General features: G+C 39.6%; 1 protein-coding gene across 1 annotated transcript; it reads right to left on the reverse strand.

Moving 5' to 3' along the window:
• Positions 1-11,817: 11,817 nt before the first annotated feature.
• On the reverse strand, positions 11,818-27,582 carry LOC145599081 (uncharacterized). Its single transcript, XM_081655491.1, has 7 exons — positions 27,424-27,582; positions 27,070-27,288; positions 17,029-17,095; positions 14,337-14,668; positions 14,115-14,256; positions 13,864-13,989; positions 11,818-12,500 (listed from the first exon to the last, which is right to left on the reverse strand). Exons 1-7 carry the CDS (start codon positions 27,458-27,460, stop codon positions 12,116-12,118), a joined length of 1,308 nt encoding a protein of 435 aa, XP_081511617.1. The 5' UTR covers positions 27,461-27,582; the 3' UTR covers positions 11,818-12,115.
• Positions 27,583-72,089: the final 44,507 nt, after the last annotated feature.

Raw genomic sequence — 72,089 nt, forward strand, 5'->3', positions numbered from 1 at the left:
AAACGGCTACCAAGCCCAGACGGCGGCGCACTAGGGAAGTGCCCGCAGATGAAGTAGTAAGGGAGGAGGACTACGAGGGTCCTGAGCAAAGAAACTCTGATGAGGATGCCCCCTCCACCTCTTCTAGCAGTGAATCGAGGGGAGACGGTGAGGAAACCGCCTCATCTCCAGAACAACCAAATAACTCAGCCGGCGAAGCTGCTGAGAGATAAGAGGACTCCGGCTCAGATCAAGAGGACCTTGCTGAGGCTTATCGCCAAACAGCAAAGAAAATAATAAATCCGGATCCTACCAAAACCCGAATGCGGCCAGGAGATATCTCTCTCCTAGAAAGTGGCTTCTCAGCCTTCAAACAACAGCATCCATTTGGGAAGGACTGGGATATCCTTGTCCCTCCGCCTGACGCTGAACTGGCCTGGGGGGATGACATTGACAACGCAGACAATTATTTTGTCTGCTATAAGGCGGTAATAGAAGCCGGCCTCCGCTTCCCCCTTCACAAAGGCATCCGCAAAATCTTAAAGGGGTACGATTTGGGAGTGTGGCAATTGACTCCAAACTCTTGGGTCAATATCTTGAGCTACATTGCCGCCTGCGAACTCTAGGATATTGAGTCTAGCTTCACCGCCTTCGCCCAAATGCACTACTTGAAGAGTGCCCCAGGCGGATACGGGGCGTGGTATACCATTTCCACGCTCCCGGAATACTTGATGACTTTGTACAAGGTGTCCAAGTGGGGAGGTTGGAAAGACAAATGGTTTTTGGTCTCCTCCCCTTCTCTGAAGATGAATAGAATACTCCGGCGCTACAACAAGGAGCCGGCTTTGGTGGGACTAAAATGTGTGCGCCCGGCTCTGTCTACCAAAGCCCGGGAGCAAATCATGGAGCCGGAGTTTTTCAAAACAACATCTGAGCCCTTGGGGGATGGGTCTCACATAGTTGTTCCAAAAAATTGGATCCCCCATCCGAATTTCTTCACGGACGAGAGATTTTTGTCCGCCTACGGGTTGAGTCCCATGTTTCCACAGGGTAGATTCACTCACCCACCCGGCGGTTTTCCGTCTGCATTTTAATACTTCAATGCCTTTGAACTTTTTCTTGTTCTAATAACTTTTCATATTTTTCTGCAGAGGAAGCAAGAATAATGGTTGACCCGGCTAAGACTCCGGCGAAGTCTGCCGCACTACTCCGCAAGGAGCAGGTGCTGGCCAAGAAGGCTTCAATTGAGGCCAAGGAGGCCAAAAAAGGCGGGGTAAGATAATCTTCATTTTGTCTTGAATTTCTTCAAGTTCTTCTTGATACCGGATGACTAATAATTAACTTGCTTTTTGCAGGCTTCAACTGGCATCCTCCCCCGCTCCGTTACAAAGGTCTTAAAAAGACCCGAAATGAGCAACTACAAAAGCCGGCTGCCTAAGCCGGAAAGAAAATCTCATCGGTCTCCGGCTCTGCCGCCAAAGACCGCCCTACAACCGGGGGAAAGGGCCCCGCAGCCATGGCGTCTCTGAGTGAAAGCTCAGAGAAACAAGGCAAGAAAAAGTCGGATGCCTCTGAGGCATCGAAGGGTGGCGAGCCACCCAAGGCTGCAGGTGGTGCTGCAGCCGGAGAAGAGGAGGCGGCGAGAGCTGACTCCAAAGGTAAGATTGAGATCCCTTGGCCGCTTGATTTTATGCGTGTCAAGACAAAGGTCGACCCTTCCGGGGGTTCAATAAGCAGCCGGCAAAGAATGAATGCCAAATATGCTGCTAGTCTCTCACCGAGTCCTTCTTGTGGTGTAGATGCTACTTCTGGGCCCCCGAACATGGCGGGGTTCGCAAAGAGGATGGTGAGAAGTCTCACCCAGTCGGAGAAGAACTCTATGCCCAACCGCCATGAGGTCGACTTCGACCAAATTCTGGGGCAGCTGGCTGAGGTAAGTTGGACTTGCCACTTATCTTGTTATTTCAGTTCATTTCATTCTTCTTCTCTTTTTTGCTAAGTGTTTGATTTCCCGGATGACCGTGCACAGGTTATGGTCTGGGTGGATGGGCTCCGGGTGCCGTTACAGAAAAAAAAAAAAGATGAGGTAACTGATGCCTAGAAGAGGGCTCAATAAATCCTCAACTCTGCTGAATATGTTCATTATATGTCTGATCTAGCAATTAAAGCAGTGTAGTTGAAACAGGAGGAGCTGGTCAAGACTCTAACGGCTGCCAATGATGCGACTAACAACCGTGTCACTGACCTCGAGCTTCAACTGCTGAATGCCGGCTCGGACCTCAAAGCCTTGGAGGGAGCAGACAAAGAAAATGCTGAACTCAGGAAGGAGAACTCCCGGCTGATTGCCGAGATTGTCAGCCTGCAGAACAAGCATAAGGAACAGCTCCAGGCTGAGTAGGAACGGCTCGTTGCTGAGAACGAGCGGGATAATGAGATCCGCCTTAAGATCGCTTGGAGGCTTCTCTACCCTGAGGTAGACTTTGATGTCTACAAACTTCGGTATGACTACGCCACTGCGGCGTATGATGCCAAGGTTCTTGGGGATCCAGCACCGCCTCGGTTCAAGGAATGGGCAGCCGAAATGGGCGCTGACATTTCGGACACGGAGGAGCCGGACCTAGAAGAACTGATGGGGGAACAGGGAGATAAGGATATCCAGCCTGAAGAGGCTGTTGTTCCGGATGAAGTTCCCCCCACAGGCCAAGACCAGCCGGAGTAGCCCAATGAGTAGCTCTCCTCAATTTCTGCGGCAGTATGCCAACCAACCATTTTTTTTTCTTTTCTTCAGCGGCAGTATGCCAACTTACTTTGCCTTTCCGGCTTGTGTGCCGAGTATGTGATGTAGTTAACCGACTAAGGAGTCGGGTTGACAATTTTTTAATCTTCTCTGTATACCGGATATCTATCGGGCTAACAATGATCTCTGGCCTTGGGCCATTTAATTTTATGAAGTATACCGACTCAGTCGATTTTTCTTACACTTGCACAATTTTTCAATTTTTTTTTTTTCACTTTTGCATATATACTTTTGCATATATACTTGTGATTTTGCCTATCTTATGAAAAGCATGCGGCAGGAACAAATCCGGCTGTCCTTGCCCCTGGACGGCTGTGTGGTTGGTTTCATCTGAAAAGGATTGATTGCCTTGGAAACTTCTCATACTTAAAAGAGTATGAGATGTTTGTAAGACAATCAATCACAATGGTGATTGCCCCAAACCAAGTACACAGGCGGTCAAATAACAGGCGTACAACCTCTGCCCCAGACGGTATCGGACCGTCTAGGTATACCATTATTGCCATTACGCTTAAAAGTTTTCCCCAATAGGGGGAGTGCGCAACTTAAAAATGAAACAATCATATGTAAAACTTGTGATAGTACTCCGGCTGATGTCTGAGGACATCCGGAGTTCCACAGTCTCAGAATATTCTTAGGAAAAGTTCAGGTCAGACGGCTATGAGTTGGCTAATTTAGCCGTTCAATCTTTGCCGCCTGCATGGGTACGTAGAACAAGCAGGAAGGTTGTTCTCTGCGACGATTGCACCCGGAGGGGTGTCGCCGGACGCCTATATCCTTGTTGGGATAGACGAATTTGTAAAAAAGACAACCATTTGGCCATGGGCCTCTGGTTTAGTTGGAAACCAACTGCATAGCCACTAGGCGGTTTTGTGCCTAGCTTAAGGATCTGGCCATTGGCCTCGTGTCACTATGGACATTTGATTTTAAATACTAAGTATCAAACTTATTTTATTATCCGGCCATTGGCCTCAAGTTATTCACACATTAAATTTGCTACTAAACTTTACAATACTTGTATGGGTAAAACCAAGACGGAAATAAAAAGACAATAATTGAAACAAAAGCATTTTTCATTAATACTCCTTGTTACAAAAAACTTTACAATACTTAGAAGTAGTACTTTTTCAACTTATCTACATTCCAAGTTCTAGGAAGGCGTCTACCGTCTGGGGTTTCCAGGCGGTATGTGCCATCCCAAACTTCTTCATAGATCCGGTAGGGGCCTTCCCAATTAGGAGTTAGCTTTCCAAGCTCATTGGCCCTACCGGTTGCCTCCATTTTTCGTAACACAAAATCGTCAACTTTCAAAGGACGTTTGTGTACTCTTTTGTTGTAGGTTCTTGTCATTCTCAGACGGTATATCTCATGTCGCAGGGCAGCATTGCCCCTAGGTTCTGGGAGGGAGTCTAATGTCAGCCGCATGGCCTCCCAATTTGCCTCTTCATCATAGAGCATTACTCTGAGCGTGGGCTCTTAGTGTTCAATGGGCAAAACAGCTTCAACACCGTATACCATGAGAAATGGGGTTTCTCCAGTTGACCCCTTGGCATTTGTCCGGATGCCCCATAGGACATGAATTAACTCTTCAGGCCATAAACCACCGGCTCTTTCAATTTTCTTTTTGATGTCGTCTGAGATGAGTTTGTTGAATGCCTCAACCTGACCATTTGCTTGAGGACGGCCGACTGAGGCAAAGTAACTTGAGATACCTTGATCTCCCAACCAAGTCTTGAGCTTGGGCGTTTCAAACTGAGGGCCGTTTTCAAATACCATAGACATAGGTACCCCAAATCGGGTGATGATGTTCTTTCAAATGAAAGAGATGACATCCTTTGTCTTGATATTCTTAACTGCCTCCGCCTCCACCCACTTGGAGAAATAATCCACAGCCACTAAGATATAGCGTTTTCCGCCTGGTGCAGGCGTATAAGGACCCAAAATGCCCATGCCCCATTTAGCAAACGGGAATAGGCTGTGGATTGCCGTCAGATCAGTAGCCGGGCGATGTATTAGCTTGCCAAACCTTTGGCATTTATCACATCTCTTCACAAACTCTTTGGCGTCTGCCTCAAGGGTAGGCCAAAAATAGTGTCGCCAGGCTCTAACGGCTAGGGACTTGCCGCCTATATAGGAGGCGCAATATAGCTCTTCGAGAACTTCTTTCCCCTTTTCTGGGGTGACACACTTCAACAAAGGCTTGAGAAATCCAGCCTTGAAGAGTTCTCCGTTTCTCAACCGAAGTTTGCTGCTCTCTTCTTCATGACGGCTACCTCCTGTGGTGAATCAGGGAGAGTACCGTCTGCTAGATACGCCCGGATGCCATCCATCCAAGTAGAACTTCAATCCAGAATTCCAATGGGCTCTTCATAAATAATTCTTTTTTCAAAAACTTCCCAAAAGACTGACTGAGGCGTATCATGGCAGGCGGAATATGCTAATTTTGACAATGCATCCGCCGGGTGGTTATCGGATCGGGGCACTTGATTCAATCGGAATCCTTCAAGTGTCAAAGAATGGGTTGTCAAAGAATTCCGATTGAATCAAGTGCCCCGATTGAATGGGTTGTCAAAGAATGGGCTGTCAAAGAATTCCGATTGAATCGGAATGGGTTGACAGCCTGGAGATATTTGATCATAGCCGAATGAGTTGCTTCATAAGTGCCCTCATACTAGCTAATAACCAGCTGAGAATCAGAATGGGCGGCAATCTTGGTTGCCCCTGCTGCCTTACACATGTGGATTCCGACTACCAGGGCTTCATATTCTGCCTCATTATTTGAGGCCTGAAACTTGAACCGTAGTGCATACTCATATTTATCTCCTTCTGGAGATTCACAGACAATGCCTGCACCACAACCGTTCTTTGTAGAGCTCCCATCTACATACACCTTCCAAACCTGATCAATATTATCCGGAGGAACCGGACGAGTCATTTCAACAATGAAGTCGGCAAACGCCTGACCTTTCACTGCCTTCCTTGGTTCGTAGGTGATTTCAAGAATTTGCATTTCAATAGCCCATTTTAACATTCTTCCGAATGACTCCAGAGTAGACATTGGCCGCTTGAGGGGCTGGTCGGTGTAAATTACAACCGGATGTGCCAGAAAGTATGGCTTCAGCTTTTTGAAGGCCATATATAAAGCAAGACCAAAATTTTCCACCATGGGGTACCAGAGTTCAACATTTTTTAACACATGGCTAAAGAAATATAGCGGGAGCTGAGTACCGTCTCGCTCAGTAAGGAGAACAGCACTGAGGGCATGGTCTGAGACGGCTAGGTACATATACAACTTTTCTCTAAGCAAAGGACTGACAAGCCTTGGCAAAGAGTGCAAGTGTTCTTTCAATTTCTAGAAGGCCGGCTCAGCATCATTCCCCCATTTCTAGCCTTCTTCCTTGCTTGGAAGAAGTAAAGGCATTTGTCCCCTGACCCGCTGAGGAACCACCCCAAGGCGCTCAGGCAACCGGTGAGTCTCTGTACTTCCTTAACAGTGCAGGGTGATTTCATGTCAATTACCGCCTGTATCTTCTCAGGGTTAGCCTCTATCCCCCTTAGATCAATCAGGAATCTGAGAAACTTCCCAGACTCAACACCAAAGACGCATTTCTTAGGATTTAACATAATCTTATGCCACCTGAGTGTGGTGAAGGTTTCTCGGAGATCAGCAAGGTGATCAGCCTGCTGCTTGGATTTGACTATCATGTCATCAATATATGCCTCTACGTTCCTCCCAATATGATTAATGAAGACTGTATTAATCATCCGTTGGAACGTAGCCGGCGCATTCTTCAAGTCAAACGGCATCACAGTATAACAGAATAACCCCTGATCAGTGACGAAGGCCGTCTTGTCTTGATCTTTTTTCCACAGGGGTATCTGATGGAAGCCGGAATAGGCATCCATGAAACTCATCAAGGCATGACCGGCTGTTGAATCGACCAAACTGTCAATATTTGGAAGTGGATAACTATCCTTTGGGCATGCCTTGTTGAGGTCTGTGTAATCTACACACATCCGCCAGGTACCATTCGGCTTCTTTACAAGCACAACATTCGCCACCCATTCAGGGAAATTACATGGCCGAATGAACCTGGCATCTAGCAGCTTTTTTACTTCGGCAGCTGCCACCTGACTTCTTTCCTCGCCGTGATTTCTTTTCTTTTGCCGGATGGGCTTCATTTTAGGATCCACAGCGAGTTTGTGGACTGTTGCCTGGCATCTCTTCCACTTCAAAGGCAAAAACATCTTTGAATTCTTTCAGCAGAAGGTGCAAGTCTACACCCAGAACAGCATTACCAACCGTCCCAACCTTAACAGTTTGCTCTGGACAGCTGTCATCCAGAGCAAGATCAATACTTTCACCAGCCGGTTGCGGGCGGAGCTCCTCTGACCGTTCACCGGTCAGTGATTGCTATTTCTTTTCTTTTTTCACCTCCACCAGCTCTGCAACTTTCCTTTTCTTTCCGGCTGCTGGTGGGGGTGAGCTGGCATCCCTGACATTGTCAAGGTCTATTGGTTCCTTCCCTTGGCCGTCTAAGGCCACAGTATCTTTGACGGCTGAGAGATAGCACTCCCGAGCCTTCTTCTGATCCCCGTTCAGGGAACCAACAGAGCCATCATCCCGCTCATACTTGATGAGCATAAGATACGAGATGATTACCGCCTTGGCCTCATTGAGGGTTGGCCTCCCAAGAATAATGTTGTAGGCGGTCAACTCCTCAACGACTAAGAATCTGACGACAATATGTCGTCCCTTGCTTTTCTCTCCCAGCCGGATGGGTAAGTCTATTCTTCCGGCTAGGTAAACCATCCCACCCCCAAAACCAACCAAGGGATGGGTGATCGGATGCATGCTGCTGGTGTTGTATTTCAGCTTCTGCAAGCACCGGAGGCTGATGATGCCCGACGAGCTGCCGGTGTCAATAAGGATGCGTCCAACCAATTGGTTGGCGACCTTACATTCAATGACAACCGGGTCATCATGCGGACGACGGACGATGCCCCTGTCCTTCTCAATAATGAGGACATCCGGGAAGGTGGAGCTGGTAGACGCCTGCTCATCATCATCCTTATCCATCATTCGAAGATGGCTTTTGGTGCCCCGGATGATAGGGTTACCACAAGAGAATCCGCCTACTATGGTGTAGACCGGATCCTTGTCGGTAACCGAGCTACTAGTAGGCTGGTGGGTAGTCCTGGGGGACTGACCCTTATTCTTCTTCTTTGCCACGGCTGGGGACTTAGAAATATAGGACTTCAACATCCCATTGTCAGCAAGACGGTCCAACGCCCGCTGAAGACTGAAGTAGTCGTTGGTGTCATGGCCAACTTCCTCATGGAACTGGCAGTACTTGTTCTTGTTCCGTGACTGGACGGAACCTTTCATTGGATTCGGCTTCTCAATAGACAACCGGTCCTTTACCTCCATGAGGATGGAGTTGCAGTCTTTGTTAAACTCGTACCGGGTAACGTACGGTTTAAACTCTTTTTTCTTCTTCTGGGACGGCAGCTCAGAATCACTGACCGCCCAGACTTCTTTTCTTTTCTTGCTCTCTTCTTTTTCCTTTGCCGGTTGAGCAGACCGGCTCTCTTTTTGCTTGTCAGACTTTTTGGAGTCCGACTAGCTACTAGGCGTGTAGAGATCGGTTGCTTGGATATAGCTTTCCGCCTCCCTTCAGGCCGCCTGTAGCGTAAATGCCCCTTTTCTGACAAGGTCAAACTTAAAGGTCGACCCGTCTCTCAAACCCTTAAAGAAGTCTCTAAATGCTACCTTGTCAGACAGCCCCTGGATCTGAATCCTGACCAGGTTGAACCGTCTGACATATGAGCGTAGCCCTTCTCTCTCACCCTACTTAATGGTGCTCAAGTCTAAACTTGTTTTCTTCGTAGGGATGTTCATTGAGAAGTTGGTGGCAAACAAGAAGGCTAACTTCTTGAAGCAATCAATAGATCCGGCTGGCAAGTTGTCAAACCATTGTTGGGCAATGCCCTTCAATGTAGCCGGGAAACAACGGCACCAGGTGACATCGTCCCAACCTTGTAAGCACATTAGGTTGGTATATGCCATCAGGTGGTCGTCCGGGTTGGTGGTACCATCATAAGTACCCACCAACACATTCTTAACCTTGGCCGGTTGAGCTGCCTCGGTTATATTTGTGGCAAATGCAGACGGCTGTTCGCCAAGCCTCATCAGCCGTAGCTGCCAGTCTAGTGGCTGGACATTGTTATATGCCGCCTGACCTCCAAATGGGGGTGGCTGAATAAACTGGAGGCCAAATTGCCCATACTGCGCCTGGGGTGCGTATGGCATAGACCCTATCATGAGTTGAGGTTCGGTGTTGACGGTTTTACCGCCTGTCCGACTCTCACGCAAGGACATAGAGTTCCTTGCAGAAGCTTCTTTGAAGCTGTCTGGAAAGCTTGAGGTAGAAGTTGACTCAGACTGTCGAGCATCGAAGGTAGACGTCTTGTTGGCCTCCGGCTGGGATTGCCGAGGCTGCCTCTGGGGCATCAGAATTTTAGTCTAGTCAAGTTTTGCGGCTGCCTTCTCCTTGGGATGAGGAGTTGGCTATCTGTCCTTGACCGGCTTCTTCTTCTTCCCATCATTGGAAGTTTTTTTAAGCCGGCGGACTCTTGCTAGAGCCAGCCTTGTTGTTGTTGATCATCTCCTTGATTTCACCCTTGAAGGAGTTCATGAATTTCATGAGTTCATTCCGGGGACCGGAGCTTCTCCTCTGGTCTTCCGGATTTCCCTGTCTGACCTTCCAGGGGGCCTCCTACTTGGACCCGCCTTGTCTTGATTACACTCCAGTTGATCCCTGGAACGTATGGACTTAGAGATGAGGGAGCCGTTTTTGGTTGTGTAGGTCTCCACATCATCGTCCTCTTCATCTTCCTCCTCAGTAAATACCTCTGGCTGAGGATGAGGCTGAGGAATTTCAAAGCCTGGCGGTTGAATAACCAGTTGTATATTTTCCAGGTTACCCGTCTGAGTAACCGGTTGCAGAGTAATAGAGTTAGAGATTGGTACAAAATCTTGAACCATCTTGAGGTACTCTCCCCACAGACGACGCCAAATGTTTTGGGTGTTTTTGTCTCTTGGGAGAGTTACAACTCGAAAACTGGTCCTGCTGGCTCTGTACCTGCAAAAACAACGGAGACACCGGTTGGGTGGTGCTCCGCCTCCAACGCTCAAGTTAGTAACTTGAAAAAGGATAAAAAGTGCGGAATTTAAGGTGGGGATCTGTTTGGATTCCAAGCTCAGGAGTTCTCTGATGAGAAAGAAAGTGGATGTAATAAATGATTGTGAATTGCCTCCAAAATGGGGGAATATCTCCCTATTTATAGGGTCATGGGGAAATGTGCCCTCCCCTAGGTCATCTGACCTAGGACAGCTGGGCTGCGCCGCAAACGTGCGGGTTTATGGGGAATTGGGCCTTGAAGGCCGCAATTTTGAATGAGTATCTAGAGAGGCCACGTGTCAGCTGCCAGCCTCTGACACGTGGCAGCCCCCCAAGTGTCTAGGGTAAAAATACCCTAAACAGAAACCGACTTCCAATTAAATTGGGTTAATCACATGTACGTACTTATCTTTTTTTAATCTGAATTAAATCTATAAAAAAAAAAAAAAAAAAAAAACATATGTTTTATCCGAAATAAAATTCTTAATCATTATATTTTCAAAAACAGGATAATTATCAACCCTAATGCCTTTAGGATTCAAAGCAACCTTCTAGATAAATCTAGAAGCTAAAGATAAACCCTAACAGTTTTTAGAAATATAATCAAAATTAATGGATCCTCCGCATGATCATTGGGTCCGCATATAAAGTTCAGGTTGGGTCCAGTTTAGTATTTTGTCAATAACTTCTTTGTTATAATTCAGATTTGAGCTTATAATATATCGTTGGAAAGTTGTTTTCAAGATCCATCCAACTACATAATTATTGGACCCAGATTATGGACCAAGCTAAACTAGATTGGACATTTTTCATAAATAGGACAGAAAATCAACAAATTTGGACACGAAATGAATTATTTTGATATAAAGCATTTTTAAGAAAACGAAGAAAGGGAAATTCATGAGACTCTTCAACATTTCACCTTACTCGATAATCAATGATGTGAAAGATACTCATCACCAGGTTTGGTTTTTGGGGAGACAATCAGGCTTCTACATTACCCCATTTTTGACAAATTAATCTATTTATAGCATAAAATAATATAAAAGTTGTTCAATATCTTGAGCAAAATTGAAGTAACATGAATATTTGATCAAATTCATATTCTTAAAAAATATTCCACTGAAATTACATCGTAAAAAAATTATATATTTCCTTACTATTCCGTAATTAATTTTATATCAACATAAAAATGGTACATATTATTGCTCATTTATATAGTTGACAAAAATAAACTTTTTTTTTTTTTGTAATAATATCCTTAAAAAACCTAATATTAATTATTAAAAAATATAAACTAAGAACACACCAGAAATTGACACGTGTCATTGATGGTATATCTTTTAGTATATAGTTATTGATGATTGATTGTAATATGAGAGCGGGGGTGAGTCTGAATGGACGAGCTATGTAAATAGGAGGGTAAAAGTAATTTCCGGTGATTCAAATTTTAAAACCAAAGACAGTGGTCCATTATAATATACCATTATGCATGTATAATGTACCACTAAAGTATAAATTGTCTTAATAGTATTTTTTCTGGACTATTACGCGTGTAGTGGTACATTTTACCATCATATAGGTTGAATATTTTCTCCTAAAATACTTACCATCTGTCACTTATTATGCATGTAATGGTACATTTTTCATCCACCTATCACTTATTATGCATATAATGGTACATTTCTCATCCTATTGCCATCCTATATGCGCTGAAATCTATAGGCGCTATGCAGCGAGACTTAACCATGAGAGTCAGTGACAATTAAGGTGGTTAAAAACTTCATTTCCTCCTAAATTCATAGGATTTTTAAATCGATTCTTATCACCCGTATTTGTGGCTGTAAATACCCAAAATAAAATACAAATAATCCAAATTTTATAATATTATTCCGAAGATCACAAATATTTTGTCCCATCTTAATATATTATATAGTATCACTTTTTACAAATATACAAACATTACAACACAGCAAAACTTCCACTTTGCCTTATTTGGATACGGAAAGAGCTTGTACAGGTGAGAAAAAATAATGAACTATCATGAATCGGTAATAAATATAGACATCTTCCAAACCACACTAACGAACAATCTTTGGGCGATAAGTAACAGAACTTACTCCAAGTACTGAAGATCAAATTCACACAATTCCAACTATATATTAAGCCACTCCAAACATGGACACAGGCCCCAGCAAAATTTGGCTGGGTAGCGATCTTTCAGATAAACATCTCTGCTGAAACCAATAATATAGAAACTGAAGGTGCGAATAGAATGAGACATGGTGATGCGCGTCACTGGTACGACACAGATGGTATGCCGTTCACAAATGACCCTAGCAGTAGGCTGAACAGGAGCCCTATCAGCAATAACTTCAGACGAAAATTTGTTTAGAAAGTAGGAATCCGCAAAAAAGGCTGGTGTACATTGATAAGCTTGCATATTGCATAGTTGCTCTCCTTTAGCTCTATGGAAGACATCATCAGGTACTGAGGCAGCGCCTTTTGTAGCACTTACTTTTCGAGTTGAAAGTGTTTTCCTGAACATATACAAACAATTTACATTTTTGGGTCAAATTTATGGAAAGTTTGTCAAATATGACACTACAAAACTCACATCTTGTGAGAAACTACCTTGATTATATGTCGACTACCAAGTGTGATCTATTTTCCCCTAAACATGTCCCTATGTCCTCCTACCTCTCAAAATTATTATAATTTTCAATTGAACTTAAATCAAATTTTTGATTAACTGATTGGTAATATCCCAGAACTTCAACTGTCAGACATTAGCCAACACACCAAATTCTGTCAAGTGGCACCTTATCACACCAAAAAAAAGTCCTAAGGTATTCATCAAAAGATTTTTTCATCTTTGATTAACGGGTTAGTATTATCCCAGAACTTGCTTCAAATATAAGGAAAACTAGCCAACACACCAGATTCCTTCTAGTGATACCTTATTGCAAAAAAAAAACGCAAGGTATTTTGTTAAGGAGTACAAGATTTTTTTCATTATGTAGTTTTTAGCTAAAGTATATTTTTATAAGGTATTTCGAACATGTTTTCCTAAATTTATTACTTCCTCCGATTTTTAGTTGACACGCTTTGACTTTCACACTATTCACTCACTTACCTTTTACCGTAGTTTGTGATGTATACGGAATGATTTATTAGTTCTCTCTCTTACTTTAGACCCCACTAAAATTATTTTATCATTTCTCTCTCCTCTATGGTCCCCTCACATACTTTCTCTTTCATGGTCTCCATTTTACTTTTATTATAATAAATTGGAAAATTTGTCAAAAACAACCTTTTAAAGTGTCTATTTTATTAAAAACAATCTTTTAAATTTTTTTTTGCAACTTCAGACCACATTATAAAAATTTTTTACCAAAGACAACCTAATGCTAGTTTTCGGCGTTGACTCTATTTTTCCGATGTTGATCACGAGTGTGTGAGGCACGTGACTTCATATATTGCTAATTATACCCCTTTCCCCTCCAATTAACTCCTATTAAAACCCTTCAAAGTGACAAATTACTTTGAGAGAGGAGGGGATTTAGTACGAGTGAATTGGAGGGAAAGGGGTGTAATTAGCACTATATGAGGTCACATGTCTCATACACTCGTTGTCAACATCGGAAAATAGAGTCAACGCCGAAAACTAGCATTAGGTTGTCTTTGATAAATAAAAATTATAATGTGGTCTGAATTTGTAAAAAAATATTTAAAAGGTTGTTTTAAATAAAGTGAACACTTTAAAAGGTTGTTTCTAACAAATTTTCCTAATAATTTATTCACTCAATCACAATATTATATTACTATCCAAAGACTCTGCGCATTACAAAGTGATGCAAATAAATAAAAAAATAAAAATAAAAAAACGGAGGGAGTACTTACCATTTGATGATTGCAATACTTCGAGTAAGAAGAGAGCCACTACCTTGACATATAGTGCATTTTATCAATCCACGAGAGCTGCAAGTAGCACAAGGAATCTTGCCTTTGCCATTGCACTGCAAGCAACTGTAAAATTGCATCAATGTGTGAATGAAATCAGTATATCGATAACAAAGTTAATGAAGATTAGTTCCTTTAAGGGTGATCATATGTTAATTTCAAATGATATCATAAAACTGTAAGATGCTTACATTGTGTCAGACCCATCTCTATGAGCAATTAAACCCCTTCCATAACAAGAATTGCACGGATTCATCTGATTTTCTTTGTAATAACCAGATTCTTGATCTGCATTGCACATCGGACACGGAGTATCCCCTCGACCATCACAGCCTGTAAAATTATTTATGCTATGATCTCAGTGTCATTGCATTTCTATTCCAGAATTGATTTAAAAAACAGTAGACATATACCAGGGCATTTCTCAATGGCCTCTGAATGTGGAACTTTGAATCTTGTTTCTTTTTCTGGTGTGAATAGAACAGGGAACTGAGACCTAAGGTCCAATTCCCAAATGCCGGGTTCAAGGCCACTATTTTTTCCATCAATATTGCCACCATGATAAGGGAGGCGTTCATTAATGACTTCCCTCTCCTCTATAAAAGTATCCAAAGTCCCTACATATACATTGCAGTCTTCCACCATCTGTATCTTCCATGTTCGAGCAGGACGACTTCCCCAGCAACAACGATGACCAACATGATCAGTGAGCAACTCTCTTATCTCCACTTCATCCAATACTTGTCTGTGCAGAAAGCTCAGCCATGTAAAACACAACCAATATCACAATATTCATTTGAAAATACAACTAAATAAAAATCCATATAACTTCTTATAGGATTAAATATAATACTTTCAATACATATCAATAACTTACTAATGCAATTACAACTCTGACCTTATAATCAATTATACACTTATCACTAAATTGACATCCTGTATAGCTTTGGCTAGTAGTAAAGCTAAACTATTGTAAAAATGCTTCAGTACCAATATGCTAACTAGCTTATCTAGTTTCTCGTAAAGAATTTATATTTATCAATATAATATACAATAGACAACTCTTCATCCATGGGTGTTGCTCCATAAATAAAAGGTACCCTTACAGACACCTAAAGTAACAGAAAAAAACGCTGATGTTTTGCACATTAGATTCCGACTAAGGGAATTTTACATGGCATTAGATTATGCAATGCGCTCATGATTACTTGGTTATAGTGACAAAAAAGAGCATTTTAAATGCTTGGGATAGATAATTCAAGATAATTGTGATGATGATAATGTTTACCGGGTGGCTTAAAAATGGAGTTTTTAATTTTTCTTGAATGCTCTTTCATTTATATCGTATAATTCATTATGATGATTCATGTTAGCCAACCCCCAAATCATTTTGGGACTAAGGCTTTGTTGTTGTTGTTGTAGAGACAATTTATATTAGGGATGGATTTAGGCCAGGCTGCCAGCTATACTCAATAGAACAGAATGTTGGTAAATGCAGTGCACTAAAAGCTGTAAAAATTTCTTTGAGGATGAGAATAGTTTACTGAAGAAGAGTTGGAAAGAGTTTATAAGGCATGCTTGGCCTAACTGAACAGAGAACCCTTTATTGACAACATTAGTGGAACTTCTAATAATCTAAGTTAGAATTACACCAATACTCCTACATAACCCCATTTTCTCTCCACTTTTTTTCCCTATTCCATCAATTTCTGTCTTCTCCATAATCACAAGTTCAAAACAGCTTCTCACTTTCGCACCTCCGATAGTCCAAAACTCACCACATGCGAAACCACCCTACTACCTTCAACAAAAGTAGCGCCAACATTACCCACCAAGACCACTAGCAATGCAACCCTTTCTATTCTACGCTATTACCTTGCCACTATCAAACTTTGACACTATCCCGAGATAATTTAATGATCTATTTTTATCTCTTATCTTTAACTAGTTTAGTCCCCGTGCGTTGTCCGGATTAGGTAGCTATTATTTGTTTAAAATAGTTGTCAATTTTATATTCGAAAAAAGTGCAATCATAATCCATTAATTATTTTGAAAGAAGTATTGTTTATATTTAGTTTTGGAATAGATAAGGAAAAAATTAGAGAAAAAAAAGGATGATGTCAAAAATAGTTTAGGCGGGAAATTTTTTAATAAGAAATTGACATGTGTCCTCTAATGATGTCAACATGTTTTGTTTTTAGTAATAGTTAATAGATTCCCCACCCACCCCCCACCCCCCTTCCCTTTAATAAGAAATTTAATCTTTTTGGTACGCATTTAGACGACTAAAATTAATTAAATTAAAACTTTAAAAATTGATAGGTCGGTTGATCAAATTCGAAGAGGGAGAGTGGACCCCTCTTCCGATTTCTCCATCCATCATAGTTGATGGTTTTTGAAGCTTAAATTTTGATTAACAGACATATAAAGACAATAACGCAGAGAGGGAGAATAAGAGCAGAGAAAAAGAGGAGCTTTGAAGGAGGAAAAAGGGAGGGTGGATGAGGAACAAGGAAGTAGAGAGAAGATGGCTTCCCTAGATGTGTTCACATAATACTATCTACCTAAACAAATTAAATGAACGCTTAAATGCTTATTAATGCTAAAATAGTAAAATATAATCAAACAAGATCACCACGAACACTACCCTTTTTTTCTATTAGAAAATCGCAAGATAATTAAACATCTATACACTTTTATAAGAATTGTAACACAAAGGTGCATTTTAAAGGCTATTTCTCTGTTTGATCAAGTAATCTATATTTTATCAGTTAATTCTACCTCCCCACCCCTACTCTCTTGTTTTACTCTTCCTCCTTCCCTTTCCCTATGTATTTCAACTATAATAAAGGAGAAAATGGAGCAAGAAGAACCCATAGGAAAAGAGGTAGTGGTGACCATATATGAATTTTCAATAAAATGAGTTTTATAGTTCTTAATTAAAATGAAAACACCATCACAACATCCGAATCAAAGCATTAATAGTGAAAATTAACATAATTCATATTAAAATTTTGAAGTCCAAATACCAAGAATGATAAATACAAAGTGCAATTTTAGATTTAACAACGAACACTTAATATGTAACTCCAACTACAAATATACCTTTGAAACACATTGACATCTCTGCCACAATCTCTTCCATAACCATTTGGTTGTTCAACAACTTGTTCTACAAGAGGTTAACATTTGGATTAAATTTTTTTAAAAAAATAAATAAATAAAACAAGTACTAAATGCAGTATAAAATAATCTAAATACAGGATAGATGGATGACATGTGTAAACACAAAAGACCAAATTACCCTTATAATAATTATAACCACTAATCTACACTCCTACCGTGCCATGTTCTTACTCTTCCCAAACTACAGGAGAAATGATGAATACGGCAAACCAACCAGCAGCTTCTACTCCATCATTATTAGGAACTACAATTTTTGGCCTTCAATATGATTTTTCTTCCTTTTGCTTCCGTTGTAGTTGGCTATTGAATTTTATTGATTCATAATGATTGCAAAAAATCAAAATAAAAAATAAAAAATCAAAGATTTTGGTTTATCATCTAGCTCAATTGTTGCCTAGTTGGTAGTAGCTTGGACTACCGGTACCAAATCCAGCAACCCAAGAAGGCTATTGGGTAAAGGCCTCCCTATGTAAAGGCCTCAGAGATATAAGGAAAGAGTCCCGAAATTTAACGTTGATAGGTGGAATTTAACGTCGATAGGTGGTCTACGACCCCGGAAATTAACTCCGGTAGAAACTAAAGGGCCTCGAAATTTTATTCCGATAGGCAGTGAAGAAGCCCGAAAATCATAGCCAATCATAAAATGAAGGCGCTGGAATATTTTACGAACGCGATTGAATTTGGGTATCGAAAAGTTTTAGTGATAATATGGCTTTGGTATTGAAAGTTTGAGTAATAACCGGATTTAAGTACCTGAGATTTTCTATTGAGGACGAATGGTTGAACTGTTGAAGCTTGAAGACAAAAAGATACCAGATACGTCTACAAGTTAAATTTTAAGGGTAGTTAAATAGTTATTGGGTGTTGGTTTAAAACAAGGGTAAGCTTGGAAAACTAAAATTTGACTAAAATTAAATTGTCCTGCATTTAGTTAAAATTATACATGCATTTAGTACCTCCCAAAAACAAAAAAAAAATCAAAAGTACATTTACTTTAAATGAGTAAAAAAGCCCAAACGTGAGTGTGTGTGTGTGGGTGGGTGGGTGGGTGTGTGGGGGGGGGGGGGGAGGGGGTCCGGTGAAAATCATAGCATAAAACGAGAGATACTTTGCAAGAAAAACTTTTGCATGTTATAAATTACTCAGATTATTTCTCTCCTTTCGAATCTTTGTGAGCGTATTTATCTTTGTGATAAATAATTTTCATCTAATTTTGTGTGAGATTGAAAAATCAAAAGCTCGAATTCTTTTAACATTGTGATTGGTAAATAAAGTATTCATATGTTTCTTCTATATCATTTATTTTATCCCAAAACTCTGAGCATCTCAAACAGTGAGCAATTATGAGTATTTGATTGATTAGATAAAAAAAATAAATAAATAAAAATGCACCAAGTAGTATCTAATGCAAAAATCCCTGGTTGGTGATGTTTGACATATGACCTATGGAGAATCTGTGTACTACTAAAATGAGGGTGTCCAATAAATCAATCAATCAAAGCCTTAATCCCAAAAGTGAGGTCAGTTAACATGAACCAAATTTGATTATTCCGTGTAGTCATCGACATAAATCTTGCTCCTCCATCCCTTACGATCCAATGCTTTATCCTCAAGCAAATCCAAATTTTGTACCACTATAATAAAAGGCTGAGTGGTACAATCACTACAATGTAAACATCAGGATCAAGCTATTTCTCAAATTTCTAAATTATTAGCTGAGAATAAATAAATTCAGCAATGTCTTTAAGATATTTAGCTTCTGGAAACTTAAAAAACCCATACCATGTGGCTTAATTTCATGATTGTTTCCCTGATGTTATGGATAGCAAGTCTCCATTAGGAAGCTTCATGTCCTGCATGCCTACACAAGTCTATGTCATAGTGTATATAATTACTCATACTAGGCAGTGTTTTATGTCTGTTGCCCCAACCCGTATCTCACCTCAGGGATTCAAGCGTTTCATGGTTGATTTGCACTCGTCATGTGATGAAGTACTAACATACCACCTGGTCCACTCTGATCAGCAGACTAACAACAAAAGTTAACTAAAATTGGTATCAAACTTTGAAGCACTGACTTTATTAAAGCTTAGTAACTTTACTGGATTATAAATTTAACTTCCCAGGTGGCTTTAATCCTACGCAATGCTAGGGAAGAGCATAAAGTTAAAATTTGGTGCTATCCATTGGTTAGAATTTGGTGCTATCCATTGGTTAGAAAGACATTCAATGGGAAAAAAGTACATATCATAAAAAAGGCAGAACATGGTACTCCGCTGCTATTATCAGCACTGCCAGATTGCGATGCAAGAGTGAATGTCAATGCAATAGACCCTGTGAGACCACCAGTGGTCCTCACCTACTCCAGGAGGAAGGAACGCCCTAAGAGGATCAACGGACCTCTGACTACAGCAGAGCAGCCAAATGAACCCACCCCAATCAACACAGAACAGATGGCAGCAAATAGTGGGAAAGAGAGCAGCACATAAGACAAAATCAGCAGCCAGTAGTATTCATCTACAGTGTGTTTGGATAAAGAAAGAGGAAGGAAAACAAGGGGGAGGGAGGAGAAGAGGAGGGGAGGGAAGAATGGTGAGTTTTCCTTCCAAATCTCTCCATTGTTGGAGGGGCTAATTTCCTACAATTTAATCCATCAATTTCTCTCCCCTCCAATTCCCTTCCTTCCTTATTTGCTATCCAAATGAAAGATACTCCATCTCTCCATTGCCCTTCCCTTCTTTTCCCTCCATTTCCTTCAATCCAAACACACCACTAGGGAATTGCTCGTACATATAAAAAGGGGAGAGAGAGATTGATGAGGTAGGTAATTTGTGAGTGAGTTTGTGGAGATTGGTAAGCTAAAGTTACCCTAGGAGAGTGGTGGGCTAAACCCACCATTTGTAAGAAACTTTTGGTTTGAACATTTAATCAAAGATTCTTTCTCCCTCAAATATTGTGATTTGTGTCTTTAGTTTGTGAGCTGATCTAAATCTAATCCAAGTGGTATCATAGCAGTCACGATCATGGTGGAATCACACACTCAGCGTCTGGATGCTTTGGAAGAGAGGTTTGCTGGAGTGGAGGGTCGGATAGCTTCCATGGACGCAAGCTTACTAATCAAGAATAGCCCATCAATCGTGTGGTGTCACAGGCAGTAGCAGAAGGGATAGCCTTCGCAGCACTGGACGTCGGTAAAGAGAAGAACCAGAAGGATATAGAGGCAGCCAACCGCCTTGAAGGCCAGATTAACATATTAAGAAACACCCCACGAAACAGAGGCTAACATGCAGAGAAACCGAATAGAGAAGTTCAGAGAGGATATTAGAGAAGTTTAGAGAAGTTCAGAGAGGATATTCGAGCCTTGGTGGGAGGCCTAGGGCAACAGGCGACCGGAGTTGGAGGGCTGAACCGCCAAGCTGGGACGGGAGAGCAGGCTGATGAAGGTGGCGGAGGATGTGGGACTAACTGGAAGTATCGAAAACTTGATACTCCTCTATTTGATGGAACCGACCCAGATGTGTGGATTCTGAGAACCTATCAATATTTCGAGTTTTATCGGCGCCGTTGGAAGATTTATTGGAGACAACAACGTAGATGCACTTTATAAATGGGCTGAAGGAGGAAGTAAAGAGATCCGGTTGCTTAACCCATTTAGTCTGGATCAGGCTATGGATCTTGCGATCTGAGGAGCGAAATCGGGTTGGAGCTGGATTTGAGCCTCTTAGATTGGTCCCAGTAGTGAACAATACAAGGGCTCTGTGAATAAGGGTCCATGTAAAAATGAGGTGAAAGGTGGAGTAGAATTTCACTGTTAAGCTCTTATTTTCCTAAAGAAAAAGGAGAAACAAAACGCCTCACAGAGAAAGCCAGAAAAGAAAGAGAAGGGGTTGTGTGTTAAGTGTGATGAGAGGTGGAGAATAGGGCACAGGTGTAAGAAGAAGGAGCTTAGTGTTTGATAACTTGTTATTCAATATGATTAAAGGGTGATTTGGAACCTTGTTTGCTTGATAAATTGGTGTTTTGGTTCACTTTTACTCTATTATCGTGCAATTTTTGTGTATCCTTTGCTTCATGGGTTGTTAGTGTTATTGTTGAATTGGATGATTTACCGAGGTTAGAAGCCAAGGCAAAGGAGCAAAACCGAAGAAAAGGTGAAGAAAAGGGCCTAAGAGACACTGCACGGCCGTGCCATATCCTGAACATCCATGCAGGAGTGTTGTGTTCCACCAGGCAGAACATTCAGCCATGACCTGCAGACGAGCCCGACTCTTGTTTTCTCCGTCCTTTTTATTTGGGGGTCATATAAATACTCCCCTTAACTCATTTGTACAGTTATCCAAGTTTTTAGAGCTTTTCTCTTAGTTTGTAATCTTAGAAACACAAAAACTCTAAAATCAATAATTAGATTTTAATTATTAGCTTGGAAATTTCAATCTCAATCATTGTAGGAGACAAGTTCCACCATTGTTATTCAAAGTTGAAGCTTCTAATAACATTTCTTACTCTTCCCTTCCATTTTAATTGCTTTAATTGTTAATTATTCCCTTTATTCTTGTATGCTTAGATTGTTATTTAGCTTAATCTTTAGTTTGAATCTTGTTCATGAATTGATTGAAATTCTTAATTGCTTTAATCTCCATGGATTGTGAGTAGTCTAATTTTGTGAGTAGTCTAATTTTCTAGGGTTTGGGTATGTAGTCACTGATTATTTGTTGCATGTGTTAATTTGGTAATTGTTGGTTGTTAATTAGTTGAGCTTAAGTGGTTTAATTGCTTAGTTCTTGTATATGGTCATTGCTAGAACTATTATCCAAGCCTTTTCAACGAAGGATGAATTTGAGTTAGCTCCCTTATGCTTAATTGACTTGAAATTCCATGAGAATAGGAATTTCCAATCAAGGGAATGTTTTTATCATCGTAATTATGCTTTAATACTTGTTTTATGCTTTCTAACCACGAGAGTAGTTGGGTGCTTTAGATGACTTCCCCTATATTATCCCCTTAATTTACCATTGATTGCTACATGCTATTTGTGAGTTGTGATGAAGTTGAGTGGTATAACCCGAGCCCTAGAATCCTGTAAAAATTGTTAATCTCCCCTTAGCGTTAGTTGATTTGAACTAGTACATTTCACTTAAAACCAAACCAATTTCGACTTCATATATCTTATTTAAACGGTAGTATTTCAGTGTGTTTGATTTAACGCCTCTCTTGGGTTCGACCCTTTCTTACCCTTGCTATTAGCTAGTGAGACCAAGATAGGATTTTATCTTTAGTAGGCTCGACAACGGCTTATCAGTGTTTTGCTAGTGGAGGATGATCACGAGGAGTCGTTTGAAGAGACGGAGATGGGGACGCTATTGTGCTCGGTCGTAGAACTTTCTAATCCTCGCACGATGAAGCTGAGGGGGACGATGAATCGGGTAGGAGTGATAGTCATGGTGGACCCCGGTGCGACAAATAATTTTGTGTCAACGGAGAAGGTGGAGGAATTACAGTTGAACGTGGCCGATACGAGGGAATTTGGGGTTTGATTGGGTATTAAAGGGAGAGGAGTGTGTAAGGGAGTTCGATTTAAGTTTGATGGGGGATTGGAAATTAAAGAGGGTTCCCTACCTCTTACGTTGAGTAATGGTGATATAATTTTGGGGGTGCAATGATTATAAAAGTTAGGGTCAGTGTTAATGAATTGGTGCACTCAAGATATGAAATTTCAGCAGTGTCCTTAGAAGGGGATCCTTGCCTCGACATATCACAAGTGTCACTTAGGGCCATGATTAAAGCAGTAACCCGTGAGAGAAAAGGGGTGATTGTCGAGTTGTGTAGAGATGAAGAAAGGGTAGAGGAGAAGAGACGGCACAAGGATGAGTTCCAGAGTTTTTAAAGGAGGTTCTCCAAAAGGGCTGCCACCTTCAAGGGGGCCACGAGCATGAAATACAAAAATTGATTAGAGAGGTATTGGAGGTTGGAATAATCAAACCCTCAACCAGCCCGTATTGTTAGTGAAAAAAAAAAAGGGATCCGCATACCGAGCACTTAACAAAGAAACCATTCCTGATAAATACCCGTCATTAATGATCTCTTTAGATGAGTTGTTTGGAGCTACTATTTTTTCGAAACTGGACTTGAAGGCACGGTACCATCAAATTTTAGTGCAGCTCAAGGATACTCATAAAACCGCGTTTCAAACTCATGAGGGCCATTACGAAATTTTGATAATGCCCTTCAGCTTGACCAATGTGCCAGCAACATTTCAGTCAGTAATGAGCAACGCGTTCCGAGTGTATAAGATTATATTACATGAAATTAATGACAATTTGTGTGTCACTTGTGTAGTTGAGTGATCGTGCAAACGATAAACTATGAGAAGTTCAATAATCAATAGTTCAATACATACTACTCCTTATATAAACTAATTATAGCCATTTGCTCATTTCTAAGTGTTTGAATATATGTAACATATATTCTCTAATTGTATATAACTTTATTATCGTAAATATTAACTAGCAATAAAGATATATACAATAATTAAAGAATGTATGCTAAATATATTTTAAGGTACTCGTAAAGTCGTAATTTAATAAGACTAATTAGTACTTTAAAGTTTGAAGCCAAGATTTAATTGTGAGTAACTAGCTAAGCTAATCGGTATTGAGCAAAGAACTCCAAAATTATAGGCTATAAAGGAAACAATAAGGCTAAAACTACTCGGTCACTAACAATTTATCGTGCTCCCAATACCCATGCTATAAAGGAAACAATAAGGCTAAAACCACTCTTTGTGCAAGATCAAAGAATTTTGTCTTAGAATGCGACATATCAATTATTTTCCTTGTATTGTTTTTTCTTTTTTTTCCCCCCATATTTTATGATTTATTTTCCTATTTTTTATTCAAATCTTTTTAATAAAATTCTCTATTATCGAATGTATTACAATTTCTATGTAAATAATACTGTATAAAAATTTATGAATACTACTACTTTTTGGGTTCATGTGCATCCTTTATTTCAATTTAGTAATTATGATTTACGAATACTACTACTTTTTAGGGGCAAGTACATTCTATATTTCAATTAAATAATTACGGTTTACTAATATTACTACTTTGTAGATGCATACAATCAATCAATCAAAGACTTGATCCCATAAATGGGGTCAGCTAACATGAACCAAATTTGATTATTGCGTGAAGTCATCAACATAAATCTCCCTCCTCCAACCCTAACAATCCAATGCTTCATCCTCATGTAAATCCATATACTTCATACCTTTCCTAACTCCTTCCAACCAAGTCATTTTCGATCTCCCTCCTTAACGATCCAATGCTTCATCCTCATGTAAATCCATATACTTCATATCTTTCCTAACTCCTTCCAACCAAGTCATTTTCGGTCTCCCTCTCCCTTGTTTTACCCCTCCATCGTCCCATTCTTCCACTCTTCGAACCAGTGCAACCTCGGGTCTCTTAGAGTGTTCCAACACATCCACCTTGATATGCGCATTTCCGTAACTTCCATCTTTTTAATGTGTTCCTTCTTAGAAGCCCAACATTCTGTACTATAGAGCAACACGGGTCTTATGGCTGTCCAATAGAATTTTCCCTTAAACCGTAAGGGAATGCTTCGGTCACATAAAAATCATATGGCCGCTCTCCATTTAAGCCACCCCGACTTAATCCTATGTACCAATGTCACCATTCTTCTCTTCTAGATGATCGACACAAGATACTTAAAACATTCACTCATGGTCAATCCCTTTCCATCCAAATCACCACTTCATTGCTTGCCCCCCTCTCACTCGGGTCTCCGTCTTACATGCCCAAACCTATTCAAGTGATTTTCCCTTAATTTATGCCACATCTACTTTCTTGCAAATAACCTCATTTCTGATCCTATCTCTTAGAGTGTTCCAACACATCCACCTTGACATGCGCATTATCGTAACTTCCATCTTTTTACTTTGTTCCTTCTTAGAAGCTCAACATTCTGTACCATAGAGCAACATGGGTCTTATGGCAATTCTATAGAATAATCCTTTCAACTGTAAGGGAATGCTTCGGTCACATAAAAATCATGTGGCCGCTCTCCGTTTAAGCCGCCCCGACTTAATCCTATGTGTCACGTCTTGATCAATGTCACCATTCTTATGGATGATCGACACAAGATACTTAAAACATTCATTCATGGTCAAATCCTTTTCATCCAAAATCACCACTTCATTCCTTGCCCCCCTCTAAATACCAAAGCGACATACCAAATATTCTGTCTTACTCCGATTTAGCTTAAACCCTCTATATTCCAACCTTTGCCTCCATTGCTCCAACTTGGCGTTAACTCATCCTTAGTTACATCCACCGAAACGGTATCATCCGCGAACAACATACACCATGGAACCTCATGTGCATTCTAAATTTCAATAATCTATTTATTTCCATTTATTTGACCTTAGGCTTGCTTTTTATTATCTTTTATTTTATAAATAAAATAATAATTTTAGATAATTTCAAATATAAAATTAGAAAGGAAAATTTGTCAAAAATAAATCAACTTTTGTCTAGCTAGGTCAAAATAAATCAACCTTTTGATTAACTAAAAAATAAGTCAAGATTTATAGAATATCTTCCCAAAATGAGTCATGACCTGTTGAATATTGGAAAAACCGGTTATTTCGATTAAGTATGCCACGTGTCAATATGTGGCTGGTCCTCTATTTAAAAATTTTAATTAAGATTTATTTTTGATTAATTGTTATTAAAAAAAAACCTTTTTTTCATTTAGCAATTACTTCATATATCAATATGCCTCAAAAAAAGAAGAAAAATTATTCAAACGCCACTTGAACTACCGTCCATTGTACAATGGCTGCTTGATTCTTTTCAGATTTTCAGCACAAATCTACTGATATTATTAGCTAATAATATGAGCTAATTTTTAGATTTTTTCTTATTCTTCACTTATTAAAGCTTGTTAATTATTCTAGCTTAATATGTAGTTTTCGTTAAAAATTTTAATCTAGATGTGAGTTCATATTGACAAGCCATAAGAATTTCGTTTGAATTTAATGATTTGAGATCAGTTTCATTATCCATTTTTTTGATCAATTTAAGGTTTAATTTTTGATTTAGCTAAATAATTTGGTTGACTTCATTAAAATTCGAGCTCAACGAGTTCGCCAGAAATTCATTCATTGAAGTCGTTCATTGAACATTTCCTCCGGCGAACTAGAAGCGAAAGAACATATGTACAAACGAATGCATATTATGATATTCTTGGATGATCAAATAGTACCACTAAATATACAGTGATACTATATATGCACATAATGGTATTATATATGCATTCCGTTGTACAAAATTTATGCATAAATAGTATCACTGAGGATTCAATGATACCATATAAACTTTCAGTGGAACAATCAACATGTGGTCCCCCATCACGTGATACAATCCGACCAAAAAATAGGTGGGGTCCACCTACAGACCTCTCTCTTCCTATCTATCTCCTCTTTTCTCTCTCTATCATGTGTTTTAAAAATATTATAATTTTAATCAATGTTATGCATTTACAAATGCCTAACTTTCCTCTCTTTAAAATTCCTCTGTTTAATAGAGTATATAAACCAATTTGAAGTTTTAACTATTAGCTTAAGTTTTTGTCTGAATTGGTGCTTTAACACGTCATTTTAAGCCCAAAAGGCTCTCTTGTGAGGGCGTGATATACAGATATATACAAACCAATGAGGAGGTTTCAACTATAAGCTTAAGCTTTATATTGAGACAACAATCAACAATGTGACAACTAATATGGACGAAGCAAATCAGCAAACACATAGACTACTCTCCCCTCACCCTTAACATCAACAAACAACCAAACAATTACTCATCAACTACAAATAAATACAAAACCATTAAAAGTCAAATGTTAGAAATTGAGGCAATTGAGAAGAAATGATTAACATACCATCAGAATACGAGTACGAATCGGGAGAAGAGATTAATGGCGCATGGAGAGAAGGTGGGTAATGTGAGTCCGGGTACGAAGCCGCGTTCCGAATTTCCTCAACGCTGAGTTCAGCACCAGCCATTGATGCGGTAGGAATTGCTGCACTTGTACTTCCTAAGTATTGATAAGAGCTCCAGCCTTGATTCTCACCTTCCCCTGCTTCACTTTTTACGCTCTCTAAACAAACAAAAACAATAGCAATAATCAGATGAACTTTTGTAGCCCAATTGAACAAACAATTTTTGAAATTCCTTGAAATTTTGAATACAAAATTAAAAAATTAAAAACAAAGAAATGGGTTTCGAAATTTACCTTGAAGCAATGGCTGCTGAATGATTTGCTGATCCATTTGGACAGGAAGATAATGGGTGATTGGTGGAATTTTGGTTTATACAAGAAAGAACCGGTGAATATTAATCAGAAGAAAATTTGTATTTCAATTTATGTAATTGTTGGAAATGTATTTCTTAGGAAGGAAGGAAGGAAGGAAGGAAATGAGTCAAATGATGACAAGAAGTGAAAAGACAGATGTACGTGGGTTCTGCGCGTCTGGTGGGGAACGAAAGATAGATAAGATCGTTCGGTTACTTCGGTATCAATAATCAAGACAAATTTTTAAAAAGAGAAGGTATTGTGTCAGTCCAGACTGATGAAATTAGTGAAATGATTTCTTTTATTAGCCGGAAGATATCCTCTATTGACTAGATAATATTCTCTATTAACTAGATAACATCTTATATTGACTGGATAATATCCTTTATTGACAGGATGATATTTCTACTGGCTAGATGATGTCCTCTATTAGATGAATAAATCCTCTATCGGCTGAATGATATCCTCTACTAACTGGATGATATTTTTATTAGTTATATGATATCCTTTGTTGGCTATATGATATCCTCTATTGGCTGGATGATATTATATAGCCATTAGACGATATATATCATCCAGCCTATAAACGATATATCATAGGCAATAGATGATATCATCCAACTTATAGATGATATCATGGAACCAATAGAGGATATCATCCAAACTATAGATAATATCATTAAACCTATATATAATAGAATTTATCATTGAACTAATAGAGGATATCATGGAACTTATAGAGGATATCATATGGACAATGGATAGATGATATCATCCAACTTATGAGGATATCATCTAACTTATAAAAGGATACCATCCACCTTATTATAGACAATATAATCAAGAAAATAAATTTATTTTATAAAAATAATTAAAAGGTGGACAATGGTGGAATCACCATTAAAGGTCCCGTACTAAGCTCATGGGTATAACATAACATACTCATTTCTCAACCAAAATACATGCATTTGTTATCAAAACGCTCACAATTCAACATGCAATCATATAGAACAATCAATTTCGACAATTATACATCACACAAGAAACCCCAAAATCGATTTTTGGGCAATTTTCGAAAAATCTGAGAATTCAATAAATTATCAAGCGAATTCAAGCATAAATCATGGACAAATATAATCAACATTTTTTTTTCACTATCCTTACCATCCTCTTCAAATCTTCAATTCAAACATGAATTATGAACAAATTAAATGGGGTAATTTAGCAGGAAGTTGAGGAGAGAGAAAATAGGGGTGGGTTAAACGTGAGGGAGGAGAGAGAAAGTGAAGTAGGATTGAGTGGGAGTATTGTTGGTGGTGGTGAGTAGAAATGAGGCTATGAGAAGTTTGTAATATTTTACAGAAAACAATAGATGGACTGACAAACTATTTGGTCAAGTTGGACTGACCCAATAGTTTGTGTTTTAAAAAAAACCGGATTTACATTAATCTATTGCGCGACGGTTTGATTAAGGAATTAAAAGGTTTCCTTGTCTTTGGTCACACGTGCCAGGTGCCACTACCACCACATTAGATTTTTTTAACTTGCATTACTATTTTAAGTAGTACTGTAATATGTTATTTCCTCTCTCTTCTTATTTTCACTTCTCTCTTATGCTCAGGCTTTTCAATTACTCTTTTGCCATTGTTTCAACTTTCTTCCATTGATTTATTTGTTTTTATATCTCATATACTAATATTTTGCATTTTGCGTAATATATTATTCTTTAATTGTTTATTATTTGTGTTTTTTTTCTAGTGAAATTTGTCTTGCAATTAGTCCAATGAATAAGAAGAGGATTAATCAATCTTCTGATGAAAATATGGGTTCATTTTTAAAAAAATATGGGTTACTTTCGACAAAAATTCGAGTGAGATAAGTAAATTAGTATAATTTATGCGATTTTTTCTATTATTGAACATTGATTTCAATTTTTAATTGCGTTTCTTTCATCGTTTTTCAGAACATTTTTACTTGTATATTGTGGAATGAAGAAGACTAGTAATCTAGCTTCAATAAATGATGGAGATCTATTGTGTATTAAGTTTTGTGAAAATAAAAGGGTCACTTTTGTAAAAAAAAAAAAGGGTTACTTTTGTGAAAGTATGGGTCACTTTTATAAATAAATAAATAAAGGTCATTTTTGTAAATATGGGTCTCTTTTGTGAAAAAAAAGGGTCACTTTTATAAAAATATTACTGTTCACACGCAAAAAATGTTAGATGTACAATAAAATTATTGTAAATCGGGGGCATGCAAAAGTTTTTGAATAATCAATACTTTCTCCAAGCCTCATTTTTCTTTTAAGATAAATCAAAATAGTATAATACAATGCCTCTTTTTGTTTAAAGATTGTTTTTTTTTTACTTTCTCTGTTTTTTTTAAATGCATCAGTTTGACCAACACACTTGCCAAAACGTAACTTTGACCATGAATACCTTTAATAGTCTATTTATAAAAATGGAAATATGGAAAAGAAAAATCCAACCTTTGCGCTGTCTGACAATAAAAATCCAACCTTCCATTAATCTCAGAAAAATCCAACCACCTTCTTTGACAGATCCATTTGAACTTTAACCTGTTGAACATGTTAATTTTTTTTATTTTTTTTTATAATTCTCACTTCCCTTCTCACTCCTCTTTTTTCTCTCTCCTCTCTACACCACCACCAGTCCACCACCTGTGCCACCACTTACCCCACCAGTCCATCCCCGACCACCCCATCACCACCGTACCTGACCACCCCATCCCCACGTAGTTAAACCTAAACCCAGAAAATTAAACCCAAACCTAGAAAACTAAACCCAAATCCCAAAATAAAACCCAAACCCAGAATATTATTAAACCCAAATGACGAAGGAGGTGCGGGTTTTGGGCGGTGCTGGTGTTAGGGAGGGGGATTTCGAGCAAGCTAGCATTTTTGGAGGAGATTTACTGGTGATTGGATGGGAGGGCTGACGACTGGGAATCACGGCGGTGGGGGGAGAGGTGGTGGTTGGGAATACGGTGGTGGTGGGGTTGGCTTTTCTGATTTTTTTTTCCTTTAATTTTTTTTTGTTTTGTAATGATTAAAAAATTAATTTTACCAATTAATGACTGACACGTGGCACATTACTTACAAAAATCGGTCATCAACATGTAATGGATCTGTTGGAGAAGGTGGGGTATAAAGGTTGGATTTTTATGAGATTAATGGAAGGTTGGATTTTTATTGTCAGACCGCGCAAAGGTTGGATTTTTAGTTTCCATTTTTCCTATAAAAATTGTAATTAAAATATTTTATGAAAGTAGACATTGTGACGAATATAATGATATATTATATAATAAATGTTTAGAGTAATTTTACCCATTCCACGTGACCTAGTAAGAGGGCAACACGTGTCACTGAAGGGATAGTCCAAAGTGGACCAATCTCGGCCTAACACGTGGCACCCCAAGGAAATAGGAGAAAAGGCGGCCTTCAAGGGCCCGAATCCCGAGAAAGCCGCAATGCGGCGCAGCCCACCTAAATTAGGTTAGAATGACCTAATTAAGGACACGTTTTCCAATGACCCTATAAATAGGGAGATTCTCCCCATTTTGGGGGCACGTTCAATCATTTATTACAACCCCACATTCTCTTACAACAGAGAACTGCTGATATCGGAATCCGAAAAGATCCCACCTAAATTTTCGCACTTTTCACATTCTCCTACGTGTACTAACTTGACCGTCGGAGGCGGAGCTCCAACCACCCTGAGTCTTTATTATTTTGCAGGTACAACTCGCACCGGACCAGTCTTCGAGACGTAACTATCCCGAGGGAGGAAAACACCCAAAACATTTGGCTTCATCTGTGGGGAGAATACCTCAAAGATGGTTCAAGAGTTTGTACCACCTCCTGATCCCAACAATCTTCAACCGGTTATTCAGTCTGGTAACTCAAACAATCCTTAGCCGGAATCTCAGCCGGAGGTCTTTACTGACCACGAGGATGATGATAGAGTTAAAACGTATGTGGCCAAAGATGGGTCATTCTTTTCCAGATACATTCGTTCCAGAGAACAACTGGAACGCCATACTAGCCAGGCGGGTCCAAGCAGGCCCTCTGGGTAGCCAGAAGGGGAAACCCAGACGACAAAAGGATCATCCCCAGTGTAGGGAATATTTCAAGCACTATAACCCCAAGCTTGAACCCCACTGTGATCATACACTTAAGTATGGTGGCGTCCAAAGGGAAGGAAAAGAGAGAAAAAGAGTCGCCAACAAGTTTTAGGAACTTGTAAACCAATCACGAGGTGAAGGTTACACCTCTTAACAATCCATGAGATCGTCAAATCCATAAGGTCTTGAACCAAATAGGGTTCGGGGATGAGGATACGAGTCCAATCTACAAAAGAAAGGACCCGTCCTATAAAATAGGCCTCTACTTTATTCTACTCGTATTCATGTGCGCTTTTTGACTAACATGCAAACATTAGGTTTAATCCTAAACCTGTTTAATCTATGTTGGTTGCTTCTCCAACGAATGATTCTAAGATGGTGGTCAATCTTTTCAAGAAGGTGATTTTCCCGAGATTTGGTGTTCCAAGAGCCATAATTAGTGATGGGGGGTCACATTTCAAGCACCACACCTTCGTTCAACTTCTTGATAAGTATGGAGTGTCTCATAAGTGAGGGCTTGCTTACCACTCTCAAACGAGTGGTCAAGCGGAGATCACCAATAGGGAGCTCAAAGTGATCTTGGAGAAGACGGTTGCTAGAACAAGGAAAGATTGGTCTTCTAAACTCATTGACTCTCTACGGGCATACAGGACCGCTTTCAAGACTCTGATAGGGACCACTCCCTATAAGCTTGTTTATGGGAAAAATTGCCACTTACCCGTAGAATTGGAGCATCGAACTCATTGGGTGATCAAGCAAATCAATATTGACCTTCATAGTGCGGGTGAGCAAAGACTTCTTGAGCTACACGAGTTAGAATAGTTGAGGATGAATGCCTACGATAGTGCAAGCATGTACAAGGCAAGGACTAAGGCTTGGCACGATGCTCAAATTGTCAAGAAGGTATTTGTCAAAGGCCAAAAAGTCCTCCTATTCAACTCCCGCTTGAGGCTTTTTCCGGGGAAGCTTAAGTCAAGATGGAGTGGGCCATACGTTATTACAGAAGTGTTCCCATATGGTGCCTATGAGATTTCTCAAGACAGTCATTCTCCATTCAAAGTCAACGGTCACTGGCTCAAGCCTTATTACGAAGGATTCCCAAAAGATGAACCAATTTCAGTGACTTTCCTCGATGAGCATCATCAATTTGACCCTCCTTAATTAGTTCAAGGAACGTCGAGCTAACGACCGTAAACCAAAAGCGCTTTCGGGAGGCAACCCGAGTTTCTAACCCTTTTCTACTCTCTTCTTTTATTGATGCTTTGTTATTTTCTATCTATAATGTTTGGATTGTTGGATTTTTGAGTTTTCATTGTGTTGGAATTTTTGGTATGCCTTGCCTCTAGCATAATTGTATGGTGTTTTAGTGTGTGTTGGGGAAATCTTATTTTTGTCTGATTTTGGAGAATTTTTGAGGTGAGTTCAACCGAACCACATAAAGGTTCGGCCACTCTCGTGCTAGAACTGAAATTATGTTGCAAACTGCAAAGTTTGGGCGTTTTAGGGAAGATCGACCGAACTCCTTGAAGGTTCGGTCGAACCTTGTAAGAGGTCCGGCCGAACCTCCATGAAATTCGGCCGCTGCTATTTTGCGCTGGAAATTGGGCAGCATTCTGCCAAAAGTACTAAAATTGCGTTTTGGGAGCAGGTTCGACCGAACCTTGGTGAGGTTCGATCGAACTTTTCCAATAGTTCGGCTGAACCTTTGCCAGATTTTTTTTCTTTTAAAAAAAGGCGCTGCTGCTGTTATGTATTGCTGTTGTTTTCACGAGCATCCTCCCTCAATTTCGACACTCCCTCTTTCGATTCTCCTCCTTCTCACTCTAAACCTCCATTGTAACCCCTCTTACAATCTCAAATCTCCATCACAAACACTCCAATATTCTCCTTTTCTCACTTATTTTTCATCCTCTACTCAATTTCTACAATCTCCACCAAAAATTCCACACAAAAATCCCATCTTTTCATTTTTCCCCAATTTTTAGGGTTTGAGTGCTTTGGTGTTTTTGGGTTTCCACTTGCTTTCAATCAATTGTGGTATGGTTTTCCTAGCTTTTGTAAGTTCATTTCTTCGATTTCTCATAGTTTTACCATGTTTTACATGTTTAACTATGAATTGTGGTATTCTTGAAATTGTTGGTAATAACTAATGATGATTATGCATGTTTACCTTGGTTTTATTTGATCTCAATGTCTTTGGTTAAATATGTTGATTTCATACTAGGGTGTTCATGCTACTACTTTATGAGTTGGATGTTGTTGGAGATTTCTTCTCATTGTTTTGGTTTGATTTTGATGGTTTGATGAATGATCATCACGAAATTAGGAGACATCATGCCAAATTTCACCTAGACTTTGTTAGGACTTACATATGAATGTCATAGGATTTCTTACTCATGCCTTGGTTCAAATGTGTTCATTAGTGCCTTAAATTGTATACTCTCATGCATACACTTTTACCTTGGCTAGCTTCTTATGTCATTTCTTATCAAATTGATCTAATGATAGCTCTTGGTGAATTTGTAAATTCAAGATGCTTAGTAAAGGCAAGTCAAAGAGGAAGAGAGCAGGTGAATCCTCAACACTGCAATTCCCGCTTCCTCCCGGCATAAATGATCATAGCATAAGTGCTCCGAATGAGCACTTTTGGGACGTCTACAAAACCCTCATCAAACGTCCCATCCGATCAACAAGGTTCTTTTACCCTACAACATTGCGGAAGCTCGGTATCTTGGATGAGGTAGTCCGGTTAGCACAAAATTTTGGATAGGGTGACTTCATCAACCTCCACGCTCACACTTATGAGCGAGTGACATTGAAATTCCTTGCCTCTCTCTGCAAGGAAGTCTTAGAGCCGGAAGATGACGACGAGGAACCTCAACTTGTGATACACTTTCGCATGTTCAATGAGGATCACTCCCTAACCGAGAGTGATCTAAACGAGATCTTCCATTGGCTTGCGACCGAGCTAGGTCATCCCTCCGAGATGACTTCCACTCATCGCATCCCTTACAACGAGCAAGAGTAGTGGAGGAGCATATCCTCCAAGGACAAGTTCAAAACTAACGCCTCTAAGGTCAACAACATCATCCATATAGCCATGAGGTACTTTGTTCGGCTTCTTTAATATGTCGTGTTCTTCAAGGAAAACCTCGGCTCTATGGTGAAGGATGAGGTAGCTTGCCTCTTTTTGGCCGACAACCCTCAACGCCTCAAGTTCCAATGCTCATCCACCTTCATCCAACGACTTTTGGATACTCGGGACAACCGTCTTGGTGACGATATTTTTATGGGGGGCATGATCACTATTATCGCCCTTTCCTTGAAGAATGGAGCCTACAAGGACAAAATAGAATTGCTCCCATTTGTGCACCAAACCCGAGAGGAAGTCACCGACGAGTTTCCTCCCTATGCTCTCTCCATTAGTGCTCTCCGTCACAACTAGGGGTGAGCAAAAATTTAGGGTACCCTCATGTAGAACCGGAACCTGTTCGGAACCGCAGGTTCCAAACCCGGAACCTGTTGAACAGGTTCCGGTTCCGGGTAATAAAATTAGGAACATGTTGCAACAGGTTCCGGTTCCGGGTAATAAAATTTTGGACCTAGAACCTGTAGGGTACCCTGTTAGTCCATGTTCCCTATAGGATACATGAAACCAAAACCTATATGGTATTGAATATTCTAGACAAGTAGTGTTAGTTTGTTATATTTGAAGCAGTTTACTAAAGTTGTAAGCTTTTATTGTGAACATCCATTTTTAAAAATATAGAATTGTCACAATTATCAAGTAACTATTAAGCTTACTTTGAAAAACAGGGTACCCTGTTTAGGAACCGGAACCTGCAGGTTCCGGTTCCGGTTCCCAATTCTTAGGAACCTGTTGCAACAGGTTCCGGTTCCGGTTCCTATTTTTAGGAACTTGTTGCAACAGGTTCCGGTTCCGGGTACCGATATTTTTACAGGGTACCCTGCTACGCTCACCCCTAGTCACAACCGCTTCATCAACTACACTAATAGCAAGTGCAAGTTCATCCTTTTAGTGGATAAAGAGGTAGAATGGTGTGTCCTTCCGGACCCCTCTCTCACTACGGTGGACCATTCCACCCCTCTAAAATGGAAGATCTCCCGGCAGCACATCCTCGATGAATTAAGAAGAACTCGAGCCCGAGGTGCAATTCCTCATCCTCCACTGGTCCACCACCCAGAGCAAACCGTTCCCCCCCCCCTTAGCGGGGGAGGTGAGGCATCTTCTTCTTCTTCCATTCCTCCATTTGATTTGAATGCCCTCTGTAGTACCCTCGAGGATATACTCCGTGATAACAAAGCTTCCATTGAACAACGGGGGTACTACGAAAGGATGAATTATGATAATCTTGTGCAAGCGGGCATTCAAGCGCCCTATGTTAACCATTGGGGCCCCTATGACCCCAACAACCCCACCCCCAATGACTACCCCTATTGGGAAGGTAACATCAACCTTTCCCAACGTATTGGCACCCCACCATACAACCCCTATCGTTCGGGTGGGTGTGATCCGACTTATGATCCGGCTTATGATCCGGCATCCACATCAACCCCTAATCCTTTTAATGGTGGTTGGGGTGGCCAAGGGTGGCCTTATGAGCATTTCAACCAACCCTTCCACCCATTCATGGATACTCCCAGATTTGATTTTGATAACCCCCCTTAACCTAGAGGGTAAGGAGATAGGAACCCGTGATGAGGGTTCCCTTCCTCCTCCCCGGATCTTCTAACTTTTAACTTTTGCTCGGGACGTGCAAAAGATTAGTGTGGGGGAGGATGTTCCTTTTGGTTTGTTGAAGTGTACATAGGAGGGTAGTGTGGTAAGGTAGTAGCTTGTACATGAGGAGGACTATTGAGGATAGTGGCCTGGCCTTGTTGTAGTTGATGATGTTGTGTAGTTGATGATGATGATGATGTTGTGATGATGATGATGATGTAATGATGATGATGATGATGTGATGCTGATTATGGTGATGTTATGATGATGTTTTTATGACGATATTTGCTGATTTTTTTGATGATTCTTGAGTTTTGTGTAGGCAAAGATGTTCCCAAGGAAAAATCCAAAATTCCTGACAATCCAAATTCCTTTAATCCAAACTTTGTAGATAACTTTTTATTTATTTTTCTTCTTTTTGTTTATAACTTTAGTCTATTTCTTTGTTTTCTAACTTTTTCTTGTTTTGTCGTAGTTTCTTTTGTTTGGCTCACTTTTCTTGAAGCTTGAAAGAGGAGACGAAGGAAGTTAAGGAGCAACACGAGCTCCCTTAGTGAGATTGTATGAATTATCTTGTCTTCTATTTCAAGCGGCATTTGGTGAGACCTTTCCTCTCTTCTATTTTCTCTTTCTTTGAATGCTTAGTTTAGGATTAGCTTAGGAAAAAGTTGAATGGTTCGAGGTTGCTTGAATTCGGTTCTAAGGAACCTGGGATCGTTGATGTTGTTATCAACGATCACTTTTATGACGATTGGGTTTTACATTGATTATATGCCTCGTTTGTGAACCTTTTAAATTTCTTCCTCTTTCTTTTCTTTTGTTTTTCCTTTTTTTTTTTTTTTTTGTGACAAACATGACTATGACAAGTTGAAATGATTTTTGATGTGGAATTTGCTCATTCATTTGGTTGTGTATGCCTTTTATGATGTTGTATCTTTGAATGCTTATCTTCCTAATGGATGAGGGTTTATACGGTTTGAGAATACTTAGGGTTGAATTAGACACATTGTAAGCTAAGGTAGCCCAGTTTAAAACTTTTGAGGACATTTGAACCCCTAGTTCACGGGAAAGTGGTAAGATGGTGTTGCTCTCAGTAGTGGATAGGATTCCCTTGGTTGGTATTTGCTTATTTCTTATCCCATGTGAGCGTCATTTGTTCTAGCCTTCATCATTCTTGTGAGCGGCATTTTGGATCCTTAACTATGCATGTCTTAAGCTTTGTGTTGGTATCTAGCTCCCGAGATCATGACCAAACAACTCTAGAGAAGGAAGAGGGCATTTCTTCTCATTTTTCTTTGTTTTCTTTGTTTTCTTTGTATTTTGTTACAAATTTGGTTTTCATTTTTACATCCACCCACTTGCTAACCAATTTGGGCCTTATTTCCCTTTCTTGACTTAGCCATATTACAAACCTATCGGCCTATGTTCTTCCGACCCTTGTAGTTAGTGAAGCATTGGCTTGTGAGGTTCGAGTTTGAGAGTGTTGGTTTTGAGCAAGAAAGTTGTGAATACTGGTTCAAGTAAGGTTTTGAAAGTTGTTCATGAAAAAAAAATGCAAAAAGTTTGTGAAGAAGGATGCAAATCATGAAAACCAAGTGAAAAAAAAAGAAAAAAAAAGAGAAAAGAATGATGGAAATGAAAAAATGAAAAAAAAAATTGAATGAAAAAGAAAAACAATGAATGAAAGAAATGAAAAGAGATGAAGTAATGTTGTGAGATTTGTATTGAAGGTTGTAAATTGAGATTAGGTTCAATTCTTAGGTTGTTCTTGAGAGATGGCCACTCTTTTGCTTCACTTATGATTTTCTACCAAAATTTTTAAATTGATTCCCAACCTTAACCCCTAGACATGACATTACAACCCTAGTTAAGACCCTTGGACTTGGAGGAGCGCGGTCGAAGAACGGTGGAGGGAGATAGGTTTCAACCCTATAGAGAGAGTATGCATGGTTGAGATGTAGGGATAACCTTATGATTCCACATAGAAATATCTTTTTCCGGTTCTCTCGAGGAATCATGAGGAGCTAACTAGGGGATGAATTGAAACTAGTGGAGAGAACGTGGACCATCTTGGTTGGGGCTAGGGCGGAGAGTGAAATCAATAGTTCTCTATGCTTAGCTAAGGTTTGTCTCTTTCAACCACGAGCATCTTATAACATGTTTTCCCTCATTGAATTGAGAAAGGTGAGTATTCTTCGGTGCATGTCTTTTCGTTTGAGTTCAAATGGAGCATTTTCTACCTAAGTGCTTAAGTGGTTTTCCTTAACCCTTGTCATGTTATGTTTGTTGTGACTTTCTCTTTGTTTTGGTATTCCTTGCTCGAGGACTAGCAAGAGGCAAGTGTGGGGGAAGTCGATGAGTGGCATTTATGCCACGATTAAGGTTCATTTTGATGGTCATTTTCCCACATTTGCGGCTTGTTTGCATCCTTTTCTTTGCACTTAGTTCCCTTTCCCTTTATGCATCTTATTTCCTAGATTTTGCCCTTTTTCTTGCTCTTTACTTAGATTTCAATGCTTATGCTTTGTAGGAACCACAGGGGTCTTCAAGAGGAGGAAGCTAAGCTCAAGGAAAGCTGAAGGAAGCAAGATTCAGGAGAGGTTCGGCCGAACCCCCTAAACATGTGGTCGAACTAGGGTCTGGCCGAACCTGCTTAGTGGTCCGGCCGAACAGCTTTGGCAGTTTCAAGTGGCATTTTGGAGAATTTGCAGGAGTGGCCGAACCTTAAAAGTTCGACCAGACCAGGATCAGGGAGGTTCGACCGAACCTACCCATGGTTTGGCCGAACCTACCCTGTAGTCCGGCCGATCCTTTCCAGTGTTCGGTCGGACCACTCCTCTATTTCAGCTGGCTGTGTACGGACTATATAAGTCCCACTTTAGAACGTGTTGATATAATTAAAATAACTTAGTTTTAATTTTCTGGATATTTTTGGCTTAATCTAGAGAGAGAAACACCATTAGTCTTCATTTGTAAGAGAGAGAAAGTGGGGATTTCTTCATTGATGAACTTGGATTTTGAAGAAGAAGCTTGTTTAATCTTTTGTAGATCTTTAACTTCAATTAATGAGCAATCTCTTACTCTTTCTTTTTACCTTTACATTTAATTTTGTTTGTTTACTTTGATTTTCCTTCTTTGTTTATTAATCATGTTGATGCTTATTGATTTGATGGCTGATATTTTTTTCAACATGATTTGTGAGTAGTCACCTAGCCAAGGGTATGGGGATGGTGTAGTTGCTAATTGTTTATGCTTATAATGTTGGGATTAAGTTAATGGTGATTAAAATCTTTGCATGCTTGATATTCTTTGATCTTCTTGCAAGTGCACATTGTTGGTTGATTAAAGGTGAATCTTTGCTAACAAGGAACGGAAGTTGACTTAGTTAAGGTTCATTACTATCGATTGTTCTTTGATTGCACCTCCTAATATATGGTTCTAGTGTGGAAGCATAGAGGTTATGTTAGGAGAAGCCGATTAACCCCGGAAGGCGATTAGATTGGACCTTGTTTCGATATTCATACATGTTTAGTTCGCTATTGATTTGCTTTTATGTTATTGCATGTTCAAGCAGCAACTACATCTACCCATTTCCCTTGGTGTTTAGTTATATTGATTTTAACTCGTTTTACCCTTAGTTTAATCTCCTAGTCATTCCTTTTCTTTGTCCCGAGATAGCTTAAGGTCTAGTGATGAATGCGGTGTTTATGTGCTTCTCCCTGTGGTTCGATCCCTCTTCTCACCATATACTTGTATTAGGTTAAGTCAAGTGTTATAAATTCATTTGATTTAGGTGTAGTCGTCTAACAACGCGATTATTTCCTTTGTCACTATGTACATCAATTTTTAAGTGATGCCTTTGAGAATCCTTTCTCAGCGACCTCTCTTTCAGTTGGTGACACTTTTCGCCCTACTTTGCATATAGAATTTGGGGAGGTGCCTATTGATGCTGCCTTTCGTACCGTGTTGTGCCCTACTGGGCTAGGAATAGTATGCTTTGGCCTTTGATGAACGTTCAGGCTGACGAATCCTTATATGTGGATAACCCACAACAAGGCGGCACTCTAGGGTACCGTCTTACTCAGGGTATTCGTCTTCCTACTGATTCTTCTAGTGGCTCAGTCAGCCTTCCAGCTGCCACTACGTGTCACAATCTGTAGAAGGTTAGTTTATATGTCCTGGTTTTTCTCTTATTGCTTTAGCTTTCCTTTTCTCTTTCCCTTCTCATTTTTGCCGTTTTGCTTATTTTTATCTTTTATGTTTGTTTGCAGCTCACCAAGTCTGTTACCGATGTGGCTAATGCCCTGCTTACGGTAGAGAAGGAGTGCCAAAATCAAAATGCAACCCTTGTTGAGAAGGATAAGGAGGTTCAGTTGGTTTGTGGTGAGAAGGATGCAATGGCTGGTGAGGTGATTCCTTTAAGAGAGAGAGCGGTTGCCTACAACCTCAGCTACAGGAGTTCCATCCTCTTAAGACTAAACTAGCAGACCGTGAGAGTCAATTGCACGTGTCTCAAATCAGGGTGCAATCATTAGAGGCTAAGATTGACAGCATTCAGGCAGGGAGGGAGGGTGAGCTCGAGGCTGTTAAGAAGGAGGCACTTAAGTCTTTTGTGCTTTCTCTAGCTTCTGTCAAGCTGCTCGCTGATCGTCATGATGGAGGTTAGGAGGCTACGACTCATTGCGTGAACAACCTCTATGGGGGGATTGGGGAGCAGTAGGCTCGCTTTAATGCCTTTTGGGCTAAGGTTGTTGCTACTAGGGAAGCTGACTGTCACAATCTTCCAGATGACCATTCCCACGTTGTCAATTGCAGAGTTCCCAACCATGATGTATTAAACTTGAAGGTGCCTTTTAGCCCTGATATTGCTGCTGCCATTGGAGTGAAAACAATGGTTGATGAGTAATAAAGGTTTTGGCGGTTGTCTCCCCCCTCCTCTAGTGGTTCCTTAGAGTTTCCTTCTCCTAGGTATGTGGTTACTAAGTAGTACTTGTTTACTATCTTTGGGATGTATAGCCGCCAAAGATTGTATTTAATATTTTTTGTTTCTATCCTGTTGGGCTTATCCAGCTTAACTTGGATTTTTTTTTTCTTCAGACCTTTTGCTGAATGTTTCCTTACCTTGGTGGGTGAGGGTTCAACCCGTAAATGCTTTAACTTTTTAGTTGGATGTTTCTCTCCCTTCTAGGAGGAGGTTTAGCTTGATAACGCATGTGTATAGGATATCTCCCGCTGAGATATCACCGAGCTCCTAGTTTGGCTCACGAGGTGCGCACTCACCGTTGGAAGAATAATTAGAAGGGCTCACCAGCCCGACAGAGTCAGCTCGCAGGCTGGCCAAGTAGGACTCTCCACAAAGGAGATCGTACACCAAAAATAAGGGATAAAGTACAATGGAAAATATCTACTCTAGTGTTCGGTTTTGTTGGTGTGTGTAGGTATGTTTTCGGGTCAAAGAACGGATTTTAAGGTCAAATGAACACGTTGGGAGTTTGGGACCAAAGTCAATCAAGATTCCAAGCCTTAAGTTTCTCCCACTCTAACCTACACCACTTTATTCCTAATCCTACACCACATCACCACCAACACTCCCCTGCTTCCCCAATTCACCAACAACAATTACAGCAACAGCAGCAAATCCGCACACTAACCCATTTCAACCACCATCCACCCAACAGGCCCGACCCTTAGGGTGTGCGGCATGCGCAACCGCACAGGGGCCAAAAATCGCTTGGGGCCTCAAAGTCTTACAATATATACAAAATTGTTGTAATAAATGTTTAGTGTTATTGTTGTGGCTTAGTTGTAAGTATGGTGATATTAAATCTTGCAGGTACGGGTAGATATTCTTTCGATTTTCAAATACTCTATCTATCTGTGCTTTACTTTTCCTTTTCCTTTTCGTTTTTCGTTTTTTATTTTTTTTAAATTCCATTCATATTTTTTGGAAGATAGTAATAATATTTTAATATTTTTATCCCCAATAATGGTCCCTTAACTCATTTTCATTTTTGTAAAATATTACCATTCTCTCTCCTCTTTACAACAACCCGTAAATACTTTTATATTTTATTTTTTTTCTTTTCAACATATTTCGATCTCTTCAATAATATTATAAAAATTACATTTATTTATTTATTCTAAACCTCTACAACAAATCATAGCAGAGCATTTATTAAAAAAATGCAATATTATTATACGTTTCTTTTTTTTTAAAAAAAAAGGGGCCTAATTGTATCTCAATTGCATAGGGCCTCCATAATAGTTGGGACGGCCATGCCACCCCACTCTATTACAATGGAAAAGAGGTTAGGCACACATTCTATTACATCATCTATCTCTTTAAGTACACTTTCTCTCTCTAAAACACATTCTAACTTAGGCATAGGAGGGGGGTTTCTCGAGCCACTCCCGAGGGCAATTTACGTGTGTTACCTTGCGCAGGTCATCAACTAGACCCAGCCCGTGCCAGCCAGAACCCTTGGATCCATACTTGGAACAATTGGCGCTAGAAAGAGGGGAAGGATCATTTGACATGAGGTTTAGAACAATTGGCCATGGTTGTCTAAGGCTAGAGATCACAACACCACCACCTCGCCGATTAGCGAGTGATGTCAATTTTCTCTTTTTTGCGTTGTCGTCAGTCATAATTTCAGCTCTTCTTTTAGCACTAACTACAGGAGCACGACCGCAAAATGAGGAAAGGGTGTCGTAAGAAGGGACCGTAGCTTTCGGGCAACGTCTAATAACCTTTTTCCCGTCAGCTGATAGACCAAGTTGTCTATTATCTAACTTATCAACACCTGAAACATGAAAATTTTGTCAATTAGGGATAAACCACATTTTTTAGCAAAATAAAGCATGCAAAGAGATATTATAAATAAAAATTATTAAGGTAGATAAGTTAGTACCATGATGGTCGGTCCAGTAGAGACCGACACGAGATAAAGGTGCGTTGCCAAGAATGTAACTCACATTCGGCACCCAAACCTTGGGACTTAGGCGAACTTTGCTGTCACCATTATCAGTTTCTGAGATGTCAAAATGATTGACAGCTCTCTACTCTTGTTTACCGAGATCTCTCTCGGGGATTGAGTCAAATCTTGGATGGGGCCTGAAAAATGTTCTCCTTAATGAAAAATCATCAGGATCTGACAAAAAGAAGAACTTGTCTTACCAGCCCTTGCAACTTGAATGCTTGGGATAGACGGTATACTTGTGAGGTTTGGTGCATAAAGACCACCACCCTTCTGATTGACCATCTCTCTTCACAGTGATCAATCATCTAAATACGTTAAGGGTTAAGGGGTAATTTTGGTACAACATAACCCAAACCGTGGCAATAACGGCGCGAATTGTAGGAGGAGTTGGCTGCAGCAGGCAAATGTTCCAAACCTTTATAATCTTGGCAACAAAAGGATGAAGGGGAAAACGAAGGCCGAAGTCAAAATGCTTCATGTAAACGGCCACAAAATCTGCCGGACAGTCTAATACAGAAGCTCCAGAAGGGGGGATAGATAGCTCATATCCGTCAGGTAGATTGAAAAATGTTTTAGCACGACGACATTAATCTTTTTCAGTTGCAGTTTTTCTAAAGGCTTCACTTATTTTAGCCTTTGCAACCTTACCATTTGTCTCAGAGTTATACCCTTCATCCAGGTTCTCTTCCTAAATAACTTCTGCCGTCATATCGACAATATCTTCCCTGCTCTCGGTGTTGACACTACCTTCCTGGGTTTCGTCATCACCCAGAACTGAATTAACAGCAGAGTCATGAACAGGAGATGTCGGATTCTCCCGTGGGTTTGGAGGAATAATTGTATCGTCTGACTCAGAAGAACTCACAACCTGACCTTGTCCAGGACTTTTGCTGGATTCAGCCGCTTTAGCAACTTCACGGGCCGCAGCTTTAGGCTGGTAATTGGTTCTCTTTACTCTTGGCATAGTATTTATACCTATATTGACAACGTAAGTGCCGTATTGATCAAAATACCGTTTCTCGGCAAAGCTGCGTAAATGATAACGGACACTAACAGGCTCAACGTCAAGAATTTCAGTACCAGTAGGAATATTAGGGTTAGTGGGGTTATAGGCTTGTTTGCGATGAGCAATAGTCTTATGTCGAATATAAGCACGCCTTTCTTCTTCAAAAGATAAGGGCTCAAAGGGGTAATCAATATTGTCGGAAAAGGAAAGAGAATTACCCTGATTACTACCGATTTCTTTGCCTAGAGATTGTCTAATTAAACGACTGTAGACATCCATTTGTGTCTCCCCAAAACCAAACCCAGTGATGAATGCCTTTCGCGTCGAACCATAATCGAATGAGGTGAAAGTGTGGAAAAGTCAAGTGTTGCGGTTTAGCTTTATTTAAAATTCTCTTCTCTCTAATTTTTGAAAATAACTCTATTTATTAAAAATAGCCAATCCAGTTTAGTTTGGTCCGTAATTAAGGTCCGATAATAGTGTAGTTGGAAGGGGCTCGAAGAGACCTTTTCAACGATATATTATAAGCCCAATTCCGATGAATATTGAGGAAGTTATGGCCAAAATACTAAACTGGGCCCGGTTAATTATTTACATATGGCCCAATGATCTAGAGGAGGGCCCAATGTTAATTATTCCTCCTAAAATTATTAGGATTAATTATAACTTTCTAGAAGTTTCTAGATTGTTCCTTTTAATTCTAATATTATTAGATTTAATAATTATTTTTAAGATGGATTTTATTTGGAATAAAATATTATTATTTTATTATTATATTATTATTTTTGAAAATACGTTTTATCTTCTATACGGATTCCGTAGATCAAGTTGGTTAAAGATCGGATTCCGCTTGAAAAAACGCGTCCAAGTCAGACTGTCGCCAAACGACAAGTCTGTCGCTTGGCGACAGACCTTGTCGCCTCGCGACAGCGTGTATTTCTGGCGACAGCGTGTAGTTTTATTCCTAATCAAATTCTATACTTTTCCGGATTACTTTCCTTTTAAGTAGGGTCCCGAATCTCTGTTTTCAGTCATTCACAATCACCCAATTCTCTCTATTCTCTCTTGAGCAATATATGCTTTCTTTCTCTCTCTTTACAAACAATATTCCGCATACACAAGATTTAGAATCATCTAGCCAAGTTTGAAGTTGCCTTCGCCCTAGACGTGCAAGGTTTAATATTTTCTGAGGGTTTGGTCCAAATCCAGTATAAACTTTTTAACTCTTTCTTTCAATTTATTTACTTTAATTCTTTGATTTATTATTTTCATTGAAGTTTACTAACTTGTGTATTTTGTTATTAGAAAGAGGTACGAGGCTTCAAAGTAAGTAGATTAGCTTACTCCCTATTTCTTTCACAATGTAGAAAGCATGTTTATTAATGTTTAATTCCTAGTATCATGTTTGGATGTTTTATTGCTTTCTAGTATCATGTTTAGGGTGCCTCTTATTATTTCTAATATCATGTTAGTACCATGTTAGGTTTAAAGCTTTGATCTTTATTGTTTAGTGACTTGCTAGGATTTGTTATTAATCTTGTTAGTATCATGCCTAGGATCTTGCTATTATATTTAAGCTTTATTATTAACATGATTATTGTTAATTTGATTATTTTGATTATAATTATGTTGCTTGATAATTATTATTGTTATTGGTTGATCACACCTTTTATGCTTGCTAAAGAGAATTTGTACTTGAAATCACGCTTAATAAGATAATTAATAATTTGGTTTAGGCTTATATGATTTTAACTCAAGTGATCACCAATAATAGTTTTATTTGTGCATTAATATTCAACCAACATAGATTAAATAGGTTTAGGGCTAAATCTAATGTTTGCATGTTAGTTAGAAAGCGCACATGAATACGAGTAGAACAAAGTAGAGGCCTATTTTATAGGGCGGGTCCTTTCTTTTGTAGATTGGATTCGTACCCTCATCCCCGAACCCTATTTGGTTCAAGACCTTATGGAGTTGACGATCTCCTGGATCGTTTTGGGTTTACAAGTTCCTAAAACTTGTTGGAGACTCTTTTGCTCTAGCTTTCTTCCCTTTCGAACGCCACCATACTTTAGTGTATAATCACAGTGGGATTCAAGCTTGGGATCATAATGCTTGAAATATTCCCTACAGTTTTTTGGCGACTCCACTGTGGAGGATTTCTATTTTAATTCCTGAAATTTATTTTGGCAATGATTTAGAGTGAGCGGATGAGTCTCGAAAAATTCTAAGTATTTCATGTGCGTAATTTTGATTAACATTATTGTCATATGCATAAAAAGGTTCTCATTGGATAGACCAATGAGTCAAAAACATAGGATTTTACACGTAGGAAATTTGAGAAATTTCTTTCACAATTAGAATCGAAATATTACTGCGAAATCTGAAAAATTCTAAGAACACAGATAGTTGCTGAGGCATGTAGGAACTAGCGTCTAGAAAACAGAGATCGTCGCCTGTAAAGAGCTTCTGTCGCCTGGCGACAGTTCTGTCACTTGGCGACAGGGGTTCTTTTGCGGCGACAGTTCTTGTAGTCTAGCGCCATGTTCTTCTAATACCGAGCCAGAACTCTCCCCTCTTGTTTTGACCATTTCTAGTACTGTTGGCTCGATTCTAGTTCCTGATTGAGCTTTTCTCACTTTTCTGAAACCCATATGTGTTCTACATATGGACATAACTCTCTGGGGGTTCACACTTCATCTACCCAAAAGAACGCTCCTGGCAACGACGGGTACATGCAACTTTGTGAATCCACCAAACCATGGAAGCAAGTTTTTAACTTGCGGGGTCCCATCCATACGCGCCAACCCTTCACGGTTAGGCTTTCGCGCGATGCATCCGGACTCATAACCATGGACCCTCTTTGACTTAACCCATATCCTTGAACTTTAGAGAACTAGAGCAATGGTTAGGTTGCAAACTCATTGCATCATATTGTGACTATATAAACTACTTGTGCATCCTTGTTTGTGCATACTATATATCTGCTAACCGTTTGTTTGACTTGTGTTTAAAACTAAATAAATTGACTTATGACTAAAAGGACTTTGTCTAATTAATTAAATAATTAATTTAGAATTAATTAAAGGCTAATGAATTAATGAACTTGACTTAGTACGACTTTAGGCATGCCCCTTTAGAGTAATATCACTGGAAACAGTCCCGAATACTGTTCCAGCAATGGCGCAGAAATCTGGGCTGTGGCGCCCCTGTTTAGTGTCTGTCGCCTGGTGATAGTTCTGTCGTCTGGCGACCGGCTTTAAACAGTGGCGACAGTACTGTTGTTTTAGCGACAGTCCAATTTCTTGCTCGAGTCATCACGACGAGTCTAATTAAACAGTCTACTAATCAGTTCATCAGTTATTAATGGTTCAAACCATATCCAGGTCCTTAATTGAGTCTAGGCACTTAAGTCCCATGGTCATACACTAGAGTCAAAGCATGTCACTCACACACATTTATAATACACACACATAACATGTTTGTCACACCATGACCATGTCTAGGGAGTCTTGAATGCGTGTTTTCCGTCATTTTTTTAGGGGGGTAAGTCGGATATTAGTCCTCCAATTAACCAATTCATTGAACCTATTCTTAAAAATAGGCACCCCATTTTTGCTTTTTTTTTTCTCTTTATTTTTTTATTTTCTAAACCATAAAGTCAAAGTCGATTAGAATCGGGTTATTAAAACAAATATGGTTTAACTTACAGCGCGTGGACAAGAAAGGAAGGGCGTCTAATCAAGGAAAACACATTCATTCAAGTAGCACTTTTTGACAAACCAATTGGTAGGAAAAGGAAGGCTAAGAAGATAATGGCTAGTCAAGAAGAACTTAATGAAGTTAAGGGAGAGGTAGCTAACTTGGCTGAGATATTGAAAGGTTTGACCCTTTAAATCAATGACCCTGTGAAACAGCAGTTTAGGGAATATTTCAAGCATTATGACCCCAAACTTGAACCCCACTGTGATCATACACTAAAGTACGGTGGCGTTCCAAAGGGAAGGAAAAGGGAGCAAAAGAGTCGCCAACAAGTTTTAGGAACTTGTAAACCCAAAAGACAATCCAAAAGGACCATCAACTCCATAAGGTCTTGAACCAAACAAGGTCCGGGGATGAGGGTACGAATCCAATCTACAAAAGAAAGGACCCGCCCTATAAAATAGGCCTCTACTTTGTTATGCTCATATTCATGCGCGCTTTTCGAATAACATACAAACATCATATTAAACCTACCCTGTTTATCTACGTTGGTTGAATATTAATGCACAGATAATACTATTATTGGCGATCACTTGAATTAAAATCATATTAGCCTAAGCCAAATTATTAATTATCTTATTAAGCGTGATTTCAAGTACAAATTCCCTTTAACAATCATAAAAGGTGTGATCAAGCAATGACAATAATATATAAATCAAGCAACATAATAATAAACAATAAATAATAATAACGATGATAATAACATGATAAGGCATAATAAAGCTTAACAATAATAGCAAGATCCTAGGCATGATACTAACAAGATTAATAAAAAATCCTAGCATGTCACTAAACGATAAAGATCACAGCTTTAAACCTAACATGGTACTAACATGATAACATGACATTAGAAATAAGTAAAGGCACCCTAATCATGATACTAGAAAGCATAAAATAACATCCTAACATGATACTAGGAATTAAATACATCCTAACATGACACTAGGAATCATAAAACAATAATAAGCATGCTTTCTACATTGTTAATAAAATAGGGAGTAAGCTAATCTACTTACTTTGAAGCCTCGTACCTCTTTCTAATAACAAAATACACAAGTTAGTAAACTTCAATGAAAATAATAAAGAACAATTAAAGAATTAAATTAGAATCAAATTAAATAAAGTTTTGACTAGTTTTGGACCAAACCCTCAGAAATTATCAAACCTTGCACGTTTAGGGCGAAGGCAACTTCGAACTTGGCTAAGAGACTCTATGTCTTGTGACTGCGGAATTGTGTATTTTGTAAAAAGTTGGTTTAGAAAGAGAGAGATAAAATAAGAATTATGTAATTCTTGATGAGAGTTGATGAATGAAAACAGAGATTCGGGACCCTATTTATAAGAAAAATAGTCTGAAAAATCATAGAATTTGATAAGGAATAAAACTCCACGCTGTCGCCAGGAATCAACTCTGTCGCGACGCGATAGGGTCTGTCGCGAGGCGACAGACTTGTAGTTTGGCGACAACCTGTATTAGCGCGTTTTCTCCATGCGGAATCCGATCTTTAATCAACTTGATCTACGGAACCCGTACAGAAGATAAAATACGTACTTTTAAGATAATAATAATAATAAAATAATGTTTTATTCCAAATAAAAGTCTATTTTAAAAATAAATAATTATTAAATCTAATAATATTAGAATTAAAAAGAACCTTCTAGAAACTTCTAGAAAATTATAATTAATTCTAATGATTTTAGGAATAATAATTAATATTGGGCCCTCCTCTAGATCATTGGGCCGTATGTAAATAATTAACCGGGCCCAGTTTAGTATTTTGGCCATAACTTCCTCAATATTCATCGGAATTGGGCTTATAATATATCGTTGGAAAGGTCTCTTCGAGCCCCATCCAACTACACTATTATTGGACCTTAATTATGGACCAAACTAAACCGGTTTGACTATTTTAAAATAAATAGAGTTATTTTCAAAAACAGAGAGAAGAGAATTTTAATAAAACTAAACCGCAACACTTGACTTTCAACCACTTTCACCTCATTCGATTATGGTTCGACGTGAAAGGCATTCATCACTGGGTTTGGTTTTGGGGAGACACAAATGGGTGTCTACATGCAGCAAATGGACCTAATCTAGGAAAGCTTGAGCAAACTGTCCAATGATTTTAGATTCCAAGGGATTAGCTCAAAAGGGGTCTCGGTGGATAAGGACCTTATCCCACAGAAGTTCAATGCCAACGACATCCCGAAATATAAACCTATGGATAACCCTTATTTTCATTTAAGAGCTTTTAAAACTGTAATGAACATTAAGGGGATAGACAAGAAAGCCTTTCATTCTGTATTTTCTTTGTCTTTAGAAGCTTTGTGTCAACAGTGGTACTTTTCTCTTGATAAAGAAAAGACCTCTAGTTGGGAATCCATTGTAAGTGCTTTCATTGAAAGATACAAATGTAATATTCAAGTTGAAACTGATCATAGGGAACTTGAAATTCTAAAGCAAAAAGAATATGAAGGCTTTACTTCCTTCTTTAACAAATGGAGGCAGACTACTGCAAAGATGGTTGAGGTACCTAGTGAGAAAGAGTCTGTAAGGATGTTCATTAAGAACCTCCAAGAAAAATACTCTAGACATCTTAAGTACCAAAGCAATTTACATACCTTTAAGGCTGTCTATGATATTGGTATCAATATTGAAGACGACCTAGCCAAACAAAAAGCTGCTAACAATGACTCCGACAGTGGCTGGAAGGGTAAGAAGAACGACAATCCTTCTTCTTCTAAAACAACCCACTCAAATAATGTTGGCACCTTTAATCTAAATGAAGTCTTAGCCATGAAAAACAACCAAGGACAAAAGAAACCATTTAGGAAAAACTATACTCCTATTGGTATGAGTTATGACACCGCGTTTGACCGCCTACACACAAAAGGTCTTATAACTCCTATTGGACCATTTGGAGACCCACCTGTCGAAAGGAGAACGACTAGCTGGAACCCAAATGCACATTGTAAGTATCATCAAGGTAGGGCCCATCCTACGAAAAATTATTGGAGGCTAAAGGAAGCCATCCAAGATCTAATTGATAGCAACAAACTTCCATTTCCCCCTGCAAGTAAGAAGCCAAGCATCAACATCGCACCACTGTCGGATTCCTTGGCCATTTCTGACGAAGAAAATCAATTAGACCCATCTAGTCACATAGAACCTATTGAGACCATTGAAGAAGAGATTTTCGAAGATGCCATTGACTCATATGGATAAGAACCTGTGACTAGGCAGGACATATGGCTGAAGTAAACAAATTACTGTTTCAGACCAAGGAGGCTCTAAGAGAACAAAACGAGTTGCTTAAGAGTAGACCTCCACCCAAGGAGAAGAAACCCTTCTCTCTACAAGTAATTGACACTACCAAGAAGAATAATAAACTTTATACTCCAATTGGGTTGTCGTATGCTAACATGTTTAAAATGCTCTCCGAGAATGGTAAGATCCAACCTCTCGAACCGAGACCATTTGAATCACTGAAAAGGACAGATAGGTATTACTGTTCATACCATCAATCAGGGGGACATACAATAGAGAACTGTTTTAAGTTCAAAGAGTTAGTTCAACAACTGATTGATGATAAGAAACTAGTCCAACTCCCACAAGATGCCACAGTCAATGGAGTATGGGACAGTGATGATGAGGATGTCTACCTCAAAGATATTGAAGAGACTCCTTTGTCAACAATATACCCAGTAAGTGACATTTGGGACGAAGAAGATTCACCCATAGATGTCCTCACCAGGTCCGGGAGAATGCAACCTCCCATTACAACAGAACCTATGCCCACTATTCAACAAGTTCCCATACCAATCATAGAAGACAACGATATTGTCAAACAACTAAAAAAGACTAAGGTCAAAATGAATGTATGGAAACTCTTAGCCACATCCCGAGAACATAGGGTTGCAATTATGGATGCCTTGGCTAAGGTAGGCATAGATTCGGACACCACTCCTGAGGGGTTAGCTAATTTCCTCACGAGTGATCTCCCAAGTCCAATTAACTTGGTCAATTTTTTGGACAAGGACTTACCACCGGAAGGTGACAAGCACAACAAGGCTCTTAACCTCACAGTAATATGTAAGAGGATGAATGTTCCTATGACCCTTGTAGATAATGGATCGGCAATCAACGTTTGCCCACTTAGAACTGCAAGAATGTTAGGCATAAGAGATGAGGATTTATCCCCATCAACTCAAGGAATAAGAGCCTATGATAACTCACGCCGTCAAGCATTAGGAACAATTACTATGAACATAACCGCGGGGGCAATCGAACATGCCACTACATTCCAAGTAGTAGACATTAAAGCATCCTTTAACTTACTATTGGGACGCCCTTGGCTTCATGATCTAAAGGCCGTCCCTTCATCCCTTCACCAACAAGTGAAAGCCACTAATTACTATTGATGCTTCACCTATGAGAATTAAAATAGTGCAGAACCCACTAATTAATGTAGAACATGATGAAGATGATGAAGATTTGTGGGGCTTTAACGAAGAGGTCTCCTTGATAGAGGAAGATGAGAGGACCCCTCTTCACTACGACCTCCACTCAAACATGGTGACTAACACTATCCTAAGAAAACAAGGAAATTTTCCTGGAATGACTCTAGGAAAGAAAAAAGGGATAGCTAAGCACATGGGATTACCTGGCCTCGCTAAGTTGGATACTTTCGGACTTGGTTTTGAACCAACTCGCGAAGATCTTAAGCGAGCCTAGGAAAAGTCAAGAGCACGAAGGAATGCTCGTACACAAAAGAAGGAAATACCCATGGATCAATATCCTCTCACCCTAAACGGACAATTTATAAGAGAAGGAGAGGATTACCCCTGTTACGAATTTCCTGAACCTTTCGTTGTGAATGGCATAAGACAACCAGGGTTTGAAATATTTCTGGATTGTTATTTCCTAGATGAGATCCCAACTCCAATCTATAGAGAGAAAGCACCCCCTTGTTTTGACTTTAATGTCATGGGACTTTTCTTTGGACAAGAGTAGAATGAGCCAAGATATGTGGAGGACAATTCTTCACTCATTAAAACAGTCTTTCAAAGTGAAAACTTTGATCCATTAAAGTTCATCACTCCAATAGAAGACCAAGAGCGAGGATGGCGCAAGACGGTAAAGGTGACCACTACAAATGGAAGGAAGATTTCAGTAACCACGGGACAAGGGCCTATGTTTGAAGAATCGTCTAAGTCAGAGTCCGAGTCCGAGTCTTCCCCTATCGAGTCTTCTAAATCTTTAGTTGTAGCACCCCCATCTTCTATTTCTACTCCTACGATAGTTAGTAATCAAGTCCCAACGGACATTTCTTTATTTGATGTAATGATTTCCGAATTCAATAATATGTCTTCTTCCCCTTATTCCTCTTGTTTTTCTTTAACCAAAGATGACGAGCATTGTTTAACTAATGATGAAAATGACAAAGAAATTATTAAAGCAATGGAAACACTTGAAAATAAAACGCCAATAATTGAGGATACAAAAACGGTTGACATCTCAAAAGATCCAACCATTAAAAGAGAAGTTAAAATCGGACTTACATTAAGTAAAGATGAAAGAACCGATTTAATTAATCTACTTAAAGAATTTATTGATGTATTTGCTTGGTCATATGAAGATATGCCAGGCATTAATAGAGAAATAGCTCAACACACAATACCATTAATTCTAGGAATGAAACCTGTAAAACAAAAGTTACGTCGAGTGAAACCCGACGTAGCTCTTAAAATAAAAGAAGAGGTTCAAAAACAAATAACTGCAGGTTTTATTAGGGTATCTAAATACCCCGAATGGGTCGCCAATGTCGTCCCAGTTCCGAAAAAAGATGGTAGAGTTCGAATGTGTGTCGGCTATCGAGATCTAAATAAGGTAAGTCCAAAGGACGACTTCCCTTTACCACACATCGATATTTTGGTAGATAATACAGCAAATTACGCACTTCTCTCATTTATGGATGGATACGCAGGATACAACCAAATTCTCATGGCCGAAGAAGACATGGAAAAAACCACATTCATAACACCTTGGGGTACTTACTGTTACACGGTAATGCCATTCGGGTTGAAAAACGCGGGTGCTACTTACCAACGAGCAGCGACTGCCCTACTCCATGATATGATGCACAAAGAAGTGGAGGTTTATGTAGACGACATGATTGTAAAGTCTAAAGACCGTCCAGGACACCAAATAGCCTTAAGAAAGTTCTTTGAAAGGTTAAGAAAATACAACATGAGGTTAAACCCCTCCAAATGTGCTTTCTGTGTAACCTCAGGAAAGCTCTTGGGATATGTCATAAGCTCTAGAGGAATAGAGATTGACCCAACCAAGATTAAAGCGATCATGTCCATGCCACCGCCCAAAACCGAAAAGCAATTCGGGGATTCATTAGCCGGTTGCAATACATAAGTAGGTTCATATCCAAGCTAACCACAATATGTGAACCAATATTCAAGAAACTCAAGAAGAATGTGCCAGTCATATGGGACGATGAGTGTACCCTTAAGGTTATACTTAACGGTTACAAAAGAAACAATGGGAGCTATGCTTGCGCAAGAGGTAGAAGACAAAGAAAATGCTATCTACTACCTAAGTAATAAGATGCTCGAATATGAGACACGCTATACACCATTAGAAAAGTTGTGCCTCGTGTTGGTGTGGGCCACGACTAAATTAAGGCACTACATGCTTGTACATACGGTTTATGTAGTATCACGAACGGATCCCCTCAAGTATTTATTTGAGAGATCTACACTTAACGGGCGTATCTCAAGGTGGATATAGTTAACTTAGCCCAATTTGATATAAGATTCATGCCTCAAAAGGCAATTAAAGGATCTGTGGTATCGGATTTCCTAGCAGATTTCCCAATAGAAGATTCGACACCATTAGAAGAGAACGAATTTCCAGATGAGGATTTAATGATGACAGAGGATGATACATGGACTCTGTACTTTGATGGAGCCTCAAACCTAAAGGGTTGTGGCGTAGGAGTCCTACTAGTATCACCCAAAGAGGAACATGTTCCCATATCTATAAAGTTAGATTTCGCTGTTACCAACAACGCAGCCGAATATGAAGCATGTGTGGTAGGCCTCGAAACTGCTTTAGCCTTAGGAGGAGTAAAGAAACTCCGGATTTTCGGAGATTCTTCTTTAATTATCAATCAAATCTCAAAGAGATGGAAGGTTAGGAGTGAAAGCTTAGTTCCTTACCAAACATATCTGGAAACCCTCACTGATCAATTGGAAAAATTAGAATACACCTATCTACCTAGAGAGGAAAACCAATATGCCGATGCCTTGGCAAGACTAGCCCCAATGGTTAGAATTCCTAAGGAAATTGAGCAAATGCCTTTGACTATAGAAAAGAGGCATAAACCAGCATACATTCAAGCTATAGAAGACGATGAAGTGGTCCAAGAAGAAGAACAAGAAGAAGAACCATGGTTTACAGACATACTTAATTATGTCACCAAAGGAGAATATCCTCCTCATGCTGACAAAAGGGCAAAACGAGCCCTAAGACTTTTGGCTTCCCAGTTTGTGCTCATGGGAGATGAGTTAAACAAAAGGGTACCTAAAGGTCGAGCTTTATTATGTGTAGGTAAAAAGGATGCTTGACAGGCTAAAGTCGTCTCACCTAATCAAAAGTAATTACCTAAGTCCTCTAACTAAATTAGATAGGGAAGTAGGGTCGAATACACAGGGAAACTGGTCTTTCTATTCCTAATTAATTATTATAATCCAAATTATTAAAGTAACCAATATTTGTTGTGATTATAAACTATACTACGAAGATTATGAGTAAAGAGAATAATTAAGGAAGAAATCAATAATAATAAAGCCTAGGGCATAGGTTCACTAATAAACAATATTCCAGGGTAAAACACAATAATCAATCATCAATGCATTAATTAATCAGATCATAAAGGGCTTTCGCTACGTATTACAATCACAGAATTAATTTACCGGTATTAAATCTCATCTCTCGAATCTCGACCTAACCATTTATAAATTAATCTGCCTATTGAAACTAAGCCTAAACATCAATTCTCATCTCTCGAATCTCGAATCAATATTGCTAAACTCATACAATTAAACCTGGCCAAATCTAATTGCATAGCATTAAAACAATCAATGGGAAATCAATTAAGCATTAATAATCAACAATCATAAAATTACCCCCTTCATATTATTTATTAGATCCCCATAAACCCTAGAAGGAAGACTACTCAGACATAATTAAAATTAAGCAAAACATAATAATTAAACAAAACATGAAAGAAAAATAGAATGAATAAAATACTGAGATTAATTAAGAGAGAAATCGTACCAAGACGGCGGAATTACAATAGAGTTGAGGAACAAAAAAGAGAATAAAAGTCTAGAGAGAGAAAGTTGAGTAGAGAGAAGGAAGAGAATAAAAACTAGAGTAAGAGAATTATGAAGAAGTCTACAATTTTGTCTCCTAAAATTGCATTAATACTAAGCAAGAAGATTTCCGCTAAAACAAAAGTAAAACGGAAAACCAAACTCCCTAAAGAAAACACGCGCCCGGTCGGGCAGTGGCTCGCCCGACCGGGCCCGCCTTTTCCTCTTCAAATGTCTTCTCGCGCCCGGCCGGGCAGTGGCTCGCCCGACCGGGCCCGCCTCCCTTGCCTTAGATATCTTCTCGCGCCCGGTCGGGCGCATGATCCGGGCGCGGGTCCCTTCAAGGTATTGCTCCGCCCCGCCCGGCCGGGCGCGCCTTCAAGCGGTGCTCTGGTGGTCCGGGCGAGGCTTCTTGGGCCTCGAGGCTCTTCCTTGGGCTCTCCAACTTGGCCCAAACGCCTCATATCTCCAAAACTGAGCCCTTAGTCACCGATTTGCTACCTCCAATCGGTCTTGGGCTATCGAACGTGGTCGCGGTCTTTCAATACTTGTAGATGCTCCTCGAAAAACCCGGGAAAATGCTCCAAGTACGCAAATTCCTACAAAACTCAAGCAAAACTACCAAAGCACTGGAAAACACAAATTAGTAATAAAAGTGGCTCGTAGGAGCCAAAAACACTACTAATTACGACCAAAGGACGGGGATAAATATATATATAAAATGAACACATCAATGCTCAAATAGCTATGAGAGTTGTCCATGAAGGAATATGTGGAACACATGTTAATGGCAAGATGCTAGTCCAAAAGATAATGCGAGAAGGGTATTATTGGAGTACCATGAATAGGGACTGTCATCAATACGTAAAAAGATGTCCCAAATGCCAAATTTATGCAAATCTACAACATGTCCCACCATCTCTCCTCTACGCATACACTTCACCCTGGCCTTTCTCTACATGGGGGATTGACATAATTGGAAAAATTACGCCTCCCGGGACATGAGGTCATGAATACATCCTAGTCGCAATAGATTACTTCACAAAGTGGGTAGAAGCACAATCATATGCTAAACTCACCGCAAAGCATGTAGCGCTCTTTATCGAGAGAAACATAATTTGTCGATACGGAGTCCCAGATGAAATGATAAGTGACAATGGAACTCACTTTCAAGCTGAATGTGAAGAATTGCTACAGAAGTATGGTATTCAACATCACCATTCTTCCCCTTATAGACCTCAAGCAAATAGAGCAGTTGAGGCCGCCAATAAGAACCTAAAGACTATCATCGAGAAAATGACTGAAAATTACAAAGATTAGCCTGACGAGCTCCACTTCACACTGTGGGGCTATCGCACGTCAATTCGAACGTCGACAAGAAATACGCTATTTAGCCTAGTATATGGAATGGAAGCCGTACAACCTGTAGAATTAGAAATACCTTCTCTACGCATTGCGTTAGAAAGTAAACTCGATGAAGTCGAATTGACTAGAGTACGGTATGAAGAGCTAATTCTACTCGATGAAAAACGACTAGAAGCTCTACATCATACCCAATGCTATCAAACTCGTATGGCTAGACACTTCAATAAGAAGGTCAAGACTAGAAATATCAAGGTTGGGGACTTGGTATTAAAAGCACTAAGAAAAAATGTTTTGGACCCAAGAGTCAAGTTTAGGCCTAATTGGTCCGAACCATACATTGTCAAAACAATCTTGTCAGGAGGCGCAACTAAATTAACTGACATGGATGGCAATGAATTTTCAAATATGACAAATCTTGACCAACTTAAGAAGTACTACCCATAATTACTTGAGTAAAACACTCAAGAGAGCTACGTTTGGCCTGATTCCTTAAGCAAAGGATACTTAGGCAACCCTTAAAAGGGTGCGGCCACTTTAATTTTTCAAAATCTCGCATCCCAGAGTTAAAAAATTCATGACTGCGAAAATACAAGGCTGGCGCTAGAAAAAGGACTCTGTCGCCAGACGACAACTCTGTCGCTAGGCGACAGAGCGAAAACGTCGGCGACAAACATTTAACCAGTGGCGCTAATTTTCTGCAAGTGACTGGGCAGATTTTGTGTATTCTGGAAATTTTTTTCGACTTCCGTACTCGAAGAAAATCTTCCGAAAAATAAATATTTTAATTGTTTTCATTGCTTTAAATGTAAAGTTAATTTAAATAAAAGCTGAAATTTTATTGATTAATAAAGAAATTACAAAGCTTAAAATAAACTAAAAACAATTTAAATTGTCTAATAAATCAAAGGAAAAGCGATGCTCTAATCTTTCTTTTCTTTCTTAATTCTTTTCCAATTTTTGTCTGCATTCTCTTCTTCTTCATTCATCACCTTTCCTAGGAGACATCCATTAGAAGATCTGCATTCTATTTTAGTGTAGATGGTCTCTCCCTCTGCTAAAACTCCATGCTTCTTCTCCACCCAAACTTTCTTTTCTGTAGAATCAACTTTTTTTTCCTTTGTCCAATCGCGCCCGGTCGGGCGCCAATACCGCCCGGTCGGGCGATCAATTCTTCTCCAAAATTTCTTCTCGCGCCCGGTCGGGCGATTATTAAACAAATTCAAAGACAACTCTCGCGCCCGGTCGGGCGAAACTCCGCCCGGCCGGGCCAAATAAATGCCCGTATACGTCAACTCTCGCGCCCGGTCGGGCGAAACTCCGCCCGGCCGGGCCCGAGAGTAAGGTTTGACGATTCTACTTTCTTCAAATTTGGCTAACTCTTTTCCTGTAAACTGTACCAAAAAACTCGTAAAACTCATTAAATTCCCTCCTCTCTCCTCTCATAAGAAAAAGAAGAAAAACAAAATAAAAACAAATAAAATACGGGTTGCCTCCCGCAAAGCGCTGGTTTATCTAGGTCCCGCACGACCTACTTACCATAGTTTTCTCAAGGTGAACTGGAACTAGTTAGGTGTAGTAGTTCAACTGCACCAATTGTAGCCCCTTCGTGATATATCTTAAGCCTCTGACCATTTACCTTGAACTCATTACCATGCTCGTCAAACAACTCTACAAAACCGAACTTGTTGGCCCTTTTCACTGTGAAAGGACCCGACCACCTTGACTTCAACTTTCCTGGGAAAAGTTTAAGCCTGGAGTTGAACAACAACACCTTGTCACCCTCTTTGAATTCTCTCGGAAAGATCATCTTGTCGTGCCGTCTCCTAGTCTTCTCCTTGTAGACTCGCGCACTATCATAGGCCATCAACCTAAACTCATCAAGCTGGTTAAGTTGTAGAAGCCTCTTTTCTCCGGCTAGCTTAGCGTCCAAATTGAGCTCTTTAATAGCCCAATATGCCTTGTACTCTAACTCCACCGGAAGATGACATGCTTTACCATACACAAGTCTATAGGGAGTGGTACCTATAGGGGTCTTAAATGCGGTTCTATATGCCCAAAGGGTGTCATCCAACTTATCGCTCCAATCTTTCCTAGATTTTGCTACCACCTTCTCTAAGATGACCTTTATCTCGCGATTAGACACTTCGACTTGGCCACTAGTTTGGGGATGGTAGGCTAGCCCTGTCCTATGGTAAACACCATACTTCTTTAGGAGGGTATCTAACTTCTGCTCATGAAAGTGGGATCCTCCGTCACTGATTATGGCTCTAGGCACTCCAAATCTAGGAAAAATAGTTTTCTTGAAAAGCCTATGGACCACCTTGGCATCATTGGTAGGAGTGGCAATGGCTTCTACCCACTTGGATACATAATCTACGGCGACTAGTATATAACGGTTCCCTCTAGAGGAAGGGAACGGTCCCATGTAATCAACACCCCAAACATCAAAAATTTCTACTTCCAAAATCCCAGTTTGAGGCATCTCGTGCCGCCGCAAAATGTTGTCGGTCCTCTGGCAAGAGTCACAAGCCTGCACAAAAATGTTAGCATCCTTGAACATGGTGGGCCAATAGAATCCTGACTCGTTTATCTTGGCCACTGTTTTAGAGGGACCATGATGTCCTCCATAAGGTGAAGTGTGGCAGCTAGTGAGAATACCATGTACCTCCCATTCTGGGACACACCTGCGAAATAATCCATCTGCACACTCGCAAAACAAAAAGGGATCATCCCAAAAATAATGTTTGACATCATACAGGAATTTCTTTTTTTGTTGGTAGGACAAGTCAAGAGGTAGAGTACCACCCACTAAATAATTTGCAAAATCGGCGTACCAGGGGTGTTGCTCTACAACTGCATACAGGTTGTCATCAGGGAATGAATCATCTATAGGGAGAAAATCCTTACCCTCATCATACCTGATTCGTGACAAGTGATCTGCCACAACGTTCTCTGCACCCTTTTTATCCCTTATTTCAATGTTGAAGTCCTGGAGCAAGAGAACCCACCGGAGTAGCCTAGGCTTTGATTCAGCTTTGGCTATCAGGTACTTTAAAGCTGCATGGTCCGTAAAAACAATAACTTTAGAACCAACTAGATATGATATAAATTTTTCTAAAGCATAAATGACAGCTAAAAACTCCTTCTCCGTAGTGGCATAGTTGACTTGAGCCTCATCCAAAGTTTTACTAGCATAGTAGATAGCATGTAAAAATTTGTCCTTCCTCTGTCCAAGCACGGCTCCTAGAGCAAAATCGCTTGCATCACACATGATCTCGAAAGGAAGATTCCAATCGGGAGCACATATGATGGGTGCCGATATCAAAGCCTGCTTAATCCTGTTGAAAGACTCAAGACACTCATCAGTAAAAATAAAAGGGGCATCCTTAAGTAAAAGCTGAGTCAATGGTTTGGCAATTTTAGAAAAATCTTTGATAAAACGGCGATAAAACCCCGCATGACCCAAGAAACTCCTAACTCCCTTAACATTAACTGGGGGAGGTAATTGCTCAATCACTGAAATTTTAGCTTTATCTACCTGTATGCCCTTATCAGATACAATATGACCTAGGACTACTCCCTCCGTCACCATAAAGTGACACTTATCCCAATTTAAAACCAAGTTGCATTCTTCACATCTCTTAAGGATTTTAGCTAAATTTATTAGACATGAATCAAATGAAGAACCATAGACACTAAAATCATCCATAAAGACTTCCATGATAGACTCTATGAAATCAGAAAAAATGCTCATCATGCAACGTTGAAAAGTAGCAGGTGCATTACACAAACCAAAAGGCATTCTACGATATGCAAAAGTGCCATAAGGGCATGTAAATGTTGTCTTTTCCTGATCTTCAGGGTGGATCGGAATTTGGAAAAATCCTGAATACCCATCTAGATAGCAAAAGAACTTATGGTTAGCTAACCTCTCAAGCATTTGATCAATAAAGGGGAGAGGGAAATGGTCCTTTTTAGTGGCGACATTTAATCTACGATAATTAATGCACATACGCCACCCTGTAACAGTTCTAGTGGGAATTAATTCATTTTTATCATTTTTAATAACGGTCATCCCACCCTTCTTAGGAACCACTTGTACAGGACTTACCCATTTGGAGTCAGAAATAGGATAGATAATACCTGCATCAAGTAATTTCATAACCTCTTTCTTGACCACCTCTTGCATATTAGGATTCAACCTCCTCTAGGGTTGAATGCAGGGCTTGTAGTTGTCCTCTAGGTGTATCCTGTGCATACAAAAATCTGGGCTTATACCCTTGAGATCATCAATACTGTACCCTATTGCCCTTTTGTGGGTTCGGAGAACCTCTAGAAGTTGGGAAGTTTGTGGGTCATCAAGTGCAGTACTAATGATCACAGGGTGCATTTCCTGCTTATCAAGAAAAACATATTTTAAATGAGAAGGGAGAGATTTTAGTTCAGGTTTCTTTACCTCTGCAGGTTTCGATTCCTGAACTAATTTTACTACCTTCTTATTTTCTTTGTCATCAAGTTCTTCCATGGCAAGTGCTTTCTCAATAATATCCACCTCCTTGCTACAGATACTCGCATCATCTGCAGACAAATTACCACAAAGTATTTCTTCCAAGGGATCCCTTGCAAGAATCTGTGTCAGGCTATCATCACAAATATCATCCATTATATCGATAACATCGATCAAACAACAATTTTCCTCAAGCATAGGACCTTTTAAAACCTTCCCTAAATTAAAAGTAATATTATCATCACCAACAGATAGGGTTAGTTTACCATTTTTAACATCTATAATGGCTCCTGCAGTATGGAGAAAAGGCCTACCTAATATAATGGGTATTTGTGTGTCCTCAGCCATGTCTAATACAACAAAATCAACAGGGATGAAAAATTTACCAACTCTAACAGGGACGTCCTCTAAAATACCTAGGGGATATTTAACAGAACGGTATGCCATTTGCAAAGTGATATTAGTAATTTTTAAATCACCCATATTTAATTTAGCACAAACAGACGATGGCATTACACTAACAGAAGCACCCAAATCACATAATGCTTTATCTATGAAGACATTACCAATATGACAAGGGATAGAAAAACTACCAGGATCCTTTAATTTAGGAGGAGATTTATTTTGTAACAATGCACTACACTCCTCAGTAAAAGCTACAGTTTCTACCTCATTAAAGGCCCTCTTCCTAGTCAAAATATCTTTCATAAATTTAGCATATGCAGGAACCTGTGTAATAAGTTTAGTAAAAGGAACCGTTACCTGCAAATTTTTAACAACCTCCAGAAACTTACCAAACTGCTTGTCCAACTTAGTCTTTAGTTGGCGATTAGGGAATGGTAATTTGATAACTGGTGGTGCTTCCCTACTCTTCCCCTGGGGTACATCCTTCCCTGGGGTTGTACCCTGCAATGAATCATCAAAAATATTAGCATCAGGAATTTTACCCTGCAGCCCTGCAGGGGAAATTGGTACAACGGAATCAGGATTAGCAATATTAGATAATTCAGGTTCATCCTCTTTGGGCATCTGGGGCCCATCGTAGTGTGAACCACTCCTTAGGGTGATTGCATTTGCATGATCCGTAGGTTGAATTCCCTGCGCTGGTAGAGCTCCCTGCTGACGAGATTGAAGGGTAGAGGACAATTGTGCTATTTGGGTGTCCATGACTTTATTATGGGCTATAATAGAGTCAATCTGTTGGTCTCTACTCTCCATATGTTTTTGCATGTTGGTCAGCATTGCCCTAATTTCTGATAAAGCAGGGTCAGAAGATGTAGTAGGGGGCTGTGATGGGGGTTTCTGATTAGCATGAGGATGGTAATATTTCTGCTGTGGAGGGGGTGCTTGTTGTGGTTGTTGTGGAGGTGGAGGATTTTGAACATTGGTGCTACGGTAAGATAGGTAGGGATGGTTCCGGTAGCCAGGATTGTAGGAATTGGAGTATGGGTTATTTTGCTTGTAAGTTTGGAAAGCATTAACTTGCTCCATTGAACTCCTGCAATCTTGTTCAAAATGACCTACACTTCCACAATTTTCACAGAAAGCATCATTAGCATTATTAGAAACAACAGAAACATTAGCAACAGAATTAGGATTGTTAGTAGTAAGATTATCTAGTTTCTGACAAATAGAAGTAAGCTGGGCTTGCAATAAAGTGACTGAATCAACATGATGCTTGCCCTTGTTAGCAAAACCTCTAGCATTCCCATATTGGGAATTATGGATTGCCATATCTTCAATAACCTGACCTGCATCATCAACATTTAAATTCATAAATCTACCGCTAGCTGCGGAATCTAAAATTGTCCTAGATGCATTTCCTAAACCATTGTAAAAAGCTTGAATCAACTGCCACTTCGCCAAATTGTGGTGGGGACACTCCCTCTGCAGATCCTTGAATCTTTCCCAAGCTTCATATAATGCTTCATCTGCCTCTTGGGCAAAATTCTGGATGGCGCTTCTCAATAAAGCTGTTTTCTCTGCAGGGTAATATTTATTATAAAAATTCAACGCAAGAGTCTCCCAGTTAGTAATACCAAGTGCAGCTCTATTCAAACCATTAAACCATAATTTAGCTTTTCCACATAAAGAAAAGGGAAAAAGAATCTCCCTGATTTGATCCTGCGTTACCCCATTCTGCCTAATAGTATTGCAGTATTGACAGAAATCTGCAATGTGAAGATTAGGATCTTCACCCTTTGCTCCACTGAATTGCTTTCTTTCTATCATCGTTATGAACTGGGGCTTGATCTCGAACTGGACTCCCTCGAGGTCGGGCGTAGGAGAAAGATGTGGAAAATCCGTCAGCGATGGTTGCGAATAATCGCTAAGCTTGCGAGGTGGAGGTGGTGGTGGTGTACCCATCTCTAGTTCTGAATCAGAAGAATGCTCTGAATCACTAGAAGTAGGTAATGGATTTCTAGGAATATTATTACTCCCAGAGTCTGCTGAGATCTGCCTGTAGAAATTCTTCTGTCTATGAAACGAGGGTTCGATCTCAGGATCGAATGGAATGTAACCTGATCTGGAACACCTGGGCATAAACAAAGAACTAAAAAGACAGATATTAGAACTACCTCAAGGAACTAATGTCCTTTGAGGCAAAAGGGAAAAATAATCTAAACTACAAAAACAATTATAAATAAAAATAAAGCCGTTTCCCCGGCAACGGCGCCAAATTTTGACAGGCTAAAGTCGTCTCACCTAATCAAAAGTAATTACCTAAGTCCTCTAACTAAAGTAGATAGGGAAGTAGGGTCGAATCCACAGGGAAACTGGTCTTTCTATTCCTAATTAATTATTATAATCCAAATTATTAAAGTAACCAATATTTGTTGTGATTATAAACTACACTACGAAGATTATGAGTAAAGAGAATAATTAAGGAAGAAATCAATAATAATAAAGCCTAGGGCATAGGTTCACTAATAAACAATATTCCAGGGTAAAACACAATAATCAATCATCAATGCATTAATTAATCAGATCATAAAGGGCTTTCGCTACGTATTACAATCACAGAATTAATTTACCGGTATTAAATCTCATCTCTCGAATCTCGACCTAACCATTTATAAATTAATCTGCCTATTGAAACTAAGCCTAAACATCAATTCTCATCTCTCGAATCTCGAATCAATATTGCTAAACTCATACAATTAAACCTGGCCAAATCTAATTGCATAGCATTAAAACAATCAATGGGAAATCAATTAAGCATTAATAATCAACAATCATAAAATTACCCCCTTCATATTATTTATTAGATCCCCATAAACCCTAGAAGGAAGACTACTCAGACATAATTAAAATTAAGCAAAACATAATAATTAAACAAAACATGAAAGAAAAATAGAATGAATAAAATACTGAGATTAATTAAGAGAGAAATCGTACCAAGACGGCGGAATTACAATAGAGTTGAGGAACAAGAAAGAGAATAAAAGTCTAGAGAGAGAAAGTTGAGTAGAGAGAAGGAAGAGAATAAAAACTAGAGTAAGAGAATTATGAAGAAGTCTACAATTTTGTCTCCTAAAATTGCATTAATACTAAGCAAGAAGATTTCCGCTAAAACAAAAGTAAAACGGAAAACCAAACTCCCTAAAGAAAACACGCGCCCGGTCGGGCAGTGGCTCGCCCGACCGGGCCCGCCTTTTCCTCTTCAAATGTCTTCTCGCGCCCGGCCGGGCAGTGGCTCGCCCGACCGGGCCCGCCTCCCTTGCCTTAGATATCTTCTCGCGCCCGGTCGGGCGCATGATCCGGGCGCGGGTCCCTTCAAGGTATTGCTCCGCCCCGCCCGGCCGGGCGCGCCTTCAAGCGGTGCTCTGGTGGTCCGGGCGAGGCTTCTTGGGCCTCGAGGCTCTTCCTTGGGCTCTCCAACTTGGCCCAAACGCCTCATATCTCCAAAACTGAGCCCTTAGTCACCGATTTGCTACCTCCAATCAGTCTTGGGCTATCGAACGTGGTCGCGGTCTTTCAATACTTGTAGATGCTCCTCGAAAAACCCGGGAAAATGCTCCAAGTACGCAAATTCCTACAAAACTCAAGCAAAACTATCAAAGCACTGGAAAACACAAATTAGTCATAAAAGTGGCTCGTAGGAACCAAAAACACTACTAATTACGACCAAAGGACGGGGATAAATATATATATAAAATGAACACATCAATGCTCAAATAGCTATGAGAGTTGTCCATGAAGGAATATGTGGAACACATGTTAATGGCAAGATGCTAGTCCAAAAGATAATGCGAGAAGGGTATTATTGGAGTACCATGAATAGGGACTGTCATCAATACGTAAAAAGATGTCCCAAATGCCAAATTTATGCAAATCTACAACATGTCCCACCATCTCTCCTCTACGCATACACTTCACCCTGGCCTTTCTCTACATGGGGGATTGACATAATTGGAAAAATTACGCCTCCCGGGACAGGAGGTCATGAATACATCCTAGTCGCAATAGATTACTTCACAAAGTGGGTAGAAGCACAATCATATGCTAAACTCACCGCAAAGCATGTAGCGCTCTTTATCGAGAGAAACATAATTTGTCGATACGGAGTCCCAGATGAAATGATAAGTGACAATGGAACTCACTTTCAAGCTGAATGTGAAGAATTGCTACAGAAGTATGGTATTCAACATCACCATTCTTCCCCTTATAGACCTTAAGCAAATGGAGCAGTTGAGGCCGCTAATAAGAACCTAAAGACTATCATCGAGAAAATGACTGAAAATTACAAAGATTAGCCTGACAAGCTCCACTTCACACTGTGGGGCTATCGCACGTCAATTCGAACGTCGACAAGAAATACGCTATTTAGCCTAGTATATGGAATGGAAGTCGTACAACTTGTAGAATTAGAAATACCTTCTCTACGCATTGCGTTAGAAAGTAAACTCGATGAAGTCGAATTGACTAGAGTACGGTATGAAGAGCTAATTCTACTCGATGAAAAACGACTAGAAGCTCTACATCATACCCAATGCTATCAAACTCGTATGGCTAGACACTTCAATAAGAAGGTCAAGACTAGAAATATCAAGGTTGGGGACTTGGTATTAAAAGCACTAAGAAAAAATGTTTTGGACCCAAGAGTCAAGTTTAGGCCTAATTGGTCCGAACCATACATTGTCAAAACAATCTTGTTAGGAGGCGCAACTAAATTAACTGACATGGATGGCAATGAATTTTCAAATATGACAAATCTTGACCAACTTAAGAAGTACTACCCATAATTACTTGAGTAAAACACTCAAGAGAGCTACGTTTGGCCTGATTCCTTAAGCAAAGGATACTTAGGCAACCCTTAAAAGGGTGCGGCCACTTTAATTTTTCAAAATCTCGCATCCCAGAGTTAAAAAATTCATGACTGCGAAAATACAAGGCTGGCGCTAGAAAAAGGACTCTGTCGCCAGACGACAACTCTGTCGCTAGGCGACAGAGCGAAAACGTCGGCGACAAACATTTAACCAGTGGTGCTAATTTTCTGCAAGTGACTGGGCAGATTTTGTGTATTCTGGAAATTTTTTTCGACTTCCGTACTCGAAGAAAATCTTCCGAAAAATAAATATTTTAATTGTTTTCATTGCTTTAAATGTAAAGTTAATTTAAATAAAAGCTGAAATTTTATTGATTAATAAAGAAATTACAAAGCTTAAAATAAACTAAAAACAATTTAAATTGTCTAATAAATCAAAGGAAAAGCGATGCTCTAATCTTTCTTTTCTTTCTTAATTCTTTTCCAATTTTTGTCTGCATTCTCTTCTTCTTCATCCATCACCTTTCCTAGGAGACATCCATTAGAAGATCTGCATTCTATTTTAGTGTAGATGGTCTCTCCCTCTGCTAAAACTCCATGCTTCTTCTCCACCCAAACTTTCTTTTCTGTAGAATCAACTTTTTTTTTCCTTTGTCTTTCTTCAAGCTCTTCTTTTTTGGCATAATAGGAGTCTTAAACTCACTTCTTTCACCTGGGCGCTCTTTAGCAGGAGCCTTCTTGTCACCTAGACGAGTCATCACGTTGGTCTTCTCAACCTTGACTTGGGTTTTCTGAGGTCTTCCATCAAGCCATTGCTTTACACTATTAGACAAAGAAGGTGGAACCTTGTGGGTAGTCACTTCCCATAAGGGCCTAGCGCACCAATACTTATCAAAGCGTTCAACTTCTTGCGAAACAGGGAATTCATAAGGATGAAAGGAATGGTGTCCTTCGAACAAGTGTATTATTCTGATAGGGGGTTCAGAATTATTATAAAGCTAATATATTCAGTAAGGTCAAGTGATCGGAATGCCTGGGTGGAGGCCGCTTCCGATCAGTAATATAAATATAATTAATATTACAGCTTAATCTTGACTGAACCCTTCGGGTCACACCCAAGCAAATATATGCGAACCAACTCGACGAATTAATTCAGAAGAAATTAATTCGTCGCCCGAGTGTTAAATATTTAGACGTCGGTAATTCGAGCTTAGAGCGTCGAAACCGATCGTCGGAAGTCGAGTCAAAATAATAAAAGATGAGACGCGCAAAATAATAATAAATCGACCATATTCCCAAAAATACCCCGAGCATCGGAGTGCCCCGAGCATCCGAATGCTAGGGGCAAAAATGTCCTAGCAAAGGTGGCTAGCAAGCACCAAGCCGAGCCTAGCATGGCAGGCTGGTGCGAGCTAGTGCATCGTGCTAGCAGCCACGGCCAGCCGCGGCTAGGCACAACAGCAGCCACGCCGCGCCACAGCGGCAGCTGGGTGCGGGCTGGGTGCGGGCTGGGCTAAGGCCAGGCTCGGGCTTGGCTCGTGGCTTGGCTCGGGCCATAAGGCCGTGAATTAAGGGGAAGCATGGAATATGGGAGCAAGTGGGTGAGGAAATGTGGCACAAGGAAAGTATTGAGTGGGGAGCAAGTATGGTCCCCTACTCTCCATGTGGTCCTCACCAACCTATCTCACATGGTAATGCCACTTGTAGATTTATTATTAGTTTGCAATTTTAATTTAATTTAGCTTTAAATTAATTTGTGGGATTTCATGATCCAAATAATTCTAGATTTGAAAGCAAGCACATGGAATCCCTCATGGGATTAAAGGAAGCATTGTATGAAGGAATTGGAATGTGTTTTCTCATAAAGTTAATAAGAGGATTGACTTATGGAGAAACATAGAAATTCTGATGAACAAGAAGTTTAGTGGGAGCAAAAGTAATAGTCCAACAAGATGTTTACGAACTCTATTGTGAAACAACTATCAAATTCTAAATGCTTAGATTTGAAAGTATTTTCGACAATGGACTGAGCTAAAGACGGTACTTAGTACATGTTGGGAATTAAGTTCTATGGTATAGACTTAATTAAAATGTTTAAATGAGTAAAGGAAATTACCATGTTAAACATGAAGGACCTTGAAAGGCTTTCGACCCATATGTATGAAGCTGAGTAAATGTTTGAACTAAGTATAAGCTAGGCTAAGTACTAAATCAAACAAGAAAGACTCTAGTAAGAGACTTTCAATCATATCATATAGCGAACAATTTGGCAAGACTCAGTGTAACTGTATGAGCTAAATGTCACATGGATGGAATAAAATTGAGAATCATTATAGAATTAAATCCATCATGTAAGGCTATGATATGGAATCGTCAGATGACTTACATGCTTAGAGCATGTGAAGTACGTATATAATACCAATCGACATTGATCTAAGTATTAGATCATTAGATTATAGTCAAGAACTTCCAAAGAACTTAGATAAGTAGTTGGATGAGTTCTTGACGCATGGAAACAAATATAATTTGAGTTTTGATGTTGCAAGCACAAACTTTAACAAGGATTAGATCCTTAGCAAGGAAGCCATTTATAAGCACGAGGCAAGAAGTGTCGGATGTGCATCCATGTATAATGTGCGTAAATTTAAGGAAAATTTCCATGCTCACAAGTGATTAGGGTACCAAATCGTTGTCAGTCGCTTGGAGTGAAACCCAAGCAAGGCATCATCAGGGAGTCTACTAAAATATATGTTGAGAATATTGTTGCCATAAAGGCAATAATAAGGAAAGATGTTAAATGGAAAAGTTCGTTGTTGAACGTTGATGATTGTAGGTTGTCAAGTAGAAGGTCTCAAATCATGAAAATGAGTGGGAGCCATTGCTTGGAAAATAAATCCTGAATCACATGTAATCCATTAACACTCTCAAAATTTTATCATCTTATTATGGAAATGGTGGATAATGAAGATGCTAAGGTTTGCAAAGTAATTTTAACTAAACCTTTGCAATAAGTGAACGACAACATTCATAATTGCATGAAAGAAATCAAGCATATCAAATATGGGTGTGATTTCTATGAATGTTTTATGAAGAGTATTACTCTTTAAACATTTGGGAAAAACCATTTATCATAAGATTAAACATTGTGAAGTTTCATGGTGGAATAAAATATTTCTAAATATTCCACAAAACTATTTAATTGTGGTTTAGAATTAAATAATGAGTCCATTCGATTTTAATAAATATTCAAAATAGGGTATCAAGTCAATGGCTTGGATAAAGAAACACCTATTAAGTGAACGTTGAATATTTTAATCGAAAATTATCCCTAATCAAGGTCATATTTTGTGGACGACTAATGACCATCAGAGATTAGTGTGTAATATGATTTGTAGCACCGTTTCTTGTGCTATGAGGATACAAATCATTTGCACAGGTATTGATTAAGAACCATACTGGATCGACCTATGAGGATACTTTAAGAGATTTAAAAATTGCCATAAGTATTTTCTCATTATTACTATCGGAACTCTTTTCCTTTGACCATGAGTAGTGGGAGATCTCTTGTTTGAGTACTGGTCCGCTTTGGTATCCGCCAAACGTCTGCCGTAATTGGGGATTATAAAGACAGATATCAGGCGGGTGAGCCCTCTTAGTAAGAGAAGCTACATTACAAGACTGGAAATGTCCCCCTACTAACAATAGGGAACATGTCTTGTTGTTTACAAGGCCTCTCGAAGAGCGAGACTGTGAAAAATGCATGACCGTGCTCAGATGGATTTTAGAAATCATCTGCTTATTGACAGTCAAACTCGGATTTCGAGAAACACTTCTGGATGTAACAGAGATGACTAGTAATCTTACTCTGTAGTTCATGAAGAGACATAGGATAAGGGCTATACACTAAATGCACACTTGTCCGGAAGGACAAGTGGGAGATTGAAAGGAATGGTGTCCTTCGAACAAGTGTATTATTCTGATAGCGGGTTCAGAATTATTATAAAGCTAATATATTCAGTAAGGTCAAGTGATCGGAATGCCTGGGTGGAGGCTGCTTCCGATCAGTAATATTAATATAATTAATATTATAGCTTAATCTTGACTGAAACCTTCGGGTCACACCCAAGCAAATATATGCGAACCAACTCGACGAATTAATTCGGAAGAAATTAATTTGTCGCCCGAGTGTTAAATATTTAGACGTCGGTAATTCGAGCTTAGAGCGTCGAAGCCGATCGTCGGAAGTCGAGTCAAAATAATAAAAGACGAGACGCGCAAAATAATAATAAATCGACCATATACCCAAAAATACCCCTAGGATCGGAGTGCCCCGAGCATCCGAATGCTAGGGGCAAAAATGTCCTAGCAAAGGTGGCTAGCAAGCACCAAGCCGAGCCTAGCATGGCTGGCTGGTGCGAGCTAGCGCACTGTGCTAGCAGCCA

The sequence above is a fragment of the Chenopodium album genome, chromosome 20 (genome assembly GCF_948465745.1).
Source record: "Chenopodium album chromosome 20, dcCheAlbu1.1, whole genome shotgun sequence".
Taxonomy (NCBI): Eukaryota; Viridiplantae; Streptophyta; class Magnoliopsida; order Caryophyllales; family Amaranthaceae; genus Chenopodium; species Chenopodium album.

Coding starts and splice junctions, on each gene's coding strand:
- LOC145599081 (XM_081655491.1), bottom strand. CDS start 27,460: ATGGATCAGCAAATCATTCAGCAGCCATTGCTTCAAG. Junction 27,289..27,423: donor TCAGCAGCCATTGCTTCAAG/GTAAATTTCGAA, acceptor TTGTTTGTTTAG/AGAGCGTAAAAAGTGAAGCA. Junction 14,257..14,336: donor GGCCATTGAGAAATGCCCTG/GTATATGTCTAC, acceptor ATAATTTTACAG/GCTGTGATGGTCGAGGGGAT.